Source organism: Crocodylus porosus, unplaced genomic scaffold (assembly GCF_001723895.1).
Source record: "Crocodylus porosus isolate Cpor-Errol unplaced genomic scaffold, CroPor_comp1, whole genome shotgun sequence".
NCBI lineage: Eukaryota > Metazoa > Chordata > Crocodylia > Crocodylidae > Crocodylus > Crocodylus porosus.
In genome coordinates this window covers 75,540,382-75,605,655 of record NW_017728909.1, presented here as the reverse complement: position 1 = coordinate 75,605,655, position 65,274 = coordinate 75,540,382, and the positions used below count along the sequence as shown (strand labels likewise).

Below are 65,274 nucleotides of genomic sequence, written 5' to 3'. Positions count from 1 at the left end.
GAGTTTCGCATCTTATAAGTGTGCTGCTGGTTACTACTGCCCAAGTGCAGCACCCTGCACTTGTCAGTATTGAAATGCATCCTGTTTTTGTTAACCCACCCCTGTAACCTATCCAGGTGATTGGACATAACTGGAGAATGGCGGGCAAAGGGTAAATAAAATAACTGCTTGCTTATTAGTTCCTCACAAATTGGTAGAGAGGAGAAAAGGGGACTCCTTGTGAAGAGGAGGACATAGTAGAGAGATGCATATATAGCCTCTGCTTGGGAAAAAGTAAAGGGCATACAGAACCACAGAGAAGACGAGAGAAGGTGGCAGGGAAAAGAATTATAGGAAGTCCCACCTAAAATAATGAAGAAAGGGCAAAGCACAAAAAGCTGTCTGTGTGACCCGAAGCAGCACTTCTCTATTTTTTGACTCAAGGCACCCCCTATCACTTTACTCAATTTTTCTCAAAACTACAGTGCATAACAGATAGAACTGGGCAAAAGAGAAAATTGGGGTGACTAGCTATTTTATTCAATAATAAACTGTTTTTTAGTTTCTCCAGATGATCAGGAAAGCACTCACACAGTTGCTATACAATGCCTTATCTGCTCAAATACTATCAGTCAGCTTTGGGCACTATTTAATCCTGTATTTCTCCATGAGGGGAACTGCAAGTCAACCAAGCCTGCAGCTGAAAGAGTTTGAAAGTCCTGGGACAATGTTGGGAATAAACTGAATGCAGACAGGAGTGCCCCACCTAGTGTCAGGAGTGCCACTTCCTGACTCAGCCCCATACACATCTCTTGGTAACAGGCACGCAGGACATTTCCATGAGGCGGTGACACAGCAGCCTGGAGATAAATCCTGGAAGAAGTTCTTATCATATGCTATGCAATCTTTCATAGATTCAGAGATGTCAGGGTTGGAAGGCACCTTAAAGGATTGAGTCCAACCCCCTGCCAGTGGCAAGAAAAAGTGCTGGGGTCACTTGACCCCAGCCAGGTGCTTCTCTAGTCTCCTCCTGAAGACCCCCAAGGTAGGGGAGAGCACCACTTTCCTTGGAAGCCCAATACAGATTCTGGCAATCCCAGCTGTGAAGAAGTTCTTTCTGATGACCAAACTAAATCTACTCTATCAGTTTGTGGCCACTGTTTCTGGTTATTGCAAGGGGTGCTGTGGTAAACAGAGCATCTCCTATTACCTGCTTCCTCCACCCCTCGTGAGTTTGTATACTGCCAAAAGATCCCTTCTCAGCCTTTTCTTACCGAGGCTGAAAAGATCCAGTCCCTTAGCCTTTCCTCATCAGGCCTTCACTGCAGGCCTCTTGCCATACGAGTGGCCCTCCTCTGGACCCTCTCAAGGTCATCCACATCCTTCTTGAACTGCAGCACCCAGAATTGGATGCAGTACTCTAGGTGCGGCCTGACCAGTGCTGCACAGAGGGGGAGCATCACCTCCCTGGACCTACTCGTGATGCACCTACTAATGCATGACAAAGTGTGGTTAGCTCTGCTAATCACTTCGCCACACTGACGACTAATATTCATCTTAGGGTTAACAACGACTCCGAGATCTCTTTCTGCCACTGTGCTGCTGAGGTCATCCCCCAACCTATAGCTGTGCTGGTGATTCTCTCTCCCTAGGTTCAGCACCTTGCACTTGTCCTTGTTGAACTGCATCCTATTGTTCTCTGCCCACTTCTCTAACCTGTCCAGGTCCGCCTGGATTCAGTTTCTTCCCATCAGTGCATTTGCTTTGCCCTGTAGTTTGGTGTCATCTGTGAATTTGGACAGAGTTCTTTCTACACCCTCATCCAGGTCACTGATGAAGATATTGAACAGCACTGGCCCAAGGACCGAGTCCTGGGAGACCCCACTGCCCACATCTTTTGAGGTCAATACCAACCCGGCCACCACCGCGCTCTGGGTATGACCCTTAAGCCAATTTGCCACCCATATAACTGTGTAATAATCTATGGCACAGCCATTCAATTTATTTATAAGAATAGGATGGGATACCATACCGAAGGCCTACTTAAAGTCCAAGTAGATGATATCTACCTCAACTCCTGCATCTAAGCTTTTAGTGACCTGGTCATAGAAAGAAACAAGGTTAGTTAGACAGGATCTACCTGCTATGAACCTGTGCTGGTTGCCCTTCAGCATTATATTATCTGCTGGACTCTTACAAAATCCATTGTGATCCTTGATAATTTTTTCAAGGGTTTTCCCAAGTATAGAGGAGGCGAGACTAACCAGTCAATAGTTACCCGGATCTTTCTTCCTCCCCTTCTTGAAAATAGGGACCACACTGGCCCTTTTCCAGTCCTCTAGGACCTCACCTGAGCACCATGAGCTCTCAAACAGCTGTGCCAGTGGCTCTATGACACTGGCTAATTCTTTCAGCACCCTTGGATGGAGCTCATCTGGTCTTGCTGATTTAAACACATCCAGTTCCTCCAAGTGTCTCTTTACTAAGTCGGTGTTGACAGTTGGTGGGCTGGTGTTTCTCCTGCTTCTGTCAGTAGTTCATTTAAGAGATTTGTCTAAATCCAAGCTCAAGAATACAGAGGCAAAAAACTCATCAAAGAGCTCTGCTTTGTCCCTCCTATCTGTCACCAACTGCCCTTGTCTATCCTGTAGGGGTCCTATGCTGCCCTGCGCCTTCTTTTTGCTCCCTATATGCCGAAAGGACTTTTTGGTGTCCTTAATTTTTGTCACCAGCCTCAGTTGTAATGCTGCTTTGGCCTTCCTGATTCCCTGCAAGCGTGAGCCAAGGAGGTATACTCCTCCTTGGTAGCTACTCCCTGCTTCCACAGCCTGTATGCCCCCCTTTTTTGCCCTTAGGCTTTCCTAGATTTCCCTTTTTCGCCTTTTCTACACAGTGGGATTGCCTCCTTCTGCAGCCTAAGGATCGCTTCTTTGAGGAACGACCACCTTTCCTGGACTCCCTTTTTGTCCATGCTCCATTAGTCCACTGGGCTAATCTCCTAAGCACCCTGATGTCAGCCTTTCTGAAATCTAGCACTTCTGCGCAGCTGGTTACTTTTCTCACCCTTTGCCGGACAGTGAATTCAATCAGTTGGTCACTATCCCCTAGGTTGCCTTGTATGTGCAGATCCCCCACCAGGTCATCCCTCGTAGCCAGCACCAAGTCCAGCAAGGTGTTCCCCCTAGTGGGACTGTATACCTCCTGTGTTAGGTGGAGGTCCTGTATGCATGTTAAGAACCTACGTGAGTGATTAGTTCTGGCTGACTGCTCCTCCCAGCCATGTCAGGGTAGTTTAGGTCACCCATGACAACTGTATCTCCTAACTGTACAGCCTCTGAGAGCTGCCCAGAGAATTCCAGGTCCAGCTCATCATCCTGGTGTGGCAGTCTATAGTAGACCCCCACTGCCAAGTCCCTTTCCCCTTGACTCCCTTGTATCTTAACCCACAGTACCTGAGCTTGGCTCCTCCCCAATTCCATCTTGATTATAAAAGATGTATATTGCTTCATCTCTGACCCAGGACAGGCAATGGGTGCAGCTGTGACCTTGGGCCTGGGTCAGGGCCAGAGCTAGAGCCATACCAACTCCTCTGCTGCTGTGTAATCCTCCCTATGCTCCCACCTTACACTATACCATCTTCCCTGCCCTTTTCCCAACACCACCCCCTCCCTCAGGCTGTGCAACTCCTCCCTCACACTGCCCCCTGGGCCCTGCCCCATGCAGTCTCCTGAGTCTCTGTCCATACCACATAGCCTCCCCTGCATGAGAGCCGAAACAGCCACCTGCCCTGGGCTAGCACTCAAATCCAAGACAAGGGGTTCTCCCCACCCCATGTTGAATGAGGACTGGATTTAAGGAAATACGCTACATTTCCTCTGCAAGGGGATTCCCAAGACATGCAATAAGCAAATAAACTTCCTCCCCTATGAGGCACCATAAACTGTGACTAGGTTTGGCTGGGCAAACATTTTCGGACAACTGACGCAAGACAAAGGGTGGGGATGCCTGGTCACTTGCAATTTGTGCCGCCATAAAAAATGTTATGGTGGCATGACAACGATGTTTGTTTGCACCCTGGTTACACAAAGGGGATATAATGGGACAATAGCAAGACAACTGTTTGCACAGATTCCGTTACTTTGGAAATGAATTTGTCCATGCTAACACAACAGTGTATTTCCCAGTGGATGAAAATAAGAGTAACTCCAGTGGATGCACATGTAGAATTCTCAGTAAGACTACATATGTGAGTGCAGGAGTTAAGGTATATAGACAGAAGGCCCAGGTTCAACACTGTGAACTGCTCCTTGGTGTTGACAGACTCTGTTGGGTTTCCTTTTTAACCCTCATTTTAACATCAAGAATGCAAGGCTAAAATGCAGGCAATTAGTCTAAACGTGTCCAAAAGTTCTTTGGGGCCGTTTGTTAAAAAATCATTATCTTGCAATGTAGCACCTTCAAATACCATAACTTCTTGCACATCATGCACCTCTGAATAAAATATATGCCTTATTTTCAGAAGGCAGAATGTAGGCGGGGGGGAAAAAAGAGTTTTTCCAGAGTCATGGTCAACTGTATGACAGAGAAAGTCCTCCTGGAAACATTGACTGTCCAGGAAGTGTGGCATCCCAGCACTGTCTGGATGAGGAAACAAGGACTTCCTGATGTGGCAAGACGGCAACAAAGCTAGGCCCCAGACCCTTGGAAGAGCAGTAGCAAGACTGTTGTTTCTTTAAAAGTTTGTGTAAATAATATTGTTGTTTCCACACCATGAGCCTCACCAAGATACCACAGAGTATAGAGCTGCTCACTCACCTTCAGCCAGCTCAGTGACACTTTAGCCAGAAGCTACTGCCTCACCAGCAGTTGTGGGAAGGTTAACACTGGACTCTGAACTTGCTCTTTGCAGCTCCAGGGAGAAGTGGCAGCCATCCCGGTGGCCATAATGCACAGAATCCGTTTGCTCTATTCTACCCTGCTTCTATTCCAGGGGGTGGAAATCAGCTTTCTCATTTAAGATACTGGATTGTGGAGGTCTGATCTGGGAGAAAAAGGTGCATATGGTATGGAAGTAAATACAGTATTGTTATATTACAACACTGCTGAGGAGTTCTGACCTAAGAAAGCGGTTATAGAAAAGGAGAAAAAAAAAAGAGAGATTCACAATAGACACAAGCTTAATAAAACCTGCTCCTTTATTCCTGTTTAGAGGTACACAAATATCTGCAAGTGACTTATACACGGGAAAACAAGAACACCACACATCACAATGTTCAGTGTTCCTTAGTTCAAAATACTCTCCCAGTAACTTAAATTCTTCAAAGGTAAGAACTGAAGGTTTTTGGATCTACTAGAAGACATTACTGGCAGTCTGTTCCTGGGTCAAGTCATACTGCTATTGCTGAAGAGATATTAAACACTGCTACAGACAATACCAGTTATTGTAGCTGTGTGCCAAAAATCCCAAAGGATGAACAGTAACAATTCTCTAACTATATGAGATATTATTATTTGATACCCTATGAATGTGACCGTATCAAAGACTAGGAAGCATTTCTTGTTATGGATAGCCTGTAACGCTGACCTTGAAATTGCATGAATTAATTTTATGAATCCTCAATTAACAGCTACTACAGTAGCCCATTAAGCTCCTTGGGACTTTTCTAAACCCATAGTGACCTAGCCTAACTCATTACCCAACATTTTGTTCTCAAGCCATTACTCATTTTTAATGTTGTCCTCCATGAAGTTGGAACTCTGTTTTTACTCCAAGACACCAACAGTGGCAGTTCTAAACATGCAATAGGGAAAAAAAAAAATTATGCTACGTCCAAGAAAAAAAAAAAAGAAAAAATGGAGAGAGAAAACAAAGTAGATGTTCTGGCTCACTGAATTTGTCTACTTTAAAGAGAATTCCCCAAAAAAATTGAGTCTCTCCACCAGTCCAGAATTATACTAGTCTGTCAGGGCTAAGAGATGTGGCATGATAAAAAAGACCAAATAAAACTTATCCTAATGTCCAAAATCCTGAGAAACTTACTCTGTAATCCATTTGTTTGCTTGTTCCATAAAGTGAAAAGAACTGGAGGAAGCACAGGCCCCGTGAAAACACTATGAATAAGGAAAGCTTAGTAGTTTAAACTGTGCTTTTATAATATCTCAGGTCAGAATTAGCTCATAACTTCTCCAAACTTTGTTATTTAAGAAGAATTTGTAAAATCAGTTTAATTTCTGTATAACATATTGCATTTTTAAAAGTATATTCCTAGTATTAATAATGGATTTGTTCAAAATTATATTTTCACTCAATTTATCTACTCTATATACAGAAAGTAATGACTGCAAGACATCACAAAGCTAAAACCGAAAAAAAAACTTTATTCCTGTAATTCCTTATTTCTAACTCCAAAAACACAGAACAGATAAAACACGAAATCTGGATCTAAGGTTACTGCTAAGAAAATTTAACAGGGGAAACACATAACTACAATGATGTGCAGCAAAACCTTAATTGCAAATGATTTCACATCAATATGTGACAAACACACGAAACTTAAGGAATAAAAGGGCATGCAGGGGAAAGAAAAAAAAAAAAAAAATCAATGGACATTCTGAATATCTTAGTTGATGCACTGTATCAATATAAAATACTTCCCTGGAGAAAAGATGGATTCTCTTTCAATATTTCTCCTCCTTTTTCTTTTAAGGCCACTCATGATTTTTCCTCTTCTGAGTGTACAAGCATAGATGTGCGGTCCTTTCAAGAGTTTAGGTTGCAAATTGTTCCTAAGCTTTCTTAAGTTTATTAGTTTTGAAAGGAAACGCGCACTATCAATTAGCTTGAAGTTCAGTAACAAAGATTTCCTCTGAACTGCAAACCCTCTACCTTGTTCAAATTTCTAAAGGGATTTCATGCACATCTTAAAAGTCATGTAATATAATAGGGGGCTCTTCAGTACTACAGCACAAAAGGAAGTGCACAAGTTAGGAGACAGGAATTAGTAAAATTAGGTCTTCAAAACACACCACTTTCTGGAACCCAAAGTTTTTGGTAGAATGCAATTAGCCTCAAGGAGAGAGGGAGCTTGTATACCCAGGGAAGCAACTGTACAGTAAGATAGGGCATGAATCAACTGTAACTCTCTGCATGAACATCTTGGTAGTTAGTATGGATTAAGATCAAGGTAGCTTTTCTTACAATGGCTCTTTGAGGGTATGATGACATTGCTCAATTCTGGCACCAAAACTGCCCATAGCAAATATATTGCATCTCTGTATCTCCTGAAACTACTGTAGCTGCCTTAATCATAACACTGAGCTTATGGCAATAAACTCTCCTTCACTGAGGGCTTATTAATACACATATAGCAGTACATTAAAGGCAGCTAGCTAAACTGCTACCAGTTTGGAAGGTAGCATTTACAAAGCGAATATTGCATCTCTCAGTGTAACAGTACCTAGCAACATAATTGAATAATACAGATATAGCCTGCAAGCATAAAAGTGTCCAAGTAGAAAGTTAGGATCAGGGTGGAATAGCTAATACACAGTAAATTCACATTGTAACTTACAGCACAGTATTTTTCCCAAGTAGACAAGACCAAAATAGCAGAATATCAGCAGTAATACATGCCCAAGAGGAGAAAACAGAAAATAAATTAAAAGACAAGAATGGAGATTTCCAGGTATAGATGAAGATTTCTTATAGTAGCCATTAAGTGTATAAATTTTGTGGAGACACACAGGAAAATAAAGATAACAGTAAAGGTAAGGAAAATGCTGCTGGTAACTGTTTTGAAAGTGTTTAGAGTTACTTCTTTTTTAATGCCCAGTGCTACATGACCAGGCAGACTGCCCTTTGGCAGCACCTTTAAAGAGGCTATTTTGTTTGCTAATAACGGAAGTAGCCATTAAAAAAGCAGTTACAGATCTATGGACAAAAAGTATAACCCTCACTTAAAAGGATAATGGGGATTTAGAAACACCCTCTGAACTAGTGTTCAAACAAAGAAAAGCCTACACACTTTCCATTCATGCTATAAATATAGGAGTATTTAATTTTTAAAAATCAGTTGCAAGGAGTACATTCTGCTAAGTCATTTGTCTGTACATAGCCTACTCTACCATAACATTTAGATGCTCGATGGCTACTGTAAGAAATCTTCACCTATAACTGGAAATCTCTATTCTCAAAATGTCTAAATAATAAAAGTTGCAAGATTAATGTAACAATAATTGCTCTAAAAATTTTCTGTTGTTTTGAACTGAAAGGGTATATGTAACTCCCTACCATGCTATTTAAAACTCACCAGCAATTTCAGTCTTCTCCATTGTTTTAAATTTAATTCTGAAGCTTTAAAACTACTTGCTCAAAAATAAACTGTACACTAAGGGCATGTTCACAGCACAACAGTACCAGACAAGGGAGCACTAGCAGGAGGCACACCATGGCCACCCCATTAACAGTCACCTGAAAAATAAGTAAACATAGCCTCCTAAGTAGTGCTGGTGCCTGCCAATAAGCTCTCCACACAGTTCTCTCAAAAGACACGCACTCAGCGCAGCATTAAGTTGGCTATAATATTTCAGTTTGGGAGGTACTGTGCAGGGAGTGGACACACTTGCTCGACTGAACATTCATGCCCAGGAGCAGTACTGAAGCAGCGTAGACAAGCCATACATGTCAAACTATAAAATACACATCATTTTCATTCTGTCAAGAACATACTAGTAAGTACTGTTCTGATGTTTGCTACTGTAAGTTCTTAATAAAATTAAAAAGGTACCCCCTGGGCAGGGGTGGTGGGGGAGGGAGGTTCAGTGCTAATGGTCAAGGAATGGTGCAATTCCAAGAGCCTGTTGGCTTACGACACTTCTCCCCTTTTTATTTTATTTTTTTTTGCAGATGCACTGCAGGATTCAGTGCTTATTAAACAGATGTTCTTAGCAGCCATAGCTGTAAAACAAAAACAAAAAAAAGGAAATTTTTTAAAAACAAACTTATATTTTCTCTGACAAAATTATGCAACCTCCCCCATAAAAATATTTACAATTCTTCATAAGAAAAAAATATGGTGAAAACATATAATGCAAGGAATAATGAAAATTCACAATGGTCCCCTTCAAAAAAAAAATAAAAAGCATAATTATCCTACAACAGGGGTTGTCAACCAGGGATACCCCTGAGCGATCCTTGGGGGTACTTGGGAATGCTGCAACCACCCACAACCCCCTGCTACCACCTCTCAGGAGCACGGCCAGAGTGGGGCGAGGGTGGTGACGCACCAATGTGGGTCGCACAGGCACTGCCCAGCTGGACAGATACCTCCCCCGTCTTACACTTATTAAAAAAGGTTGAAAGCCCCTGTCTTACAATACATTACCTCAAGTGTATTTCTGTGCATCAATCAGTTGCATTTTTTCCAACCACAGGAATATGATCCCAAAGCTGTAGCAACTGTTCTCCAACCTGTGGTTCTAGTTCCTGAAGAAAAGCAAAAGCAATCTTAAATAGCAAATTCACATTTTTGCTGCTGTGTTTAGACATGTTACAAGACTACCATAACACAAAGAAGCCATAACACACTAGTGGCTGAGCTCCAAAAAAATTAGCAGTTTGGTTTTTGTTCTGTTTGAAGAGATACCTTTGGGTATTACAACATATACTACATTCCCCCTTTAACAAAAGGCTTTTCAAAGAATAAAAAGATTAAATTTTCATAACATACAGGAAACACACTCCGTGTAGGTGTAGCACATTGCAAGTACCCAGGATTCCATGAATTCCTCTGTTCTATCTATCTCCCTGTGTGCTGCCCTTCTGCTCCCCTTTATTTCAGGGACATTATACAATTTCTTCCCATCCAGGCCAGAGTCTCTGTGTTTCTCCATTCCCCTTCCTATCACCAACCTTATCTTACAAATCTCTCAAGGTACCACCTTCCTAAGGTTATAGCGAATACTAAAAGTTTAAATTTCAGAGTGACTATCCTTGCTGATATATTTTTGATCACGTCTGGATCAGTTATGTATATTTGGGATCATTTATATGTTGTGAAAAGCAAGTTGATTTCCAAGTAACTAAGACTGTTATGGATATGTGTGAATCTGTTGTATTGCTCTAAAATGAAACAAAGACTATTTGAATTTTATGAGACTCTGTATCTGGATTAAAACTAAGCAAGCCATTTCTGACGAGAATCTCTTCCACATTGTTCATAAAGGTAAAGGAAAAGCAAAGCAAATTACAATAAAATCCTAAAAGCATCCCTGTAATAGGTATTTGGCCAAAGTGGGTCCACAAGAACATCCCCCTCTTGTACAACACAGCCCCAAAGCACCAATTAAAAAATAAAATCTACAGTCAACCCAAGAAGGAAGCAGAAGACACCCCAATGTACTACCAAGGCCCCAGCATTGATAGGGAATTTTCTGGTTAATATATAGTCTCATGATCTTAAAAAGTAGACTGCAGAGGGCACATTGATCATAAGGGTATTTTTTACCATTAATTCACAAAGAATAACGAAGCTCATCGAGAAGCAACTTTTTAAATATTATAATCAAATATAAGGCAAACTATCCAAAAGATCCATATTCTAGAAGTTTTCTCTTTCATAGATATTCAGTTAAAATTAGGGCGGACAAATGGTTAAAAAAATAATCGCAATTAATTGTGAGATTGAAAAGAATAGTTGTAATTAATTGCAATTTTGATTGCACAGTTAAACAATAGTCAGTATCCCCTCACCCAACAGCCTATGTGCCCTGCAGCTCCTACCCCACCACCACCACCAGCAGCACACAGCCCCAGCCCTGACCCCAGCTCACCCCACACCTGCTCCAGACCTGTGCCGCCAGCACGAACCTGTACAAACAGCCCCAACCTTGGCCCACCCTGTGCCTGCTCCAGACTCACTCGCCCATGCTAAGCAGCAGTAGCTGGACAGAAGCTGCTGCTCAGGGCAGGGGGAAAAGCAGCTCCTCTCCCTAACCGCTGACAGGCACTTCTTGCTGCAGCCCCTGAGGCTCCTCTGCACTGCCGCCCTTTCCCCACTGAGAGGCCCGGAGACAGCAGTGACAGCAGCAGAGAGAAGCCACAGAGAAGCCCAGACCACAGAGAAGCCCAGACATGGGCATGGGCTCTGGGCAGCCACAGCAAAAAAGGCCCAGCAGCAGTAAGGGGGAAGAGCAGCAGCTTACGCCCAGCTACCACTGCTCAGCATGGGCAGGAGGTCAGGGCTGTGCATGTGGGTTACGCCCGGTCCAGAGCTGGTCCGCTCTGGTCACTCTGTCAGGCCAAGTCTAGAGAGGGTGCAAGGAGGGCTGGATTTTGCTCACTTCTAGTCAAAATGGACACGTACAATTAACGCTTATTATAAAAATTAACGTGTTCATTTGTTGTGTTATTTGTGTATGTTAACTGCAATTAACTGACAGTCCTAGCAAAAATACATTCATATTCCATTTCACACAAGAAGAAATATGGCCTCTGTTGCTCTAGAATATATTTATTTTAAAAGCAAAGGACAGAAGCTTTACCCTGGAGAATTATAAAATTGTATTTGGTTCTGTATGTCTTCTGTTATACACTGAAGTGTCAACCTTCTCCAGAAATGATGTTTCTTCCGTTTCATCTATTCTACCTTGCTGTATGACAAAGCTTCAAACAAATTAATAGAACAACAGAACACAGTATGCCAGTATTGAATCAAAGTTAAACACATGATATATGAAAGATAAGTGCTGACAGAAGATTAAAAGTAGTAAGATACAAAGCTGCGCTATGAAACTATTATGAAAAATGAAAAGGTAAAGCCAAGAAAACTACACTTGCCTAGAAACTTTTAAATATCCTGTATATATAATAGTTAGTAAAGATTTTAAATGAGAATATGCGCTACCTGTCCATCTCTGCTTATTTGTACTTTCTTATTGTCATTCCAAGGGTTGAGTAAGTGATGCGCAAATTGAAAGGGAAGACTTTCTTTCCGGATCCACTCCACCTTAAACACTCCTCCTAAGCCTGTGGAGCCCCACTCCTGACTTTTCTCACGTCCTATCTCTGAAGACATTCTAGCAAAACCCTGTGACAAAATTTAAAATACAAAAAAAACCAAAAAACATGGTTTAAGTGTGACAAACCTAACCAGACTGTCTATAAACAAATAATACTCATGCAACCCAGAATAAAAGTAATCATTTCCATTTAGAATATATCTTTAATGAAAGATTTCGAAGTCCTTCCCTAAGAACATGAGCATAGTGATAGTGAGAATATAGAAGCCAGGGTGTTTTTTAATCTACTTTAAATTATCAATGTGACATTTGAAATAAACTGAAGTAAAGAAGCAATTATGTTCTATAGAAGCCTTATGTAAAACACTGAGCAGGCTTGCACTGTGACTTTAATATCTCAGTATCTTAATTTTAAATAAATAAATAAATGTTTGACTTTTTTGGGTTTTTTTACTAAAATGATTTTGTTATGTGTAAATGCATGTAAAGCCAAATTTATAGAAAGTGAAACACTGATATTTTGGTTTTCTATTCTTTACTGACTGGAATGCACAATTTTAAAAAACCCAAAAAACTCTAATTACATTTTAATGTGCCAACAAAATACAGCCTCAAACAAGAAGCATGGTATTTTTTTTGTTTAAACAAGATTCAAAGCCAACTTTTGTGTCCAGTACCTATTAGTTGAGGGGCCTTTAATTTAGCAATCAAAACAAGATCCACAGGCTAACAGCCAGGGCTAGACAAATTCAGGCTAACAATGTGTGCCTTATTTCCAAGAGCCATGTTAATTAAGCACTGATACCATATTTATTCAATGGTAGTGTTAAGCTGATGCTGCTGGTCCATGAAATGCACAACAGGCAAGAAATCTTGTGGATGATCTCTCTTATCAGACCAACTGTATGGTTGGTATAAACATAGACAGGCTTTCAGGTATTAATTCTTACCCATGTTTAATCAATGGGATAAACGAACGAAGTATTAAATATGTTATTATCTTGTCACTGAACAAAAGTAAATAGTTAAACAGGGTTCAGGGTTCTGAGTACAGACATCACAGCCTTAGTCCTTTGGCAAATTTTAAGAATTTCTTTAATAAAATATTTAAGATACAGAAAAAGAAGGAAAACCAGTTAAAACATCTTAAATATAATGTAATAGGAAATGAAAAAGGCATATTAAAAGGTGACAGCTGGAGTGCAAGTGTCACAGTGTAGGTGGGGTTCACAATCTGATCGAAGTTGGTGGAGGTTACAATATTATGTGGGTCCCCTTTAAGCAGGGTTCTATCTGGTCAGGGCATCAGAGCTATGAAAATCCAGAGCCATCCCAGAGAACACCAAAGATGTGAGGGACGGTAGTAGGGCCAGCAAAGTTGGTAAAGGTTATTCCTTCTCTCAGTCCACCCTTTCCCTGACATCAGTGTCAAATTAAAAACCCCGTAAAGGTCTGATGGGTGGAATTACCGCATCCCTTCATTACCTGGTCCACCGTTAGACCTAATTTTCCAGCACACCAATACTGATCCAGTGACTTCCAAACTCTTCTTGTTCACCAGAGATGATCTCACTACAGTCCTTGGGTCTTACTGATAATCCTTTTGGTCTAAACCCAGGGTCTCAAAACTCATCTTGCACCCCAAGCCAAATCCAAACCACAGAGCTCCTTCCACACTAGATCCAGCCCAGGGCATGATGAAGTAGCAGCAGCAGCTCTGGCTCCAACCTGGAGCACATGGGGGCAGCTCCAGCCCTTGCCACATGCATCATTTCAGAGCTGGAGCTACCACCACCTCATATCCTGTGCTATGGTGGCAGCTCCAGCACAGGGCCCACAGTGGGAAGGTAAAAATGTGGCAGTGGTGACAGGTAAACCAGCTGGAGGGTGACAGGCTATTGCTTGTCCTTCTGCTGCCAATCGCCATGTTCGTGGCCAGCCACTGCCTCCCCACACCCCCTCCCCCTCAACTTCTGGTGGCCTGATGGTGGTCCAGCGTGCAGGATGGAGTGGCTCCATGGGCCAAACCCTGCCCACAAGCTGCATGTTTGACACACCCAGTCTAAACTAACTCAGTCTATTTTCAACTTTTTTTAGACTTTCATAGATAATTTTATGTAACAAGCTGAGACAGCCCCCTGGTACCTTGGTCAAACTGAACTTTGTGAAAGGCTTCTGCACCAACACTTACTTGGGGATGGTGTTGGTTCTCTTCCATGTGAGATTAGCTTCCTTTTTTAGAAGATATGCTTACGGTCCTTACTTTAAAGCTACAAGGTGAAATAACTTTCAGGGTGAAATAACTCTCTGTACCTATAGCCATAACCTCTCCTAGCATTTTTCTTTATGAAATGGACCTCTCTCCAGACCTGTGGACCTCCATGACTTTTACAAAAAGTTGCCATTAAATCATAAATGGTACATTTATTTTTGGCAGTCAGAGGAAGAAAAGAATGAAGACACCTGTCTGATGTCTTTCCTCCCCTTTGATTTTCAACCAGAGGACACACACATAAAGCATAATGCTGTCCAGACTGAAGAGCTCTGTATGCAATTCAGTCCTAATGACTGAACAACTTTCCTGAGTCAGACTGAAGAGAAAACTTCAGAGAAACATGAAATGCTCCTTTTTCTATCAACCAAATACAAACTACTTAAAACTGTTCTATAATAATATACAAAGTTTTTCCTCTTTGTATGGTAATCTGTTGTGCTATTACCCAACCACCAGGTAGACAATTTAAATTATAATTTAGGACTCACCTGAAAATGTCCAGATCCTTGAACTGAAAATACCAAGTAAACTATACTGCTCTCCCAGAAAGCTCGATTTAGTTTCCGCTCATTGCTTGGGGTTGTAGACCATATACCCTTTTGCTGAGAAATATCAAGGTTTCTCAGATTGCTACTCTTCATTATGAAGTACCGAACAGGCATATTTGGTCTTGGTGAAGGAGACTTGGAACCCTGCAAAAAAAGCAAGCGGACTGCATGTGCAAAAAAAAAATCTGGTAAAGTATCTTTTCAAAAAGTCCTCTTAGAATTCTAGGTTTGTCAAGAAAAGGACCTCTTGGCACTTGCGTTTGGCACCAATTTTCCTGATGCAAACAGGACAGATTTCCTCCCTCATTCCTATTAAATAAATCCAGGCAGCTAACATACACAAGGAGAGACATTCTGCTCCACCTAGACCGCATCCTCCACCACCTTATAGATTCTGCTCTAGTACCTTACCTCCAGGCCCTGGCATACATTAATTTCATGGCTCAATGGGATCAAAGGAATTTTATGCCTCATTCCACTATTTGTATATCCTGCCATGCCACACATGCATGGCATGATGCATGACTTTCAAGACCTGAGATAAAATTCCTCAGTTCCCTCTGAACTGACAGTGTTAGGGGAACCCCAGTCCCCAATACAAGGTTCCCCTCTTGTGCCTTGACCTTTAAAAGCTAACTAGACAGCCCAGCTTTGGGGAAAAACATGATACAAACCAACCACGAAGATGTTCATATTAAATGTAAAATATCTCTGTGGCTGGTATGCCATTGTGTCATGCCATAAATTGCTTGTATGTGTTGCATGTCACAATTTATGGCACAAGGCCTGGGGCCCCTAAGTCAGACACTAGATTTGTTGTGTGTTACATTTTCAATTTAAGCACGAGACCCAAGTTAACCTAGCTATCTGGAAGTAACTGAAAAATTGGTACTGAGACAAATCTGCAGACAAGAGCTTCCAGGAGGTTGTGCAGCTCTTGAACAAAAGTATTCTATCTAGAATTTAAACACTTTAGGGAAAGCGTGGGCAAAATGCAGCCTGCCAGGCCATTCTATCCAGCCCACGGGGCCCCTAAAAAATTTAGAAAATTAATAGTTATCTGCCTTTGGCTACCTGTCATGCAGCCCTTGATGGCTTGCCAAAACTCAGTAAGAAGCCCTCCGCCTGAAATAATTGCCCGTCCCTGCTTTAGGGTCTGGATTATTTATGTTTGTATGACATTTTACACTGTACACTGAAGCCTTAGTTTCATCAGGTACTATTTTGCATACGAATATTGTTCTTTTGATCTCAAAAGAAATGTCAGGTAGATTATTTCATCTTTATATTTTTGTTACTATCCATAAATAAGGTGATATTTTACCTTTCCAGATAATGGAGGAGAAGGACTGGCACACGGGCTGGGATAACTGCTACTGTCTGTGGATTTCACAGATGACTGATCTGACCTGTCTTCTGAACTTCGTTTGGAATGTAAGATACCTCTTTCTTTGTATTTCTGTGGCTGGTGAAATGCTGGCGATGTAGATTTCATTAAGACTCTGTGGAAAGATAGGTGAAAGCTCAGAACTGTCTAAATATAATAGTTGGTCAGTATAAAATACCAAAGAGCATACAGTTTGAAAAAAAAAACAACTTTCAATTAAAGCCGAGTCTGGAGCTACATGTATTGCAATCCTGAGAAGCTATGAGGTGTTTTGGTTTTGTGATGCAGGAAAAAGAAGTGACACTTAACCTACTACCTCTTTCCAGAAGACAAGTTTTATGAGAAGGGTGCATTCAAGGAAGGCTGCCCCTTAAAGAAGACATGAACAAATAGCATTGTTTCATACCCAACCCAAACTATCTATTGATTGGTTTTCTTCCTGCTGTTAAGAGATTTCTCATGCACATTCAGATCAAACTAGCTTCAATTTTAAGTGGACTCATGAAAACTAACCAAGAATTTAAAATAATTTGTGTTTCTTTCAGGGGTATACCAACAGAGATTTTGGGGGCTGATACCAATAGCCGATATTTAAAGAGTGATATCAACCAATACCGATCCCATATCCAATACAGGGTCCATCAGGTTGCGAGTTCAGTGCGGTAGAAGGCGTGGGGAGAAGAAAAGGGCAAGGGGGGACAAAGCAACACCCCCTGGGTGAGGGAGGGGGCAGGCGCTGCTCAGCCAAGGGAGGGGGCAAGGGACAGAGGTGCGGCTTGTGGGGTGGGGACAGCTCCCCCTGCTGCTTGCACCCTGGGAGGGCTGGCATGTGCCCCCAGATCTACACGGCATGGGGTAAGCTGAGCTGCAGGGTGAAGCCAGCGCTGCATGGGGCTTTTTTTGCCAGGGGCTGGGCTTGGAGCAGGCTCCAGCAGCGCTGGAAGGAGGCTGCAGCCACCTCAAATTTCACCGCAGCTCCACTCCCAGGCCCACCACCTGCCGCTGCCCCAGCTGAATGCCCTGCCTTGGCCTAAAGGCCAGGAAAAGCCGGGGCTGTACTGGGTGGTAGCATGGGGCTGGAAGCAAAGCTGCAGCGAAGTTTGGGGTGGCTGCAGTCTCCTCCCAGAGCCACCAGAACCGGCTCCAAGCCCAGCCCCGGCTAAGAGCCCTTTGCAGAGCCAACTCCCCCATGCAGCTGCCAGATCTGGGGGCACAGCCCTTCCCCCACTGCCCTCCTGGGTTGCAAGTGGCAGCAGAAGCTACCCCCACCCCACGAGCCGTGCCTCCATCCCTCACTGCAGCCCCCCTGCCCCAGCTGGGCAGCGCTTGTCCCTGTCCCCTCCTTCATAGCAAGGGGCATTGCTCTGCCCCTCACGCCCCTTCCTTCCCCTTCTGACTTACCAGCTGGAGGCAACTCTCCATGCTGCACTGCAGCTGCGTACAGCACGGACATTTATTGGCCAAATTATCGGTCCCATGGAGCCAATATCCAATATAAACTATTTTCTTAATATTGGTACTGATCCAATAATCAGACAAATGTATCGGTGCACCTCTAATTTCTTTCTCAAATTTAGTATTTGAATAAAGTTAGAAAAAATTTCACATTCTTATGGGTATGATTAGTATAGATACATGCACATGCATGCACACACAAACTAGTAAAGAAGGGAATAAGGGAGTTATTATATATATATATATTTAGTTGCCTCTACTGTTTTTAAAGGGGGTTTGAAACAAAAAACTCTCATTTCTACATAAAAGACTTGTACATAGCAGCATGAGCCATTCCAGGTAAGAGCAACCATGTGACAAGTTTGCAATTTACATTTCTATAATTAAAAAGTTTAAACGAATAATTACCATATTTATTTGCACACTACACACACTTTTCTCCATCATTGACCACAAGATGAACATGAGCCTCCAATGCGATGCTGCGGCTGGTAAAGCGACCAAAACACTGGCTTGCCTCCATAGCTGCTTCTCAAACAAATCCCGGGATGTCGTTCTCCCCTTGTACTCGGCCTTGGTGAGGCCACAGCTGGAGTACTGCGTCCAGTTTTGGGCTCCACAATTCAAAAAGGATGTGGAGAAGCTTGAGAGAGTCCAGAGGAGAACCACGCGCATGATCAGAGGTCAGGAAAACAGATCATACGATGATAGGCTGAGAGCCATGGGACTCTTTAGCCTGGAAAAGCGCAGGCTCAGGGGTGATCTGATGGCCACCTATAAGTTTATCAGGGGTGCCACCAGGATCTGGGGGAACATTTGTTCACCAGAGCGCCCCAAGGGATGACGAGGTCGAACGGTCACAAACTCCTGCAAGACCGTTTCAGGCTGGACATAAGGAAGAATTTCTTTACTGTCCGAGCCCCCAAGGTCTGGAACAGTCTGCCAGCGGAGGTGGTTCAAGCACCTACATTGAACACCTTCAAGAGTAAATTGGATACTTATCTTGCTGGGATCCTGTGACCCCAGCTGACTTCCTGCCCTTTGGGTAGGGGGCTGGACTTGATGATCTCCCGAGGTCCCTTCCAGCCCTAATGTCTATGAAATAAATCTATGAAATCTATGAAAAAATTAGCAACCAAAAATTGAGATTCATGTCTTAAGGATTTCCAACTAATTTTCAAACAGCTTGGTTAAAAGTGTTTTTAAATTGTTATATTAAATCATAATTAAAAATTATAAAATTGTTATATTATTTATTTTTCAAGGGAAAAAATTTCTTCTTCATTGTACCTTCCCATAACAAGTTTCATTGGTTTTTTTCAGGAAGCTTGTGTTATACAAATAAATACAGTATGTCTATTTCTACCCATTTTTTTTGTAGAAACCCTTAAAGAAATGGAAAAAAATAGTATACTCAAAATAATACAAACCTATTTAAGATCTAGTTCAGGCATTACACTGCTTTCTATTAGAAAAATTACTCAGTTATTGCTCTGCAATTTTTTATATTAGAAAAATTTCACCTTCCTCTGGAGGACTCAAAATTTGAGCCAGATTCACCTTTTGTAATTTATACCACTAAAATCTATACAGGTTCAATCAAAGGGCTCAGTTGAACTGTAATAATTTTGCCCCAAGCAGGAATTTAAGGTACAGTATTGTATGGAAAGTTACAAACCAACTTACTTTTCAGCATTAAAAGAGTCATCAGATAATTCTGTTTCTGCCGAGCTTTTCCTGCTGGTATTTGATCTCCATGAAGATGCTAAGGGAAGCTCTTCAGAAGACATTGGTCTTGGTCTTTGTCCAATTCCTGAAGGCTGCTGTAAACCTGCAGACTGCTCTTCAGTACTTAAAACAGCTATGATTGCTCTTATAGTTGCTTCATCAACTTGAGACCAAGGTTTAGAAGGGGCTCTCATGCGGCGAAGAAATAAGCTGTGCCATTTCTGTCTGAGTTGTAACAGCAGACTGGAAGCCTATAATGAATGTCACCTCCATTAAAAGACTGATGACGTTTTGAATAGCTCTGTAACAACAATGTCCTACTTCTCACTTTCTCATCTCACTAACCAGGCAATGTGCAACATTCTAGAACAACTGTTTAGAGCACTGGGATAAGTGCTTGCAATGTGGCCACTGCCACAAGCTGCCAATCCCTGGCTGCTCCAATCCCCTCCCTGCTCTGTGTCCCCCTCTGCTTACCAAGTGCCACTGAAAGCTGTGGCAAACACCAACAGGGAACATTAAATTCAGCAGCAAAGTCACTGAACAGAAAGCCTTAAATGGTCACTTCAACATGGCACCCCTGTCCCCTTGAATCAGACCTTCACAACACAGATCTGGCCTGTGGGTTGTTGGTTGTCAACACCCATTAAAATGTCTGAACTATTAAATGCATTTGTTTCAAATTGAAAAAGCAATTACATTTAAAGCCATTTTAATGTCTTGCTTTCCTAGTTTTTCTTTAATTGTTCTCTAAAAAAGAAAATCAACTTTTTATTTAGCTCCATCATCTAAACTTTTTCATTAGCATTGTTGCTCCTACAATCTGGTTTTCTGAGTTGTACATACTACTAATTCCCAGCTCTAACTAAAGTTTTATTTAGAACCTCATGTTTATTTAATCTAATCTTTTTTTTACCTTCTGCCTTTTGTCTTAATTTTTTCACCATATATGTTCTCTTCAATAAAGCAAGTGGAACAGTTCTAAATGACCCGTTTCCCTTAAAATATATTTCAACTAAATTGAACTGTGTAGGTCTGATTCTGTATTGCTAGTGCATGACATAAACCAAAGATTTCCAAAATAAAAAATAGAAAAATAGTGTAGAGAGCATTAAAATAGAAAACATTATTTTCCATACTGGGTCTGATAAGCTTTAGATGTCTGTCCTATAGACATGACTCCTCACCCTAAATACCACATTAAAAAGATATCTATACCTCACTCATTCTTTTTACATGCTGCCTTACCATCTTATTTATCAGTGACATTCTTCTTTAAAGCCAGGTCTCTGATCCTGCCTCATTGTCTCAAAAATGTATATGCATGGGGGTGTAAGTTTCCAATGGATTTCGGCAGGGTTTGCACATGTACTAAAACTAGCATTCATAAATCTCAATGCATTGTTAAACCATTAATTTATTGAAGCAGGAAAAAAGAACCACTTATTAAAGAAATCAACTTTGCTTTATTCATTCAGGAGAAGACCTTATATTTTTGTATGTATCTGATAATTTAGAACAAGATTAACATGAGTTGTGGGAAAGTAAACATATGATGTACTTACAGTTTTGCTGACAGTATTAATCCTAAACCTAAAATCTAACTTATTCCAATCAAGTGGCAAGTTCTTAGCTATAATTTTCTCTTCAGATCCCAAGACTTTTTATAAAAAAGTAAGAATATATACATTTATTTACTATTTTTCAATGAAATTCTTTAAGACCTGAATACTTCAGAAATCATAGTGAAGTGATAATATTAAGAAAGCAGATAATACTTGCTTCTTGGGTAAAATAATTCAGATGATACATTTACCTACCTCAGGATCTAGTTTGAAATGCAGCCATTCATCTAGCTTCAATACAGCCAGATTAGCAGTTGTTTTGTCTTCCATCTCACTATCACTACTATCATTAGGTGCACCATCCACTAAATTAACACAGAAAAATAAAAGCTACATTAGCACTTCTATATTGTTTCCAAGAGCAGACAAAAAAAACCCTATTTCATTATATACTCTTAAATACATGAATATTTGTTTCACTGAAATTAAAAGTAATGCTTTTATTAAAAAAAGCAAATACCATACAGACAGGTATAAACAAGAACAGTGCATCTAAGACATATGAAGTAATCTTTTTACTTTTCTCAGCACTGATAAAACCTCAGCTGGAGATCAGTTGCCACTTCTGAATAACAATCTCAAAAGAAAAAAAGATGTGAACCAACTGGAGAAAAACCAAAATAATCAGAGGTCCAAATAAATGTGAATGAGGAGGAAAGAATTAGGTTTCATTAGTCAAGAGAAAGGACATCTGAGTGGAGACATGGTAAGTCTTAAAATACTTGAAAAACTACTGCAAAAACGAAAATTAAAAACTGTCCTCTGAGTCCGCAGACAGGACAAAAAGTCTTAAATTGCAGCATACGAGATTTCTCAGCAGTGTTTTAAATCTATTGCTTCATTAGTAAATGTAACTCTAGTCTGGAGGGTCCCAAACTTCTTAGCAAGACTGGATAAGGTCTGCATGAGTAGAAATGAAATGACAAAGCTGACATCTGAATGTTTAAATCAAATATTACTAGCTTTATTACACAAAACAGATTTTACCTTAGTATCAAGTTAGTAACATTTACTTCACAAAATGTTCCTTTCAATGTTAAGGTGCTCACTTTAAATATTCAATATTAAAATGCAAAGTCCTTTAATGTTATTTTGTCAGTTAATATTACATAATGTCTTTCTAAATCTAATGGTGAAATTAAAGATATCTTAGCATTCCAAAAATCTCACTGCTTCTAAATTGTTGTAATATAAAATTTTGAACGGGATTATTCAAAGCTGTCAAATAACTGGTTCTCCAGAAAGAATGTTATTTTTAAATTGAGTTGGCAAATAAATATTTCTATATTAATTTAGTGAAAGATGCAAACATTCTACTCTACCAGAATTTCTGATAGAGTTTCTATGTTAGAATTAATTCTAAGTGCCCATTACTACTGCTGATGGAAAGAAACTTAAAACCTTGAAACTGAAAAAGATGACAAATACTTATGTTGGAAACATCACTGGAAAAAAGCTGACTTTTGAAAATCAATAGGTGCAAACATAAGTTTTCTGGTCATATGAAGTGTAAAGATGAAAATATCCTGAAGAAACTAACTCAGGAAAAAAAACCTGCAGTGAATTAGTGTAATAGATGACCAGAAAAGAGATGGAATAAGTCGAAAGCAGGAGGCCAAAGAGAAATAATTTTTTTTTTTTTTACTTTTAAAAGGTCGGAAGTGTGCTAGGCTGTCAATCCAGTCAACCATTAAAAGCTCATTATCTGAAAACAGATCACCATTAAAAACTTTTCTACAAAAACACTATTTCTAAACTTATTACATTTATTTACTTGCTGGGGTGATGTGACCCCAGCTGACTTCCTGCTTCTAGGGCAGGGGGCTGGGCCCGATGATATCGCAATGTCTCTTCTAGCCCTAATGTCTATGAAAACTGTGAACATTTATTTACTTCACTGAATGCTATATGGATATAAAGAAAAAAATAACAACAAAAACAACAAAAATAAAACAAAAAAGAAGATACCCCATAAAACACTCCAGTTTTAGAAGCAACAATTACAAAAAGATCCAGGAAAAAAAACAGTTATCTAGGCAACTGAAAATTTAAAAGTGAGAATTGAAATCCAGATGTTGCATTCAATAGAACACTGATTCTCAGCCAGGGTGCAGGGGTACTCTGGGGTGCCTTGAGATCTTTTCAAGGGTGCTGCAGGGTACAACGCAGCATTAGCACTGTTAGGTACGCAAACATGATGCACAATATAAACCCAGAGATTTTAAATAAGAATCTGTAGTGTTAAAATACTGTGATCTGCTGTGGTCTTTGAGTTCTTTTTAAAAGAACAAGTGCTGTATTATTTTTATGTAGCCAATAAAGAAGTGAAAACTAAGAGCTGGTGATTTCCAAGGCATGCCTTGAATCTAAAAAGGTTGAGAACTGCTGTAACAGAGTACCTCTAATGGCACAAATATTAAAGAATATTATTTTTTAAACAACATTTAAAGTGGCCTAAAACTCAGTACAACCTCTTACTCTCTGGACGATAATTTCTTTTCCAATTAAAAGTGTATCTATTATTACCCGCAAGTCAGGATAAAAAGATGCATTATGCCTTGAAAGGGGCTAGACAGAACGACCTCAATCCTCAGGTGTCTCCATTACACCTTAGGTACACCTGAAGAGGGAAGGGGGAAGAACAGCAGAAGAACTATTAGAAGTACCCGGAACCTGGGTCCATATCTTTTGGTATAGTTTTAAAGCAGCCCTGAAGCTCCTCTGAAGTATGTTGGCTGCTTAAGGTGCCGGGGAGCAGCAATGCTGTGTCATGAGCACACAGCAGTAACATATGTACCTTACTCTGAGATACAGGAGAGGGAGAAACTAATTATAACACCTGCAGCTCTCACAGTAATATCCTAAATTGCCCCTTTTGTACCACAAGACAGACAGAAGAAAACCTGACTCAAAGTATTTTTGGTAAGACAGCTTCAGAGAAAGACTGCCACAGACACTGCTGTGACTCCTTCAATGTTAAATGCTATGGAACCTCATTTTTCTTCAAGCATTAGATGAAACAGTAAACACCACCTTTTAAAATAAATGCGATGAGTGTTTAGTACCATCTTACCTGTCAACTTAAGTACTAATCACCTAACAAAAGAATTTAACCACTCAGCTGCAAGATAAATACAGTGAATTTAGGTAAGACATTCAGCTCTTCCTCACTTAAAGCTCTGGCCTTTGAGTCCTGCTGAAAGAACTCCATGTCTAGAATATTTGACATTTTATATTTTTATTTTTGTATCTCAAGATAGCTCTCTAGACTTTATGGCTAGCTAACATCAGGCTACAGAGAGAAACAAGAACCTTCATACACTGTCTCTGAGACCTGAAGACTGATCCCTTTGCTTCTGATCCATCCCCAGGTAAGTGGGGGAAAAAAAGCAGCAATTTGGCTACTAGAATAATGTATATATAGTGAATCAGCAATGAAGAAAAATAATTGCAAATGGAAAGGCATGAGAAAGAAATAAAATAGTCTAAGTTTATGAAGACCAAAAGTGTCTTTAAACACACTTATACCAAAGAACCAGTAGAGCCTAGACCTTAAAATCCTATGTCATTACAAGATTCAAACATCTTTTGATGCGACTCAAAGCTAAATAGTAAAGCAGATGCGGTAAAGGAGACAACACTTGAAGAAAGTTTTCAATTGACCTTCCACTCCCAGACTACTGGTGTATCAAGCAGCTGCAAATACCTGTGGGTGCTCATCTCAAGGTAAGGAAGGTCACTCTGTCCACTATGTGGAAAAGTAGTGGCCCCTGCTACAGCTAACTGCTTTAGAACTTTTAGAGAAGACAGCCTTACAACATTGGAATATAATTCCCAGAGTAGTGTTCCTTTATAAATGTTTTGAAAGAAGATTCTCTCCCCATATTTTTCATTCCTGTTCTATTATTTAATCTTTAACCAAAGAAAAAGCAGTGTTTTAAATAATCTTTAAAAGGATATTAAAATACAGAAGCTAGGCATAACATGTCTTTCACTGGAACCTTTAATGACTTTTTCAGTAGCTGTAAGAACTATGGTTGCAAGATCTTCATAATTCACACAAGAGACACATTAGCTACTCCTGTAAAATAAGTCTTGTTGCTGTAACTCACATGGGTACATATTATTGGAATTTTTTTATTTCCAAACATACTATACCTCTGAAAGATGAGGGCTCCTGTAAAGCATTACTTGGTAATCTTGCTGGTCCACAAAAGAGGCACACTGTAACAGGTGTCACAGCAGAACAGCATCGGATGTTTGCTATTCTGTGTGCTCTAGTCATTTCATCATATATTAGCCAATCTGTGGGGAGCGCCTGAATAGCTGCAGCTTGGCCATTTGCTGGAGGAATCTGTTAGCAAAAGCAAAAAAGGCTTTAGGCTGTTCTTGTACCTTTTCTAAGATGTACAAGAACAGAAATTTATTTATGTGTTTATTCCTCAAGCCAGGTAGGAATAAATGCAACATATATGCTGAAGTCAGCCATGATTGTAGAACAGTGTAATATTAAAAATTCTAATGTACTAAAGTTTTATACTGTCCTTTTACAGTTAAATAATCTATACAGTTAGTAGACAGGGAAAACCCAGATCAGAACTTCAAAGCGGATTCCATGTTGCTACTTCATTCCAAAACACAATTCACACTGGAGACCAATAAACAACTTCATGACACCATTCCGTTAGGTAGGGTAACCAGGATCAGATAATTTCTGATAAAGAAGTATTTTAAAAGTGTTGTTTTTAAAATAAACTGACATCAACTTTTGCAGGCAATTTTAAACATGATCTTCATCTGGCCAACAGTGAGGTCTGATCTCTTGTACATATACATCTTGATTTCAGAGGGCTGAGACCTAAAAGGAGTTTGTGACGTTATACATTTAGAGAAATATTTTACCTTTTTATACTGAGGCTGACTAAGAACAGAGGTTGGGTGAAATCGCACTTTCTTCTCTTTCGGCCCAGTTAATACAAGGTTCTCTCTGTCCACATGGACGAGGTTTGGATACATCCCAGCTACTAGAGCACCTTTAACTACGGCCCAGTTTTCAGAGTTGGTGTTAACATCCCGAATATCACCTCCACCTCTAGCCCTCACAAAACCTAGAGGGAAAAAAAAGATTGTATATTTGTATTTTTTTTTATAAGCACACATTGTTTTTAAATTTCCTTTGGGTCAAAACAATATATTTATGCTTTCCCCAGCCCCAGAATTACATTTTAATAACTCTTATGTTAGTTAATATAGTATATATTAGGCACGTACTTAAAATGCAACTAGGTTAAGATCCTTCAATTTAATTGGCTTTGACATGTTAAAATAATGATGCTCTACCATGTAAAATGCTTTACATAAAACATTTACTAGGCTATGAAACTCAAAAAGCAACACTGGGTCATACCCTAAAATAAACATCTAGTGTAACTTTGAAACAGCCCTTTGGAGTACTTGAAGTTGTGCCATAATCTGATTCAATCTGCAGTCAAGACTTGGATCAGGGAAATGGAAACATGCTTTAAAACTATTTTTGTCTCCATTCTCAACCCTGAACTATGAAAAGCTTGGCTGAACTTAGGTATGATCCTCAATGCATCTTCCTGTTTCATATTAAATAAACTGATGTTGTACAATGCCATCTTTTCACTATCAAATGTAGCTTTCTGAGCACATACACTAGAGTACTATATACATTACATGGGAGTGTAGCACCGGTGAGTTTTATTCTTGTTAAAATTTGAATATGCTCATTGCTATCTTTTCTGGGACTGAGTAATATTTAAAGGCATTTTTTAACAATTTACCTGAAGCTCTGAGCTGTCCAAGTAACTGTGTCCTCATCCCTATGATTATTTCCATTGTAGCCTGCGAAAGAAAGTTCTTCTCACAGAAGGCTCTCTCCCACCCGTCACTCCGTGCCTTCTGCCATGCCTGTAGGGAAAAAATAAATATATATATATTTTTATAAATGCCTACGAACACAGTTAACTTAAAACTACTACTGCCAGATTTTTTTTTTTTTTTAGTATAGTAATATTCAGTTTAGTTTAATTAAGGCAGAGGCCTTAAGGTATCAAAATCGCTGGACATTTCTTCCTCACATAAAACAGAATTGTCCATGTACATGTCCCTATATCAAAATAATGCATTTCAAGTAGTATTTTTAGATAATATTTTACATATAGATATATTTTAACTTGGATATACTTTTAGTATAGATACACTTTTAACTTAAAATGATACTCAGTTGAAACACTGAACTGAGTAAATTTTGCAAAATTATGCTAAGAAAAGAATAAATAATTCTCAAAATATTAGGTTACTCAGAGAAAGTTACTATTGGGTTCAATACAAGGACAATCTACTAATGACAACTGTGTTCTAGCTAGTCATACTTAAAGTGCACTATTACTCTCTCTTACGTAATCTATTATCAGCACTCCTCCTGTAGATGAAAATACCTGAAAAGCCCTGAGAAGCGCCATATGGTCACTAAATGTTCCCGCAGTAAAACGTTTTCTACACAGCATAGCTGCACGTTTTTGTGAGGCCTGTGTAGGTAGGACAAAAGGGTCTCGATATGCAAGAGTGCAAGCAATGGTAAGAATAGGATCCAGGCACTTCAAAACAACAGCACACAACACCATTTTACCAAGGTGTGGCTCTACTGGGAGGTCAGCAAGATGATAACCGAGTTCCGTGAGATCTTCCCAGGTATCCATGGCATCTATTGTCTAATTTAAAAAAAAAAAAAGGAGAAAAAAGCAAGCAAATTTATCATTCACTGTAAAAGCAGAAAGTAAATACTATTTGGATGACTGGATTAATACACCATACACTTTTCAACATACAGGAAACCCTTGCTATTTGCGGGTTTGGCATTTGCGGTTTCAAATATTCACAAATGCTGAACCTGCATTTTAAATACACTTTATACACTTATAGGAGCTCCTCGGGAGCTCCACGTTTGCAGCCACCGTGCTCCCACCGCCGGAGCTATGTACCCCCCTCCCCAAGCTGCCAGGGGAACTGCGTTCACGAATGTAGACGGTATTCATGAATACAGTGCCTTATTTGCAGATTTCACCATTTACGGGGGATACGAGAACGTATCCCCTGTGAATGGCGAGGGTCATCTGTATTTCAACACAAGCTTACAAGTAAATCTTTGCTTTCTCCATGCCCCACGTTCACCCAGGAATGTTAAGGAGATTCAAAGCTCTAGGACACATTAATAGGGCTGTGTGAAGCTTTAGTCGCTGATTCGATTTAGCAGAGATTTGGCCCAATTTGGCAGCCAAATCTCCGAATTAAATCAAGAGACCCTTTAATTGATTCAGAGAGATTCAGGGAGATTTGACGACTCGGACACAGACACAGCTTTAAGTGTTTTTTTTCTACATACCTCAAGGTACCAGGTGGCTTGTGAACACTGAGATGGTGGGGCGGATGGAGCGTCCCACGGCAGAAGACCCGGAAGTGGACCAGAAGCACCCTAACCCACAGCTTGGTGACTGGTGCCTCCTGGGTCTGGGGGACCACCCGGGGTTCCCCCATGGCCAATCCCTGAGGAGGTGCTGGGGGGACGGTCCGCTGCCGAGAACGCAGGGGTGCCCCCCGCGCTTCTGTGGGACGCTGCATCCACTCCATCTCAACATTCACAAGCCGCGCCTGGTACCTTGAGGTGTGTAGAAAAAACACTGTGTCTAAGGCCGAATTGCTGATTCTCCAAAATCGGTATGGAATCTTCAGATTCAGATTCAGCTGAACTGAATCGGGACCGTGATCTGAATCAACGAATCCAATCAATGCCCCCAAATCGGGCCAAATCCATATCAAATATAGCCCACTTCACACACCCCTAGTAATTAGGGGCAATGTAGGTATTGAATGTAGACAATGTAGAAGTGTGTCTGGCAATAATAAAAAAACCATATAAATTCATATTTACTTCGGTTTTAAAACATTTATGTATATATGTAATCTAAAAAAAAATTAGATAAACAACGGTTTCTTCTGAAGAAGAGACTATCTCATCCCTTAATAATGAGGTATTAGCCTAGACATGACAAAGCAGAAGCCTTAAAAAAAAAAAAAAAAAAAAAAAAAAAGTCAGCCAGCTAAAAGCCTTTTGTTAGGTGACTACACAAATGGAGAGTTTATACTCAACTATCTAACAGGCTACATAACAGATACACTGCCAAGTTTAAGGCCCAGACCATGAAAATAAAAACAACAAAGAAGAAAAATAAATGTAAGTCTATTCATCCACTTACCTTAAGCATTTGAACAGCATTTCTGACAATTAAGCCTGGTGGAGGATCTGGGGCTTTCATCAGAAAATCAGCAATAGGACAGTTAATTGGAGCCAACAGTTTTGTGTGCAAACAAAGCTCCTGTAAATTAAAAAAAAATCTGCAATTTCATAACATAAGTATAAATCTCAAATATAGTCTAAAAAAGGCAAACACACACATACCAGAAAACATTCAAATTTTAATGAGTGTTTTAATAAACATAAAACAAAGCAAACATAAAAAATACTGTATTTTAACTTCCACAGTTGGGAATTAATAAAAACTGTGCCATTTGGTGACATGGTAGAAGCCTGTAAGTACATAAGAGGTGTGCAACAGGATCTGGGGGAACACCTGCTTGCTAAAGCACCCCAGGGAATGACAAGGTCCAACGATCACAAACTCCTGCAAGACCGTTCTAGGCAGCACATAAGGTAAAAACTTCTTTACTGTCAAAGCTCCCAAGGCCTGGAACAGACTCCCCCCAGAGGTGGTAAAAGCACCTACTCTGGACACTTGCAAGAAATATTTGGATGCTTATCTTGCTGGGATCCTTTGACCCTAGCTGACTTCCTGCCCCTGGGACATGAGAGTGGACCCCCTCATCTTATGGGGTCCCTTCCAGCCCTAATGTCCATGAAATCCAAGGAGAAGGTGCAAACATAGCAGTATTTCATGTAACACTCACATTTAGTGCATGTTCTTACACTCCCTACACACTGACAAGGAAGGACAGTACTTGAGCTGGTCCATGATGCTGAACTTTCCACAAAACCTTTTAAAGGAGCTGCTCCTTCTGATCTTGGGCTCCCCATGTTCCAGGAAGATAAAAGGTCACCAGGGAAACCACACTTCTTTCAGTGCCCTTTGAAGATCCTGGGAAGCAAGAAACCTAGAATCCAGCTCCCTGATCCCCAGCTTCCCATGCTGACAGACATGCAATAGAATCTGAAAAATTTTATCAGATCCCGAAAATTATGTATCCTGCAGGATGCATGATTTCTGTGATCTGAAATAAAATTCACCAGATTCCATCATGGCAGGAGCCTTCAGCACCTAGGCTAGCGAAGCAAAATGGGTAATCCTGCTCTCATTTTAGGCCTCCTTCAAAAGTTTGTTTATGATAGATCTAGGTAAACAATAGTAATTAAATGTCATGATTTCCATTTTGACACTAAAAAAATTACATTATTCATATAAATACATAGTACTGCCAACACTTGAACTCATGCATTAAGACACAATGCAAGGTAAGCTATGCAGAAGCCAAGTGAGTATCAACAGCAAATTATCATAAATGACAACTTTTGTCTTCACTTTTTCTTTTTAAAATTAAGAAAAGCTAACTTAAGTATCACACACTTGCAGAATTCTATACAAACTTTATAAAGTGATATGGTAAGGTAACAACAGGAAGATATTACTATTTCCCAAGAAGAAATACGCACCTGCAATGGCATTCTTAGAAGTTCTGGAGTCTGGAATTCCAACATATTCTGAAATCGGAGCCTGCTGAAGAGTCGGAAACAGATTCCAGGCCGACAGCGCCCAGCCCTTAGACATAAAATATTACTTAGAAGGTAACTGAGACTCTTACACAAGATGTGTAAAAATAAGTAAACCTAGACACTAGAGAAGATATGCACTGAAATCTGTAAAACATTAGGATAGATTGGCCATATTTTAAAAACATACTGAACTGAAATTTTCAAGTAACCAGTCTAATCTTCCTGAAGTAAAATAATGAAATAACTGAAGTAGAACTCAAGTGACTTCACTGCCACAAAGGAGAAGATGAAAGGCAATAAGGAAGGAGCCTTTAATTTAAAATGCAAATGGATCTGATTTGCATTTATAAAGTCAATTCACACCACACTACTCCTATGAAAAAGCTTTACAGAATATGCCATATGTCACAGAATGGTAGAGTTGGAAAAGACCTTGAGGGTTATCTGACCCAACTGCCTGTATGAATGCTGGAATACATTCCCAAAATTCTTGCCTGCCATTTTAGCAGGGGTGTAGGTTGTAGCCCTGTTGGTCTAAGGACACAAGCAGACAAGGTTGTCTGCCATTTTAAGGACTCTTTACATTGCCAGGCTGGTGTGAATTGAGGTTTGTGTACCAGTTAGAATTGGACCCAAATATCTTCAGCCAATCAAATCAATGAACCAACCTTAGGAATTTGAAAATAAAATCCATGCATACTAAGTGGGTAGAATAAGGCAAAAATCTTCATACTCTCAGACCAAAACCAGGAAAAGTCGTATTATCTCATAGCTTGCCGAAGAATGTCTTGCATATGAAAGCTTGTCTATCTTTATCCTAACTATCCAGTTGGTCCAATAAAATGTACCACAATAAGAAATCCTTGCTTCTCAAATCTTTTAACATTATTTTAAGCTTAAATGTTTCCCCTTTGGCAAAGGTCCAACAGCCTATTATGGATTCATGGTTAAGACATGCCAATTTCTATACCCAACAGTACACAAAGGAATAAGGTGTGCTAGCAACATATCTGGGCACCTTTGACTCTCCAGCCTGAATGATCAGGTATCTGATTAGATCACTAATTGGATCAATTCAGGTCAACCTCTGGCAAGAGTCTAGAGTGAGGCTGAAACTTATCCTTCTCAAGCTGTAGCAAGACACCTTAAGCACTATCAAACACACCCCGTTTTTTTCTGTAAGTAGCAACAGTAGATGACTTCAATTCATGTGGATTAAAGGAATAGGCTGATGGCACAGGATCATAGGAAAGGACCTCATGTGGTTATCTAGTCCAGCTCCTGCTCAAGGCAGGAACATTCCTTACTAGATCATCCCAGCCAAATGCCTGTATATGCTGCACCTGCTCTTGAAATTTTCCAAGGATAGAGACTCCATGATTTTTCCTGTTTTAATGCTTGACCACCCTCACAGTCAGAAAATTCCTTCTAATCTCCAACCTAAATTTCCCCTGCTGAAACTTGAGGCCATTGCCCCTAGTCCTGTCCCCTACAGCCACAATTCTCCAGTCCATCCAGGTTACCCAGAACACCTATCAAGAACAATCTGGATAAACTGGAGAAATGGTCCGCAATCAATCAGAGGAAATTCAACACGGACAAATGCAAAGTTTTACACTTGGGATGGAATAATTCCATGCGCAAATGCAGACTGGGGAACAACTGGCTAAGCTGTAGTACTGCAGAGAAGGACCTAAGGGTTACAGCAGACCAAAAGCTAAATAAGTCAACAGTCTGGTCTTGTTGCAAAAGAAGCCAACAGCGTACTGACCTATATTAACAGAAGTGTCACTTGCAAATCGAGAGAAGTAATGTCCCACAGAACGAACCATTAGCATCACATTATTATTACTAAAGAGGCATGCTTTGATTAATATGTACAACAGTTGATGCTTGCAAAATAAAACGCAACAGAAAATGTGCATTTACCTGCCTTTTCGCTGGAGGGCACTAGCTTTTGAAATCCATACCATTTTTAACATTGTAACACAGTTCAATGCATCAAAGGATTTCTATAATGTTAAGGTAAAATCATTTCATGAAAACAAAATTTGGATTTGCCATGATACATTAGACAAAAATAACATACATGACACAGATCATTGACCTTAATTTAAGCTAAATTCAACCACAATGATTACAACCATGGCATTTTGGAATCTGGACAGATTTAAAACTAGAATTAAGTGCATTTGATCTTATATCACTTCCTTAGCAAAATATCTACATCATATTATATTCTGTACATCGGGGTTTTTGTTTTTTTATAATACTTTGCATAGTGAAGAAAATGAACTGCATTTGCTTTATCACATGAACAAGTAAAATACATATTCAGTATAGTACTTGATGAAGTTTTATTCATTCTTTGTGACAATTGTCACATTGTCATATCTTCCCAGAACGCCTGCTTGCATGTAAAATAAAATAATACCAGTGTAACAAATTAGGAGAATGTGTGTATACAGACTGTGAATTCCAGCTTATTTTATGACATCAATTCTTATGTCCTCTTCCTTATTATTACACACTGCCTCATATTCCCTGTGCAAAGCAGGCAAGGAGTGGTATCTATTGACAGCCAGTGAAGCCAACTACGGACAACACCTCATCTGGATGGAACAAGAAAGCATTAGCCTACATGAAATAAGTGACCCTTTCTAACTTGTTCAGAGTCTCAGAAGAAAATACAAACCGCCCTTTGTATATTTAAAGAGTTGTACCAGCCCTTGGCTTATTAGATCTCTTGGTAAATACCAGTGCTCTAATCCCAGCTCTACTAGAGTTATAACAGCCAAATATTTACATTTAGTTTCAATAAAATTTCCGCTATTAATGAGTTTAGATACCTTAAACATGTACGTTTAACAAGACACACTAACAAGAAACCTGCTAACAATCTACCACTTCACACTTCTCTTAGTGTATAGAGAGTTTGAGCCAAAACATACCTCTTTCATCTTGCCAGAGTCAATAACAAACACAACATCATTGACTGTAATGCTGGTTTCTGCAATGTTAGTTGAAAGAATCTATAACGATAAAATTATTCTGTAATAACTGCAGAAGTGAAAACAATTGGAATCAAAGGAAACTTTTACAAGTCATTGGATACTTGCTATTTTGCGGATGCTTGGGGGTGGAGTTTTCAGCACCTTCTTCTGATCTGATGTTTGCATATTTGAATGCAGCATAAAAACCTGGTACCTGATGACAAAACAGAAGTTATTCTTAAAAATCTAAGGTATATGAAGGCAAGAAGAACTGAAATCAACAATACAGAGTAGAGATTTTACCTGTGAACATTATCAGCAAATCTCTTGTCATCAAACAGAATGCGATCCCTCAAGCTAACTATTTCATCGTAGCCAGGTAGAAAAATTAAAATTGCTCCTTTAAAAAAAATTATACACAGAAGTTATATTTAATCTGACAAGAACATGCTTAAGTGCTGTGTATTTAGATCAGATGCAAAGGACTGACATACAGTACAGCAGTTTATTTAGCTACTACTATTCAGATAAGGAAATGATGATCTGATACATCAGGAACACTATATCTGCACTATCCAAATTATAATAAAAGAAATATACAATTACCAGCATCACAACTATGACAGATGTTGTAAAGTAGGTGCATAATCAAGTCCAGATCCACTTTCTCATCATCAAAACTGTGATGGTATGCTTTCAGTAGTTCTCTGTCTTCTGCACTAAGGTCACCACCATTTGCCTGGACCAGGGAACTTTCATCCAGATTTCCAAACTCCAAGGAAGCACTAAAATATATACATCCAATCACATAAAAATAAACTTATTCCTCATGAAAAAGGGTGAAGTGGGTCTAAGAACACCATGCTTCCTTTACCTGTGAACTCAAACTCAGATAAAAGCTATCACTAGTTCTGGGTCTGAAGTCAATATGAAATATTAGCAATGGCATAGATAGTAACATTGCATTTTCACTGCCCTGTATAACTGAACATTGGCTTTAGTGATTCAAACTCCAGTCCACCAAACATGCAACTCTCATACCACATCTGTGTTTAAGATGTTTTAGTTTACTGTACTTAGAGTCTCATCTGAAAGTACCAACTATATCACCCACTTTAACCTGTTTATAGGAAAATGGTAGAAAGAACATACATGTATCAAAATTAATTCACATTGCTCCAGTTTTGGAATGGGTAATATATTAGTTTACCAGATACCATATGAATGATGGTAAAATTCTACAAAACAACATATGAGAAACTGAAAATTTTCTGTAATCAAAATATAATTTGTGAATGTTCTGGTGTACGTATTACTTTTCAGTACATAATGACACTAGTCCTAAGAAAAAAAAAAATGACAGCCACACTTTCAAAGAATAATTCTGAAACTGTATTTTTTTTTTTAATTTCAACTAGCATACCTTCACATTTTGGAAGAACTGAAGTGATTGTCCTTGTGCATCGAGGCTTTGCCTATGCACAGATACTGTAGTTTTATCTATCCCTATTATGTATGTAGTTGTACCAGCCTAAGTGTTTTATCCTGGTATAGGAATTCCCATAGGGAAAGAAAATAAGTTATTATGGTAAGAAAGCAATTCCTCACCTTTCCAGGTATGTTATCCCACTTCCAATGCAAGACATGCTCCCTCTAACAGTAATTCTATGGAGCTCATAATCCCACTTGTAAATGCTACAGCATAATTTGGCGTTGCAATCCATAGTTTGAGAAACATTACTGTAATGCTTTATACTGGTTATACCAGTTTAACTATTTTGGTTGAAAAAACAACACCCGTAAACAAAATAATTAAGTCACTGTTTAATACTATTGACCAAGCCTACCCACTCCCAAATCACAGCCTTGGCATCACCAAATGAAATAAAATTTAAAGTTCTTAACCAAAAATGACTGTAAAACAGGAACCTACAAAATCTTTGAAAAAAGCCAAACTGTTCCTCTCCTGTAATTCAGGAACACTTCATTTAGTCGACTTAATCATTCTGGCAATGACACTGCCAAAGCATCGAACAAAATTTGTAGAACATATCTTGCCATCTGAATCTGTACTTCACTTAACCCTCCTTACTTAGTATTAGCTCTCCTTTACAAGTATCCTCTAATTATCTTTGATAAATGATCAAGAATTGTTTAAAATTCATATTCCATTTCACTAAAAGAATATATAATAATGATTATTTGGTGTTTTGACAATCACTGTTACTGACTAATAGCTTGCTTCCTAATCTTTGTTCATGCTTATTTGTATTATTAAAATGAACTGGTATTAATAATTGCACAGACACTTCCCATTTATGACCAAACTCTTATTTTCGTTTAAGTGAAACATTTTCACTGAGAAGCAACACATCAGAAAGCAAATGCAAGAATTGATAGCTGTGTAACTATTGATAGATGGCTAACTATACATTCTATTTTCTATTTAACTGTTATAATATTCTGTATTATTTAACTACTTCAGGGTTTGAGGATTTTCTGTACCTGAATGCCTAGCCCTCTTTTAGCCATCATAGTATTAATAGCATTTTACCCACAAAATAAACCAAATACAATTTGATTCTCTGTTTCCCTATACTCCTTTTTCTGCCTCTCTCATTCTGCAACATGTTAAACAAGATAATACCAAATTTCGAAAATTTAGAATGCATCACTCTTCCACCTCGCAAAACTGGGAATCACATAAGGAGGCTACGTAGTGGTTGTCTTCAATATGCCCATCTACTCAGAAGTTGTAATTTAAAAAAAATTGAGAGAAATACCCTAGAAAAACCATCATGGTTTTGTTTTGTTATTCCAAGCAGACAAAAGTCCTGTGGTTATTCTCTCAATGAGTTTTTGGAAGAATGAGAAGTAAACATCTATATACCATTTTTTTTACCCTTAAAATCCCATTTTTCCCCCCTCACACGAAGAAAAGGTTGTGTCTGGTAGCTCAGCATTAGTTAAAAAAAGAAAGAAAACTCCTTGCAGGTAGAATTTTAATAGTCAAAGACTACATCTAAACAAATACAGAAATTAAAAATGCATTTTAGAAATAGCTCAGTCTAGATAAAACAGCATTATATTAAAACAATCAAAAACAATTTAAAATGCATTGTTGCAGGCTATCATGCATTACTTCCTTCTTAGTTTGTATGTAAATTTTGGCACTTATAAAACTGAGGACACTATCTAGTGCCAGGTAGTGTAGAAAATGCAATGCAAGTTTTCCAAAATCATTCTGCCAATGAATCTCAATGGTAACCTGAAACACACATCCCCATTATGCTCAGTTAATGGACTCAGATATGGGTAATTTTTTTCAATAAATCACTTGCAAGTTTTTTAAAGGTAAACCTGTGTTCACTATGGATTAGTATAGAAAAATCTATTTCCTCCTTAAAAACAATATTCAGTGTTTTAGGAATGGAGTAGCTGTATTTTTCAGCATTTTCTGTCATTTTTCAATGAATCAGGAGCACCAGTAAATCTGAAGAATCAAAGAATAAGTCTTAATTGACAATCAGTGGATCAAATTCCAAATTCAAATTCCAAATGAATTTGATAAGGACATATACAACAGCAGTGGGTATGATATAAAAATCAGTATTAAGGAAATCCCATTAGAGGTATGGTGCAGTAAATAATGTAGCAAGTTTTTACTGATGAAATTCTATGTGGCTTAGTTTAACTTACTGCTATTTGCACTCTAGCCAAATGAGGTATGGATAGAAACTCTTGAAGGACTATTTCAGTATCCCTCTCTTCCCTAAGAGCTCTTTCCAACTCGTTTAAAAGCTCTTTTGGAGAAAATATTATCCTGTTCTAAAAAAAATAACCACATCTTCAGCAAACAATGCTTTCAATTGCATACAATTAAGTTTAGGGATGCCAAACTTTAGAATATTAAGTTTTACAGACAGAGTTAATTTTTTCCTTGCACCTGCTCTCCCCACTCTTAACTCCCTTGAAAGAGCATAATGGAATTGTCATACTTAGTTGAAGAAAAACGGGAAGTATTTACCTGGGCATGTCTTCTTAAACATTGCAAAAAGTGCCATACTGGGTCAGACCATAGATCCATCTAGCCCAGTATCCTGTATAGCACAGTACAGAGAATGGATGCTTAGAGGAAGTATTTATGCAGGGCCTATCCAGTTTGAGCTTCTACCCTGCCCCTCCTCCCTTACAGGTTCCAACTTTCAAAGGGCTATAAAGTTCTAATTTAGAGGTTGCACTCCTACTTATGTTTAAATAGCCAATGCTGAGCTGGTTTCTGTATTAATTTGTCCAAATCCTCTTTCAAAATATCTGGTTAAATGATCAGCTTCTACAAAACCTTGTGGCAATGAGTCTCACAAGGTAATTACAAATTATGTGAAAAAGAACTTAATTTCTCTCTTTTATAAATTAAAATGCTAAAGTTGTAATTCTTTCTCTAGCAGTGTCAAAATAATTCTGAGAGAAAGTATATTTCCTGAATGGCCTGAATTGGAACTTTTGAGGTTTTTTTATGTGACTGAACCGCTGGAATAATAAGAATGTCTTACAGGAATCTAAAGATCTCTTAAATGTTTTGAAGAGCAGCACTGGCTCTTTAATGATGACACTAGATAGCACTTTTTACAAGCACTTATTAAGGTATCTTAATATAGTTATAGGAACCTAGCCTTACATACAGTTTTACAGATCTTGGGCTTAATTTTCAAGCACTGAGGACAGGAGATTACTAGATTTTTCTGTAACACAACCCTCTGCTGAGAGATGAGATGCAAAGATATAATATAGTGTTCTAAAAACATTCTTACCATGCAAGTGGTAGAGTAAAGAGGCAAAAGGTCAATTTAAACAGGCAACCTCCCTGCCCCAGAGTAGAAGGGAAGGGACATCAGTTGTGATTGTAAAGAGTATTAGGAGAACTTGACCTAGTTATCCTGCTGTTTTGGCAGGAAAATAAAGCATTGCATGGCTTACAGTTTCAGGGTTCTTTATCAAAGTGCTAGAATCAGTCCTGGCCTCTACAAGGAGTTGACTCATTCATTGATAAAGTAATAGGTGTGATTAAGAACACAGAGAAATATTTGATTTCAATTATGTTAACTCCTACTTTTATTTTAGAAAGTCTGTTTTTAAAAAGAGAGAACCCAAAAGTTTTGAGCTAGATTTTTAAAGACAGAAAACCAAAAAGTATACTCCTTAAAACTTTACTAAGAATTAACAGGGACACTCACCATGTTCAATAACTGTTTTAGCAAAGCAGAGATACTTTACCTATAGGATTCCAGAAGGTCAACCACCTCAGTCTGTCCAAAGTGCTTAGCCCAATCCAAAGCCATCCTGAAATAATGACAGGTTTTTTTTACTATCTCTCATTTAGAACTATATGTGCCACCATGCTTTTGTATGTTCTTAATTACTGATTTAAGTATACCATTTTCCCCTCCATTTCTAGTGTCTCACAGGTTTCATAAATACTGTGTAGCTATTTCACATTTGCAAGTATATAAACTAGCACAATAATGAACATGTGTACAATGGATGCGCCCAGTATATACCGTATTTACTCAAATACAAGAGGAGGTTTTTTCCCTTCCAATCAGCAAGGGGAAAAGCTACACTGTCTAGCATTAAACTGCTCCCAAAAACAGCTTGTGCTCAGTAATGGAAACCAATTATGAAGTTGATTAAATACAGCCAACATAGAGCATAACTATAAAACACATGGCCCACATTGGGCAAACATGCTCATGGGACCCTCTCCTGCACTTTTGTTTTGTTTTTTAGCCGTTAAGAAAAAAACCAAACAAACGAACAGGCAGGTGATCCCTCTATAGGGAAACAACCCCAAGCCTGGAGGTACTGAAATACCAAACCAGTACTAGGAGGGCGAGAGACGCCCTGATACCCTCCCCCTTGTTGCCAAAAATGCTTGAACTTAGCCAAAAGGCCGAGATGCTGATGGGAACCTATCACGTTTGTTTGTTTTTTAATTTTGGAAAATTTTACGTGTTCCAGGTCAACTTAGCCAGATCATTTCTGAATCCATTTAAATTGTTCAAAAACTCATATGAGGCCCTGCTACCGGCAAGTATCCTCCACCCCAGACTTTTCAGCTTGGGACTTCAGATACTTCCAAATCCTTTGGCAGGCATCCTACATGCAGGCCCAAGCCTAGAGGCTTGGGGTTTGGATGCTCCCAAGTTTTTCTTACCCTCAGCCATACAGCCGCAGGAGCAACCAAGGAAGGAGTCTCCCATTTCCATAAAGTCAGTGTGCAGCCAAGATCCTCTCACTGGAAGCTGGTCAATGGCAAACTAACTATGAGGCTCTCATAAGGTGTCCTGTCCACACTGGACAGGGGTGGACCCTCCACTACACAGCACCACTTTAAATGCATTTTGGCTTAGATATCAGACCAGTGTAGTGACTTGATCTTAGCCCACAAAAGGCTGAGAAGCTACCACAAAGATAAGTTAATGCAGCCCATCTGAATAAGATACATGGTTAGTACCCACTGAATGCAGTCCCCCTCAACGCTGACTCTTTTTCAAGGCAGTGAACCACTACACTGATATTTGGACTTCCTCTTCACTCCTGCAGCTGAGTTGCACCTTACTTGCTAATTTCCAATGATTCCCATCTCTTCATGAGCTTTAAATGTCTGGCAAACATCACCAAACAGGGCCCCAAACAGTTCACCCAGAATCCCTCTGTCAAACCCTCTCTCAGCCTGTCACCAATGATTAGCATGCCACCCACAAGATAGCAGATCAGGCTGCCCTACGCCTCACCCACACAATTTTTTGAAGAGACCAGGACTCATGACAAGAACACCCTGTTCCAATTATGAGTGGGAAGCAAATTAACACATGGTTCCTTTGGGTGGGGAGGGTGGAGGTGCTATCAGGAGTACACACACCTACTGAGCAGTGCTGAGCTGTGGGATCACCATAGCTTGAAACACTGTTAACTCTGCTGGGGCCCAGCTCAATGAACAACATGGTGTATCATGAGCCTTTCTGCTTTGGAACAAAAGTGCTGCTTAAAAGTGAATTTTTGGAGTACCTGTGCTAAAACTTGAAGCGGTCTCAAAAGAGGTAAAAAGCATCGATTCTGGATGAACTAAGTCTATGGGTATAAATTACTCCATGTATGTTTATTTCAAAGTTAGTGTCTTCAGATTTGCCCCTCACTGCCATGGGCTCAGGGAAAGCAGGGTCTGACAGTCAGGAAGGGTGGCAAGGGGCCTGCAGGAGGGGAGAAGGGGAGACAAAGGAAAAGATACCTAACCATCCTGCACCAATTTATTTCCACTGCTGTAGCAGTGAAAGAGAGACAAATTCAAGACAAACTGTCAGATTCTATACCTGGAATATTATATCAAAAGTATACATCTTCCATATACAGAACCTAATTATTGGGGGGAGTCATCTTCTATTCGGGTAAATACAGTAATACTTTCCCAAGTAAAAATGTCAGTTTCAGGCAGGAGAGAGTACAATTAAGTTGGGTAAAAAAACAACTGTTTCACTTTATTTCAGTTGAAAAAACAAGTCTACATAAAATACTGAGCAATACTTTGTACTTTTCCTTCACTATTGTTTATACTGAACTTTTAATAGTTCCAAAGTGACACACGTGTAGCACTCCCTCTCAGCTAATACATCCATATGTATAAAGGTTTGCTTTTTTAACTTAAAAGTCTTCCTGGGAAATTATGTTCATTATGTCCTTATAAAGCTAATGTTATTGGTCCCTTCCCCCTCTCCAACTGAAAAAAACAAAACTCTTTTGCAAGTTTTTTAACATAATCACCATAGCAACAGCTCCCACCATACTCCAATTCTTGCCTCTTTCTTTATTTTACAATGATCTACTATGGATTTTAAGTTAAATTTTCTAAACTAGTACAGAATGCATTTAAAGTCACAGAAGCTTGAAAAATTGATATTTTTCCATAATAGGTCTATTATTTACAGTGGCTGTAGTACAAGTTAGTCCTGAAACGAAAAAAAGGCTTGAGAATAGAAAACATACTCTTTTCCGGCATGCTCATGCATCATTCATGAATGGCAAAGCATTTAGGGGATGATCTGAAGCTTAGGAGCCTTTCTATTGTCTTTATATTTGCTTTAATATGTATTAATCAGTGCCATTGACAAGAAAATAAGATGGTCTTATAATACATTTGAAAAGCAAAGATTTACATATAAACTTCCTGAAAATTGCATAGCTTTGACAGACATCAGGGCCAGAAGTGACCTTCCGAGATCACTGGGTCCAGCCCCCTGCCCAAGGGGCAGGAAGTCAGCTGGGATCAGATCACCCCAGCAAGGTAAGCATCCAAGCATTTCTTAAAGGTATCCTGAGTAGGTTCCTGCACCACTTCTGTGGGGAGTCTATTCCAGCCTCTGGAGACTCAGACCGTAAAAAAGTTTTTCCTTATGTCCAATCTAAAACGGTCTTGGAGGAGTCTGTGACCGTTAGGTTTTGTCTTCCCTTGGGGTGCCCTGGTGAACAAAAGTTCCCCTCCAGATCCTGATGCACATCCCTTACATACTTATAGGCTGCTACCAAGTCACTTCTCCAGGCTGAAGAGTCCAATGCCTCCCAGCTTCTCTACGTAAGGCCTGTTCTCTTGACCTCTAATCATGTACATGGCTCTCCTCTGAACTCTCTCATGCTTCTCCACATCCTTTCTAAAGTGTGGAGCCCAAAATTGGATGCAGTAATCCAGCTGTGGCCTCACCAAGGCCGAGTAAAGTGGGAAAATGACTTTTTGGGTCTCGTTTGAGATGCATCAATAGATGCAAGCCAAAGTTTTATTCGCTTTGCCAGCTGTGGTATTGCATTGGTGGCTCATGCTCATCTTGCGGTCACGACCCCCCAAGTCTGTTTTGGTTGTGGTGCTAGTGAGTGCAGCTTTTGAAATTTGAAATGTAGGGAAAAGAGAGAAAGTAAAACAGAAAAGGATGATTGGTTTTAGCTTGTTAAGATTATTCACTAATATTACTACCAAGAATATTTTTTCTTTTAAAAAAAGGAAGTTATCTACTTAAAACATGTAAACAGAAATCTGTATTTTTAAAAAGTCCAATAAAATTTTTTACCAGCCATTGGATGATTTGCAGTGCACATTTGCTCCCATACCGACTAGCTGCTCTACTTGACTCAAGAAGCCTCTCCCTGAAGCAACCATTAGTGCAGTTGCACTGGTTTCACTGTGCCTATAATCAACTAGTAAGGAAAAAGAAAAAAAAGAAAAACCAATGAGTGTTCGTGCAAAAACATCTGAATAGTGTTACTGATTCCTCCAAATGTTCTATTTGACACCTTGCAAAATTCTACCAATACAAGAAGAACTTAAATTTTGGATGCAAAGTAAAATATTCATTCCCTCCTCCTTGTCAATCCTCATAAATTTAACATTGTATTGTATAAATTGGCTCCACACAAATATGCACACTTCAGGACTGTGATGATAATTAATAGGAACACAATCCATCATTCCTGAAAATCTTAAGTCAAAAATTTTCCAACAAGTATTTTTATTTAAAAGTAATATTTAAGAAACTAGTAATGCCAAATCCACAGAATTTCTTTACTTGTTTCATAATTTTTCTTTTCTAAAAACTATGCAGCAAATCACAGATGAAGAAAAAACAAGCTTACTAAAATAAAGACCTACCACTGACATTTTCAGTTAAAATAAGGTGAAACACCTGAGCAAAGGCATCAACATCTTTATGCAACCATATGTCAGAGAGACAGGAATCCATTTCTTTTATTAACCAAGGTTCAAGACAGTTCACATCTTTCTCAGTCTAAAATTTAAAAAAAAGTAAAGATATTAGATTTGAAAAATAACCTATACAAATCTTTTCTAAGAGCTGTTGTTCCTCTGACAATTTATATTATTTCCACACCTACGCTAAAGATAATTATTATTCCAATAGTGACACTCCACAATTCACCATGCTACCTGCCTCTAACACAATTCATCTAAAATACCCTTGTTTAAAAGGAATACTGTCCCAAAGAGTTCCAATTTACCTAGATAGCAATATTGTAAGTAAATTAAAAAAGATGATAATCAAGGGACAGTACAAAATATTAATATAAAAATTGATTTGTATTTGCATAGATTAGTTAGGACCGCCTTAAAAGTTAACATTTTACAGCTGCTGTCTACATTATTTCCATTAAGTATATTCTCTCAACAACTTAGGTGAAGTTAACATACTCAGTATAACATACACCAATAGCATAACTGGGGCAGGGGGAAGGAAGCATTCCTTGCCATTGTGATGGCTGCTTGCACTGCTGCAGGATCCAGCACTGCCCCAGGCATGTAGCTGCACTGCTACAACTCTGATGAACAGTAAAACTACTTAGCAGGCTTTGAGACAATTTCCTCCTTCCCCATGCAGGTGAGAACTTGCAAAGTATCCGGGGGTATACAGAGCTGCAGACAGGCAAAAAAATAAAGGGCTTGGATAGCAGGCTATAAGAGGAGTGGTTGAAGGAAACAGGCTTTCTCCGCTTGTGGAAAAGATGATTATAGAAGGGACATGACAGCAATCTTCAAATATTTGAAAGGAGATCAGCTTCAAATATGTAAGGAAGAGGGAGATCACCTTTTCATCTTGCTGCAGAGGAAAAGATGTGAACAAATGGCTTGAAGCTACAGCAAATAGTTTTAGATTGTCAGGAAAATTTTCTTCACTGATAGAACAGTGAGGCAGTGAAACAGACTACCTAGGAAAGTTGTGGACTCTCCATCACTTGAAGTCTTCGAAAAGAAACTGGACAAGCATTTGTCACAGATGGTTTAGGATGGTAATTTTTAACCAGGGTGTATACTTTTAGACCCTTTAAAGAGCGCTGCAGGAAGTGACACGCTATCTGAACTGTTAGGTGTGCAAATGATTCACACCTTAAGCTTACAGGGGTCTGGATAGTCCTGGGATCAGGTGGGAGGGCCATGCACCCATAGGAGACCTTAAACACTAATGCTTATAGTATGGGGAACAAGCAGGAGGAACTTGCCCTCCTGCTTGCTAACACAAACCTGGACACAGTGGGGCTCACTGAAACCTGCTGGGATTCAACCCATGACCGGGTGGTAAACATCAAGGGATACAGACTGTTCAGACAGGATAGAACAGGGAGGAAAGGTGGGGGTGTGGTGCTCTACATCAAAGAGCAATACACATCCTCAACAAAGAGCATGGGGTCAGAGGAGGGGCAGACTGAATTACTCTGGGTTAAAATAAAAGGAGGTCACGGGAAAAGGGACATAATGGTGGGGGTCCACTACAGACCACCCAACCAAAGGGAAGAGCTAGACTAGGAATTCTCAGGTCAACTTGCGGAGGCAGTTAGGTCAAGGGACATGGTCATCATGTGTGACCTAAATTGCCCGGACATCTGCTGGGAGGAGCAGTCAGCCAGGTCTGATCGCTCATGGAGGTTCCTAGCCAAGATACAGGACCTCCACCTAACCCAGGAGGTGCACAGTCCCACCAAGGGAAATGCCTTGCTGGACCTGGTCCTGGCCACAGGCAACAGCTTGGTGAGGGGACTGCAGGTTCTCGACCACCTGGGTGATAGCAATCATCGCCTACTAGAACTCACCATTCAGTGCAGGGGGTTAAAGGCCTGCAGCAAGGCAGAAGCCCTTGACTTCAGGAGGGCCAATTTCAATGAGTTAAGGAGATTAGTTGGGGAGGCACTGAGGTCCCGGCAGGTAGGGGAGTTGCGAGTCCAAGGTTAGTGGTTGTTCCTTAACGAGACGATCCTCCAAGCCCAGAGAGTGACAGTCCCAACACAAGCCAAAGGGGGCAAGAGTGCTCAAAAGCCCCCATGTCTCACCAAAGGCATTCAGGAACGTCTGAAAGCTAAAAAAGAGGTGTACACCCGATGGAAGAGACGGGCCAACATCAAGGAGGGCTATACTTCCATTGCTCGAGACTGCAGGGGGGCTGTCAGGAAGGCTAAGGCAGAGACAGAATTTAGACTAGTGACCAAGATCAAAGATTACAAGAAGTCCTTTTTTAAATGCATAGGGAGTAAAAAGAAAGCACCGGGTAACATAGGGCCCCTGCAGGACACACTTGGCAATCTGGTAGTTGCACCAGACAATAAAGCTGACCTCTTTAACAAATTCTTTGCCTCAATTTTTCTGAGCTGGGACCGGGACATCCCGCACACTGGGATTCCGGATGGACTCAGGAGGGGCACAGACAGGCCTAGGGTCAGAGAGGACCTAGTTAGGGAATTTCTGGTGGGATTGGACATGTTAAAATCAGCAGGTCCAGATGACCTCCACCCCAGGGTGCTGAGGGAATTGACAGAGGTCATTGCGGGACCCCTGGCATGGCTTTATGAGCGCTCATGGTGCTCTGGCCAGGTGCCAGAGGACTGGAAAAGGGTCAATGTGATCCCCATTTTCAAAAAGGGGAGAAGGAGGACCTGAGAAACTATAGGCCCATTAACTCGGTCCTGGGGAAGCGCTTTGAGAAAATTATCCAGGAGCATATCTTCGAGGGACCAGCAGGGGAGATTATGCTTACGGACAACCAACATGGGTTAATTAGGGGCTGGTCCTATCAGACCAACCTGGTTGCCTTCTACAACCAGGTCACAAAATTCTTGGACAAAGGCATTGCAGTGGACATAGTCTTTCTGGACTTTAGGAAGACCTTTGACACTGTCTCTCACCCCATTCTCATTAAAAAATTAGGCGACTGTGGCATCGGTGCCTACACAGTCAGATGGGTCGCAAATTGGCTGGAGGGCTGCACCCAGAGAGTGGTGGTGGATGGGTCTTTTTCGACCTGGAGGGATGTAGGCAGTGGGGTCCCCCAGGGCTCAGTCCTTAGGCCTGCACTGCTTAACATCTTCATCAGCGACTTGGACAAGGGGGTGAAAAGCACCTTGTTCAAATTCATGGATGACACTAAGATGAGGGGAGAGGTGGGCATGACAGAAGGGAGGGACAGGCTACAACTAGATCTGGACAGGATACAGGGGTGGGCGGATAAGAATATGATGGGATTCAATACTGACAAGTGCAAAGTACTGCACCTAGGAAGAAAGAACCAGCAGCATACCTATAGGTTGAGAAACTCCCTTCTTGTCAGCACAGAGGCAGAAAAGGATCTTGGAGTCATTATTGATTCCAAGATGAACGTGGGCCGCCAATGTGAGGACAAGGTCAGTAAGGCCAACTGCACCTTGTCATACATCCACAAATGCATCATGAGCAGGTCTAAGGAGGTGATCCTCCCCCTCTATGCGACATTGGTCAGGCTGCAGTTGGAGTACTTCATCCAGTTCTGGGCACTGCACTTCAGGAGGGATGTGGACAGCATCGAGAGGGTCCAGAGGAGGGCCACTCACATGGTCAGGGGCAGCAGGACAGGCCCTAAAAGGAGAGACTATGGGACTTGAACCTGTTCAGCCTCCACAAGAGGAAGCTGAGAGGGGATCTGGTGGCCATCTGTAAACTTACCAGGGAGGACCAGCATGGAACGGGAGAGACCCTGTTCCCCCGAGCACTACCAGGAGTAACTATGAATAACAGCCACAAGTTGACTGAGAGTAGGTTCAGGCTAGACATCAGGAAGCACTACTTCACAGTAAGGGCGGCTAGGATCTGGAACCAACTTCCAAGGGAAGTGGTGCTCACTCCTACTTTGGGGGTCTTCTAAAGGAAGCTAGATAAATCATCTAGCCAGGGTCATTTGATCCCAGCATTCTTTCCTGCCCATGGCAGGGGGTCGGACTTGATCATCTGCTCAGGTCTCTTCCGACCCTACCACTATGAAACTTAGATATTTCAAATAGGAATCCATAGTGTTAAAAACATTCTGACCTGTTGTGGTCTTTTTTGAGTTCTTTGCAGAAGAAAAATTGCTCTTCTATTTTTCTATAGTCAAAAAAACAAGTGAAAACAAAGAGCTGGCCTTTTCTGAGTCTATCCAGGGGTATCTCGAGTCTAAACAGGTTGAGAATCACTGATCTGGAGTAACTATGTCTATGTTCTACTGTGGGTAGTTTCCATGCTTCCTGGTCACACGTGCCCAGGAAGGAATTTTTTCCCCTCCTGTTGCAACATGTCAGGGGTTTTACATGCCTTCCCAGGAGCACTGGGTGTTGCCTGCAGCCAAGGCTGGAGATTTTCATTTGGGTGTGCCAATGCTCCTGCTTGGACTAAAACTCAAAGGTTCCTGGCTAGAGGGCCTTGCCCCTCCACTAAGAGTCAGACCAATCACTGTATTTGGGACCAGGAAGGAATATTATCGCATGGTCACGCTGGTACGGACTATGGAAGTTTGTCTTCCTCTGTAGTGAGGGCCATAGCCCCGTGCCTTTCTCTCTCAAACCTGCTTTTGCAACCCTTGCAGCAGCAGGGCACTGACTACTGTTGCTCTCTGCTTTAACTGCGTGAGGTTAGGGAACTATGTCTTGTAGATGTGTGACAGGCTTGATTGTGTAGCTTTACTAATAGGTTAGATAAGGTTTTGTGTGGGTTGGTTTGGTAAGGGATAATCCTGCCTCAGGTAAGGGGTTGGACTTGGTGACCACCAGAGGTCCCTTCTGTGATTTCTATGATTAACAAAATTACTTTTCTATGAGAGACAACATATTAACACACAGTATATATGAAACAAATTCTGAGACAACGGAAAACATACCAGCTGACTGAATACTGTGTCACCACCATCATCCAACAGGTCATATTCTTCAGCCACACTTGGGACAGATCTTTGTCTTTGAGCTTCTGGTTTACTACTACTGTCTTGAGCAGAATACCATTCCGTGAGGGTTGTTTGCTGTTTCTCTTCTAAAACATTTATGATTTCAGTAAAACATAAATGCAGTTATATTCTATTATCTAGACATTTAATTTACAGAAGTTAAGGCTTATATTATGGGAAATTTACCATACATCTCTCTTGAATTATAAAGTATGAGTGGTAAGGTTTTGTCTGTATCACCCACTGGTTAAAACACTAGCTATACTTCAACTGAACTATAATGATAAATATAGAGCTTCTAAGATGCATAACTGCAAGCCTTCTCACAGAGCAAGGCCCAAAGCCACCAAATACAGAAGGTTCAAACCGGCAAATAATCAGCACTCCTAACAGACTGCAACAGAGGGGGAATTCAAGTAAATACTACAGAACTGGACCATATTTATTTCTTCTCTATAAGCAGAAACATTTTGAAATGATCAAGTAAGAAGAACAGACTAGTTTCTGGGCTGACCACCATTATGGAAGCCACTATGGCCACCATTATAGAAACCATAACACTGATTGTTGATGTGGAACAACTCCCACATTTCTTAGAGGGAGCAATAGCCAATACTCCTAAGAAATGTGGGAGTTGTTCCACATCAACAACAATCAGTGTTCTACAGCTAAGCTGAGCAACAAGAACAATGTTTACTGCACAAATGACACTTTGATACAAGCCAGTGCTTAAGATTTAGGATGTTTTGCTTATAGTTTGTACATTTTTTTTTAACTGAAAGGAAAGGAACTAAAATGTCCTTTACTTGACAGGACATACATGTCTACTTAGGCTAAATACAGTTTTTAAATTGGTTAATATTTATTACAATAATTTTAAAATAATATCTTCATTGGAGAAAGCAAACAAAAATAGTACAACAACAGTCACTGATTCTCTGCAATGTAAACAAATGCTATTATGCTACATATCTGTTCCCAGAGGTGAACATTAATGCAACTTCTGATACTACCTTGTGAACAGCTAGAAGGCAACAAGTTTTAATGCTGCCCCCTTAGAAAAAGATACCCATCAAAATTCACCAGAAGATAAAGTACATACATAAAACACAGCAGATCAAGTTATTTCTTCTTTTTTTTATAAATATTACTTAAGATCATGAAACACTTAGAGCCTGAAGATGCAAGTATTTACAAATACATTAAGAATTACTTAACAAAAATATTTAACACATTTAACTACTCAACCACAGTTGCAATCCTACGTTTCCTTTTCCCCTGACAAATAAGTGAGTCTACTAACCTTGCTGTTTTTCTTTTTTGTATTTCACCATTTCTTTATTTGTATATCCAGTACTTCGTAAAATGTCTTCTAAAAACATCTCCTTAACCTCAAATGGCCTTCCTTGTACTGAAAAAATAAATATTTTATTTATTTGCTTTTTCTCCATTAGTTACTGTAACAAAGATCAATGTGTTTAATGCACAAAATTAACGCAAGTTCTAGCCTACAAAAGAAAACAATTTTCACAACATTCCAGAGACTTGTTAAAGAACCAAAATGCAAAAAGCTCCTTATGGCAAAAGATACTATGGAGTAATGGAATGGAATGGAATGTATGTAAGATTTTTAACAAATTTCAGGGGGTACTTTTGCCTGGTTAATGTCTTCAACTTTATGGAAAGGTAACTGGATACAGTGTATGAGCAGAAAGTTGTTCTTTACAGTTTTATGAAAATGAAAACAAACTATTTTTGTTCTGTCCAATTATGCAAATTAGCCCATTGTTAATTACAAACACATGATTAATATATGGTTTACTAGCAAACTGCCCATCATGAATGACAGGGCAGGGGGAAGAGGAGGCAGGTGGGGAAAGAGCACCACCACCCAGTACTCGACAGTGGTTCTGCTCCGCCTCCAGCCCCATGTGCCCCACACCCACCACTCCTATCTGCCTGCAAAGGGGTGTGTGGCCACCCCTCGGATGTGGCGGTGAGGCTGGAGCAGAGCAGGCAGGAGGGGAGCGTGAGGCCAGGGCTGTGCTGCCAGCACCTCACACCACCACCACCTCCAAGAACCAGGGCTGGGGGAAGGAGGCGGGGGGCAGCAGCGCTGCTGGCTTCAGCCCCCCACTCCAATCCCTCAGTCCCGCTCCATCCCCACCATCTGCCTCTAAGGAGCAGGGCGATGGGGGGGAGGAGGAAAAGAGGCCAGCACCAGTGGATTTGCCCCCCACTCGGGCGTCTCAGTCCCCACCCTTACAGGGGTACTCCGTCGTGTGTGTCTGTCTGTGCAGAACACTCCGTTTGGTTGTTTCAGTCAGCATTGTGATTGGCTACAGAGACAACCAATCAGAGTGCGAATGAAATGTTAGGGACAGACAGACAGACACAGTGAGTATTATATTACATTAGAATGGTAGGTCTTCGAAAAAATAGTAAAAAAAGAGAAATATAACTAATTAGCCTGGACTCGCATGTGATCTTACCAGATGGCCAGTTCTGAAGTATCTTAAATCAAGTCTGTCCAATTCAAAGGCTTAATTTGGTAACGCTCCCTTTATTGCTTCAGTTGCTACTGCTAGCGTCTCTGGGCTCCCCATCCTCCTTTGGCACCTGGAAGCAGGGTAGCCCACAGCTCAGGGTGCCACTCTGCACTGAGAAGGGCCCCTACATGGTGTGGCAAAGAGTACCGGGGGCCCATGTGGTTACCCCCCCACTCTGAAGTTGGACATCCCTATGTTAAATGAAAGTGATGATATATATGAAGCACCATCCTTCTGTCCTAGCTGAAAAGGCCTAGGACCAGAGGCAGATCTATGGGATTGTTTATTGAGATGAGCAGGGCTTAACACCAGAAATGACCTGACCATGCAAGAACTAGGAGGATCATCAGGACTGATCCTGGTCTCACCTTGCCGAGTACCCACATAATAATACACGTAGGCAGGAAAGGGCATATGGGAGGATCCTGGACCATACGGTTTCTTGCCCAGGCAGCAAATGATCTATATATGGACCATTTCCCTGGAATGTGAAACTCATTACTGAACAAGGTGAGGAAAAGCAGGGCCACAGCATGATCTGTGGATACTGGGAAAGCTAAAGAAAAAGTTTCAAAAGCTTCTGTGCTAAAAGCACTTGTATACCCATAGGGAGGACAAATATTGACAATGACTGAAAAGAAAATGTAGAAATACTCTTGGTAATATGAGTTCACTTTTCCAAAACAGTAGCAACAAGCATTTTAAGGACAGCATGTAAGCACAGTTTTAACTTGGATTAATTTAACTCAGTAGTTTGGGGGGGGGGGTTGGGCAGGGGGCTCTTATTCAAAATTATTTGTTAGTTTCATAAGAAAGATATCAATTAAGGATAAGTTAAAAAGCCTTAAATCTGAATCACTTATTAGTTATATATATGAATCTCTACTTACTGTGAATTACTGGGCAACTTCCAAAATATCTGATAAACAGATTCACATCTAGGGCAGCACTAGATAGAATCAGTTTCAAATTTGCTTGTTTTTGCAATATGTCTCTGAGTTTTATTAACAAGAAATCACTAAATCTATCCCTCTCATGTAATTCATCCTATAACAAGCAGAAAAAGAAAACACGTAAAAATCATTACTCCACAATCACAGCCATTAAGAAAACTTATCCTGTCACAGCACAATTTGGAACAGTGAAGCATAAGACAGAAATAGCTTGACTTTTGGATTCTGAGTGAATTTTCAGACTATTACAAAAAACAAACACACACAAAAACTAAAAACTAAACAAAAATGTTACAACATTAAAAAATAAAGTAATTGATACTTGAGCCAATCCAGAAGTCATTGAGGCAATACAGAACCCCTGCCCCACCCCCCATGTCATTTTAAATAAAGGCCATTTTCAAAGTTAAATGGCATGGACCCTAACTGCAAAAACAAATCACACCATGGTACTTTTCACACAGGATATTGGGACCCCTTTAGCATTCAGGTAAAGGTACGAAAGGAGAGACTGTCTTGCAACTGCGGAACTGGTCAACTGACAGGGCTCCTAGCTGCAGGGGGTCCTACTACACATGCAACTTAAAGCTGCATAGCCACCAGTTATAAACTTAATACACATTTGTGTCTAACTTTATAGCAAGTTGGACCTTTTTTTGGCATAAGTACTTTACACATGTAAAGCTGGTCTCAGTTAACTGCATAATACCTGCAATGGGTAGAGGGGATCTTAGCTGTAGGCAACTGGCTGGAGATTTATCTTACGCATTTTTTTTTAAATAGAAGTCAAGTAACTCAAGCATCAAGCTGTACAGATAGCTACCTTTTATATGAACAAAGGGTTGCATAGTGGTTACCTTGTCCTCCTCTTGTTTGTTATAGCAATTTACAGATGTTGGTTTAGATGGTAAACTCTTTAGAACAGGGATCTATCTGTACTTCTTTACTATGCTCAGCATTCTGAGACCCTAGTTGCCACCCTGGACCATTAATTTTGCTGCTGCTTCTGCTAAAACCCACTCCAGATAAGGGAGGCAAATAAAGCAAAACCTTGGATTTAAGACTTGACAGTTCTCCTACTTTTTCTATTCGTGTAAGCAAATAATCTACTAAAACTGCCATGACTCAAGTAATACTCTCTGAAGTAACTAAAATACTAATCTTCCAACATTCTAAACATTTTGAGCCTGATGCAGCCACTTTAAATACACACTGCACTGCAAATATATGATTCTTCACACACAGACTCAAATGCTTAAGGACTACATGTGATTATGAAACTTGCAAGATCAAGACTCTCAGTACTTTGCCTAAGTAAATGAAAGTCTTAACAAAAAAATGAAACTCACCCTCCAATATTTCCATGAGATGTTTTAAGACCCAATCTAGTTGGTTCTAAAGATGTTACAAATCATTTAAGGCTGTAATCTTAGCAATTTTAATAGTCTAAAAAAAATTATTCTCTACCTTGACAGGCAGCCCTTTTAATACAGTAAACCCTACACACACATACACACACACACACACACACACTATTGTACAGGCCACCCAAAGTAGCAAATACCATAATTCTCATTTATATTATCCTAAACAAATAACAAGCTGACAAGAGAAAAAACAAGTCCCGATTTTGTTACCAAAGATACAGAACAGCTGTTCTTTATGTGAAACATGCAAGGGTTCTTACCACAATAACATGTGTCACTGTTGACAGTGTGCTATCTCCTGCCATTAGTGTGCGAAGTAAAACGCCATTAGTGCAAAATGTTAATAGTGTCTTCGGAGAAACCCTGTTAGGAAGTTACAAAATAGATGTTTCAATCCCTTACAATTTTATAATTATACAGTATTTAAAATATGCATGCCATTTTTGTTTGGCTTACTAAAAATAATGTTCCACAAAATATTTTAATTGCTGATCAACAGAAATATAATTATATCACAGTTCCTTTATAGGCATATACTTAATAGAACCACTGGCAGCTATACTAGTTTAAAACGGATTCCCAGAGGATGTGTGACCTGACAAAACTTTTCCTTCTCTAGAATCACATGGGTATACTCTTTAAAGCAATGTCAGAGTCATGGTCTATACCAGAATTTGAAAATACAAAAGTACACCAGTCTGTGGTTGTTTACTTTTCTGAAAAATCTATAGTGTAACTTGGTTTGTAAAAACAGGCTCAGTAATTTTCCAGCAAGCTTAGCCAAAGTATCTGCAATTGACAGTGCTTGAAATGGACTGGTCACAGGAAACCACCAGACCAGACAGTCTCCCCCCGCTCCCCACCCCCCAGCTTCCATCTTGTTTTTCAAGAATTTCAACTTTAATTTCAGAGTCCACACAACATCAGTATTCAACATCTGTACTAGTGCTCCAAGTAGGCAGAGCTAAGTTTGCCTACACTTCCTTCCACCATCAGTTTGAGCTTTGACCTGTACAGCTTCACAGGCAGGTAAGCTTAATAACAAATATAAAGGTCAACCAAGTTTGGAAGCCACATAGTTACTCAGAGAGTTCTCAAGATCAAAATCCCTTAAAGAAGCCAATCCAGAAATAATTTAGCTCCTTCCCCCTACTTACCTCATTATTCAGATGCCCATAAGTGACCCTTCTTAAATTGACCCTTAACTATGTAATATTCAATGAGATTAAAATGAACTCCTCATTGCTAAGGAATGCTTCCTGCTGTCAGACACTGTTGGAAATTGCATTAGTCTTCCAATCTGTCTTCCATTTTTCCTTCATATTCAAATAGTCTCTAAAATCTTAACTGCTTTTCTTATGCAGTATCTTCAAAGAGTAGCCTGCTACTTTTCTCAACAAGGACTTACTATTCTCTCTCAAGTACTGCAACCCCTCCCATCTGACCCTTCTCACATTCATCTTGCCCTAATTCAGACCAACACAACGCTACTGCATTTCAATCATTCATCTTTTCTGTCACTAAGATTTTCAGAACCTTTAAAATCCCTTTATCTGGCTTTGTAAGTCACTGTACTTACCTTCAAAACCTTACTTAAGTTGCCTCCCTTGTCCTTTTATTCTTCTCTTCTTTCCCCCCCACCTTCACTTCAAGCTACACAAGTAGTTTGCACCGTGAGTTTTTTCTTCCGACTTACCTGCATGCCGCCTTCCACATGGATCCAGAAACCCATCCCTAGCTCTTCACTGGCAATTCTACCCAGTTTCACTTAAAAAACATGCCTATCAGAAGACCTACAAACCTCCTGTACATTAGCTAGCAATAAATCAAATGTCAAGTTGAAAAGGAAATGAAATAAAACTAAAACACAAAAAGATCAAGGCAGACACTCAAACCCATCATTTGTTTATGCTCTCGTTTCTTCCTTTTTACTGCAAATCCCACAAAACTTTTAGCTGTACACAAAGAATACCAAAAAACTTTGCTGATTTCACTGAAAACTGGATTTTGTGTCAGAACAAAACAAAGTGGATCTGTAAGGTATGTTATTTCCAGATGAAGCTAAAGATACCGCAGCTTATTATTAGAAAATGAATTTATTAAGTGGAAGCTTAATCCATACAAACAAAAGGCTGTTTTCTATATTGCCAAGGGTCTGATCACATGGAACATCACACCTTCATATAACCACAGCCAACCATTACCGCATCTCTGATCATGTATTATTGCTGCATCACAGATGTGTATGCGTCTTTTAAACAACAGAAAGAAAGTCTCTGCTCTGAGGAACTTCCCTTTTTTCTTAAGTTACATACATTTGCACAACTTGATCTTTTTTGGTTATGCCATTAAAAAAGTATCATTCATACCTGCTTTCTAATCGGATCTGATAACCAATTGTCTGGCCAATCTTTTCTCTTCTTTCTGCAGCAACCCTTTCAGCCACAGCAATTGCTGCCAAACGTCTTGGCTGAGTGCAAAATATGCGACATGGAATTCCATTTTTATAACAATCATCAAGAAGGAACTGAGGAATCTATAAGAAAGTGCATATTGTTTTAGACTCAAAAATTTACATTTTTACTATAATAAACAAAATGTATGATAGGAGTACCAAAATAGTCAGCTTTCATTCATCCACACCCACAACATATGTCAAGTGCTGGCCACCCGGCTGGGGCTAGGGATGCTGCTACCACCACCACCACCTAGCCAGGGCCAGAGCCACTGTGTGCTCCATGCCCCAGGCCAGAGCCAGAACAACCACACAAGGTCAGTGGCAATAGTGAGGGGAAGCAGGGAGGGGCAACAAGTGGTAGCGGGAAGGCAAGTGGTAGGCAGGGGTCAGGCTGCCTGCCCTCCCTGCCCTGCTTTCCCCACTGCAGCAGTAGAGAGGGTTTTGAGATGAGGGAATAAAATAAATGTAAGGCAACCCTCCAACAGTTAAATTCTATACACTGAAATGTTTTAACACATTTGTATCTTTCTATGAATAGAATCTAATTATTATGGGGCAGAGTCCATCTTAAATTGAGTCATCTTGGATTCAGGTAAATACAGTAAATATTTTAAAGAATAATTATTTATTTAAAAATTATGTTAAGTTATTTTGGTTTAATTGCAATAAAACCCACCTGAGTCGTTTTTCCTGATCCAGTTTCTCCCACAATCAAAATAACTTTATTTTCTTTAATAATTCTGACAATTTCTTCCTGTTTCTCAAAAACTGGTAGAGATTGCCTGAAGGAATCAAATTCAGATTCTCCCCTTTTCACTGGAATCTGAGGGATGCCATTGTTAAGTCTCCCACTTGTCTTGCTCATTTCTCGATTCTCTAAGAGAAGACAGAATTAATAACCAAGTACCACCAATCTGTCAATACCATGTACATTCTCCAAAATGCTCCAAATTAAATTTTCTGCTATGCAAAACTGATCAATCTTAATTTTAGAAACCTCTCTACAATGAAGTATGCAGTTCTTTCATTTTGTTTAACGTAGGGTACAGTGGAACCAGAATCATTTGTTTCCCAGTGGTTTTGAAACCTGCTTAGTGTGCAGTAGGTTGCTGAAATGAGAGTAAGTCACTGAGCTGTTTGCTGTGGCATTTACTTCAGAGAGCATACTGAAGTAATTTGGAGTTCATCTCCAGTTCCATGCATCACATAGGCACAGGACCCTTTGACATAAAAGCTGCAACAAACAGTTGGAGCTCCTCAGTAGTCCAATGTAGCTGCTTAGCTTAGGTTTGTAGATCCCCAGTTACTTCACAATCCATCATCTTCACAGGAAGGTTGGGAAACTAATCTTGAAAAGATTCTACTGGATCTATATAGAAACTGAACATTTTCCAGAATCCTAATTGAAGTATTTTTATTGTTTAATAGGCATTTTGAAATAAGAAGACTGACTTTCCCAAAATCTTACTCACAAAGTCAAGAGAGGCTAAAAGTAATGTAAAGACATGAGATTCAGCCCCACAGGGAAAAATATTATTTGTAACTATAGGGCAGCTAAAGAGAGATGGCAAGCAAGAGAAAGAAGCTGGCCTGGCTGTCACAGCATTCTAGCCTAACCCCCTCTTGCAGACTCATATTTTCATAATCTGCAGAGAAACCAGTCATCTCATTATAATATATGCCTACTTTTAAGATTTTACTCTACCCCAAAACACGAGTTTGTGACATCAAATTATACACACCTGTTTTAAAGGATTGTTATTAATACTATGATACCTTGGCTCAGAATTCTATGTTAAATTTCAGACTTAACATATTACATACTATCTTCAGAAAGGTTGAAGGTAATCATAACAACTCTTTGATCCCAAATGAAAGAGAGCATACCCATTGATATGTCTGTTATTCAACAAGCTAAATATTATATAGCAGCAAAAAGCCTTTACAGTACTGATACCTTCATAATTCTGCTAAATAATTAGTATCCTGGTACAATAAGGAAATTCATTAAATGTGTCTTTTTAGCTGCTACTTTCATTTGATAAAGATTTAAGAAATCTAGACATAAACTCTTAAAGCCAGGGATCATTCCCACCAGTAGAATAATAAAACATAATACAAAAATAAACTTATTTTATAGGGGGGGGAAAAAAAAATCAACACTAAAATCATGCAATAAGAAAATGAAAAGCCTTTTTTATCATTTTTTCATTAAATTGCATGGATATACAACCCAATATCAGTATACGATGTACATACCAGCTTCGACAGCAAACACATTTCCTCGTTCTGTTTTTGGCAAAAGTTCAGTGCGTTCTTTATTGGTGACAGGAAATCTCTGAATTAGACTCCTAATAGCATGTTTTGTATTGGGAATCAAACTGCAAGTCATTACTGTATGTGCCAATTCTGAACCATCTTTTTTCCTTACAGTTAGGTATCTGTTTGCTCCTTTCCTGAAAAGAAGTAAATAAATTACATTTTGCATAAAGAGTAATTCCCTTTGAGATTGTATTACCATGATTTATAAATAAAAAAGGTAACTTCAGCAACTTCAGAATAAGACCTCAAATACCACAATAAAAAAGGATAAGAGAAGCACATTAACTTAAAAATAATCAGTGATTAATGCATGAGGGACAGCAGAGAAATCCAAGCAGAGAGGAAAACGTTTTTTATAATTCTAATTTACAGATGCGCTATAAATCAATGCAATAAATAAAGTTAGTGCGCTACCAAAATATCCCTCCAGCTATGACCGCATCTCTCAACTTATCTGTTTCTCCAAGAAAAAACAACTCTGATTCTTAAATGTATTAACATTCCAAAGTTTCCTTTTTTCCTCCAACATACACACTAGATTTCTGTTACAATATCCCCATAAACCTAGGGGTCTGAGTAGGTTTAAGACTCTTCTATGTTTTCATGATTTAGCAGTCATAAGAAAAATATAAATAAAACACATTGAGTCCATACGCAAGTGACTTCAAATCTTCAGCATATCCAGTCAGATAGCATACATTGCACTCTGGAATTGGAAATAAAAAGTTTACAATGCACTGTTAAAGCATCCACAGTCAAAAGTTACTTCAACACTAAATATAATTTTTTCTTTTGCTTTAAAACTTATCTCAGGAGCCCAATAGTTCTCCTGGAGTGTTTATTTTAGTATGTTACAGCTCTAGTTGCTTTGCTTCTAGGTAGCACAATCCATTAACCAACCTAGATGAGCACATATTTGCTAGAATTGTGGATGATTACATCCACTTCATTCTCTGTATTCTTCAACTCAGCACTGAAGTAAAACTCAGAGTCATTTGTTTCTGAAGAGTTTAGCACAGCAGTCCTCAACCTTTTTAGACTCAAAGCACTCTTCACAAAGGCCAGACCTCAGCTTTTACTCATTTCTTAACTATGGAAAAAACAACAGAACAATTCTTCTGTTGCAAAGAACTTAGAAAGACCACAACAGGTCTAAATATTTTGGACCCTATGGATCCCTATTTGAAATGCCTGGGTCACTTGTACACGTTTCTAACATGATTCACATCTAACGACACAAATATTGCACAGCACCCCAGAGCATCCTTAAAAGCCTGAGAATCACTGGCTTAGCACAAGGTTCTTTTTTATTTTAATCGAGGCCAACAATGAAAGCAGAATGAGGATACAAAACATTCCTGGCATGATACCCTAAATATCAAGAGCTGATGGGTCACAGTAGCAACCCAATAATACTACTGTCATCAGTAGTGATATTACAACTTGTTTTGAAATACTGATTTTACTGTTTAGCAAAAGTAGTTTGGAGTGATGAGAACAAATTATGATCGGAGTTTTGAACAAGGATGGCCTCTGTCTAGAAGCTGTGTTAGAAAGAAGAGACTATGCTCAGGGGAAACACTTCAAAACTGCTGCCCATTTCGTAAGTCAGTAACATCTAGGGATTTGTGTGCCTTGCAGATAGCAGTTTTTGCCTTTTTTACCCGCTCTACTACCTTAGTATTTTTAAACCTTGAAAACTTGGCAATAGTGAGATGCTTATTAGAAGTATAAGCTGGTCATCATTTTATGTGAACATAAAAGGGGCCCTCTGTCCCTGGAGCTCTTCTTCTCTTCTTAGGGTATCAGACAGGGGAGGGAGAACGGGGTAAAACCATCTCTCAGATATCACTGCACCTACAACAAACTCCTTTCTGAAGGCCCTGCTCTCCAAATTTCTAGATATGGGAACAGATATTTTCCATGATGCTGTCCCATACCAAGGTCCTGGATCCCATTCAGAAGTGTGGGCAGAAGATGCTACTATTAGACCGGAATAAGCCCCACAACTACAAGGAAAGAGGAGCCTTCCTTTACGTACATATGTAAACAACAAGCTAGTAAGAGAACACATCTTCCAAAACCACACAGCTCTCCAATTCCTTCAACAATTAAAGAATACAAACATTAAAAAAAGAGGAGGAATAATGCTAGGAAAGAAGCATGAGGAACCTGTTTCCTTTTCTTATCAATGCCTCTACCCTCAGGGATTTTCCCATGGAAAAGAACACTGTTATCCTTGGCCATGCTATAAAATGCACCAAAATGATACAATATCATCTAACTGATAGGCGGACGTTCACATCTAATAATTAAGAGAACTAATCAGGTTGACGGCTTACCCTTTGCTTTTGGAGATGAGGCCAAGGGACTGACTCAGTCGGTGAATAAAAGCTCGTTCCGTACTAGTCAAAGAAGAGGGAAATTCCATTTCTAAGAAGAAAAAAAAAGTCAAGAGACAACAACACAGCAGAGCCACCTTCTTCCTTCTAACTTCAGTAACCAAAATAATACTTTTCTACATTTTATATTTAATAGCACTAGCAAGCCAAGGGAACAATGAAAAAGGACTGTCCTGTTTCAACAGACTTCTTTTCCCCATAAAATGCAATTTTAGTGCAAGGCCAAATTATGTTATTAGTTTTACAGACTAATTAAGGCAATCTGTTATCATATTTTTACAGCTTATTGGCTTTGTAAAGCTGTAACTGAGGGACCAGTTTGGCCTGCACCACGTTTGTCACAAGTGGTGGATACACTTCTCAGGGAGGCCCAGCAAAACACAGTCTGACTTGCAAACCCCGCAGTTTCTCTGCTTCCCAGGGCGGAACCAATCAGGACTTGGGGGGGGGGGCAGGGAGGGAGGCTTGAATACAGGTGGGGGCCTTGAATACAGGGCCCACATGTGGGAAGGAGCCCCCATGGGTCTGATCCAACCTGCCAACTTGCTCAACCCCCACTAACACACTACAGGGATATGTGCTGCTGCCTCACTGGCCCACCCTTCTAGGTGGTGGCTCCAGTCTGCAAGTACACACAGACATCACCTTATGTATTAATGTATATGAAAGTGAATAAATATGGTAACAAATATAATAATGGGCATATATGATGATATACCACACATAATAACGAGTGACACTGGAGCAGTCTGGAAGGGCATGATGAGCACAGCCCCGCGGGCCCGTCAGCGCAGTGACGAGAGGTCCTGCCCCGTCCCGCCCCCGCGGGCACCCCTGCGGGCCCCGCCCCAGTGCGAAGCGCGGCAGAGCCCCGGGGCGCCCCGAGGGGGAGCGAGCAGCGCCTGAGAGGGAGGGGGAGGGGCCGGGTCCCAGGCCAGCACCTCGCTGGTCGCCGTATCGGAACCGCTCCAGGGCCAAGTTCACGGCGATCTTCACCTCCTCGTCCACGCGGATGTCCCGCAGCCCTTTGGCCCGGCCGCGCCCGCGGCCGCCGCCGCCCGGCGCAGGCCGCGGGGACTCGCTACTGGGCCGCGACATCCTGCCCCGGGGCTGCGACCGGGTCGGAAAGCGAAAGCGGCCGGGAGCGGAGGCAGGGGCGGGGCCACGCGGCGGCGCTCTGACGCCAGCGCGTCCTCTGGGCAGTCGGCGGCGGCAGCGGCACCGTCGCCAGGCAGCGTGCGGGGCGGAGGAGGAGCGGCTGCCGCGGGGGGCGCCGGGATGCGGGGAGGCGCGAGGCGCTGAGCGTGTGGCCTAGAGTCACGTGACGTGCGGGCCCTTGGGAGGACAGCTGCCCTTGCAAGGCACTTGTAAGGCCGAGGCAGGAGCAGGTCTCGCCTCAACTCTGCGCTAGGATGCCCTCAGCCCTGACAGCCCCAAGACCCTTACCTGCTCCACGTAAAGCGGGGGCACCCGGGCAGCCAATGTCCTGCTTCTGTGGCACGTTGTCAGTATGTGCTCAAGAGAGCCTAGACAGAGGGCTGCAGCCTGCGAGAGGAAGGTAAAGTCCCCACAGTCGTACTAGTCTGGCTGCGGGGTCAGATTCCTTCCTGCCCCAAGTTATGGCAGTTGGTCAGACTCTGGGCAGCGGGGCAAGACCCTCTAGACACAAACCTTGGACTTGTGTCCAGGCAGGAGTATTGACACAGCCCAGTCAAAATCCTGGTCCTAGCTGCAGCCAAAACCCCCATTGCCTCTGAGGGAGGCTTAAAAACCACCCTGACAGTGTGGCAGAAAGGGGGTGGGGGAACCAGCAAAGCCCAGAAGCATGGGGAATGCCTGTATTAGCACACTGGTTCAAAATGAAAAGCTGACCTTTTCCGACTTGTTTCTTGAGCGAAAGGGTTTGAGAACTGCTGCTCTACAGGAAAAACACAACAAGTAATACTTGGAAAATATAATAATGAACAGCATTTTGCATGGATATGGGTTGTAGCTGTGTTGGCATAAGGACATAGGCAGACAAGGTTCTTTGGGTAAATCTGATATTAGACCAACTCAGATAGTTGGAAAACATTTTCTTTGCAAGCTTTTGGGTATAAATGCCCTTTGTCAGGCATATTGCATCAAACTGGAAGGCAATCTCTATTTATTTTACAAGAAAATGTTTCTGTTGCATACATTTGATGTACATAGACTTTCAAAGGTATGGGAGCAGCTACTCCCCATGATAGTCTGGTCTCAGATTCTGTACAGGAGTGTGGGCAGGTCAAAATCAGATCAGAATGGATCCTGCAACTACACGCGTACTTATGAAAACTACAAGCAAATGAGAGAATGCAGCTCCCAAAACCACACCAACAGCACTATGAAACAAAGGCATTGAACTGATCTACATAACAACACCAGAGTTCGGGAGAGAGGGGCTTCCCAGTTCAGAGACATCACATGGATGAGAGGAATGATCATGAAACCGTACAAGACCATGACAACCCAAAGAATGCTCAAGAATGGGGAGGAAATTGAAGCATGGAAATATGTACTGGTATTTTATGTTATATGCAGCTAAGAGGACCCGTTTCTGAGAGAGGCTATGCCTAGGAAGTGTTTAAAGGATCAAGGAAAGAGACGGTAATGGAATATACTCAGAACTAGAGAATTAAAAGAACACAGCGGTACGCTCCCGTATGGGATCCAGACACAAATACCTAGCAAATACCTGGCCGAAATATGGGTACCGGGGCTGTTACAGACTGGCACAGCTGGGTTCTGGGAAATGATCATAAAATGGCAGGGGCATTCCAAGTTTGCTGTGTCTCAAAGGTTCTATGTAATATTTTCTCAGTTTCCTGTACTGTAATACTATTTTCCAAATAGCTTACCATACAAACTCTACCTACGTCAGGGGAAGACAATTATTTTGGGTGCAAGGCCACTTACCAAGTTTTGGCAATTGTTGAGGGCCGCAAGGGTAGCCCTGCCCCTTCACAGGTGCTCTGCCCCCAGTCACTATCTTGGGGCCAGAAATCCCGCCCTCTAACCCCTGACCTTTGCCATGTGAAGTCCCTCACCTTGCCCCCCAAGAAGTACTCCTTTCAGCAAGGGGGTTTGCCATCTCGGAACCATAAAAATTCCAAGTTATATTCTAAAAATCAAATATCTACTACAACATTCATTAATTTCATTTCAAAAAATATTTTGCTCCGATTTACATGCGTCTGTGTAGCATACATAGAGGTGATTGTATAATAGTTTAAAATGAAGTCTTACTTTTGTATAATGGGGTGTGGGGAGGTATAGGGTTGTGGGTTAGAGGGTACAGGTTTGTGGTGGGCTGTGGGTATATGGGTATGTGAGGTATGGGGAAAGGTGTGGGTGTGTGGGGGGTTTGTGAGGGGGGATAGGTATGGGTGTGTGAGTGTGTGTGTAGGTGGGGTAGGGGAGCATATGGGGGGTGTGGATGTGTATGGTGTGGGTGGGTATGGGGTTTGTGGGGGATGTGTGTGGGGCAGGGTGGCTGGGTAGGGTTGTAGTATGTGTGGAGGGGGTGGGTTTGGCCAGGGCCCTCCCACAGCAAGTGGAGTCCCAGCCAGTGCTTCTCCAAGCCCGGGTTCTGTGCTCCTGCCACTCCTGACCTCGGGGCATCAGTGTGGGCCCTGGGTTTCCACTCACTGCCACTTCCCCCCTATCTGCCACAGCTGTCCAGGGGATGGCTGGGCAGTGGCAGCAAGCAGGCACGTGGGAGCACATTGACAGCTGGGTGGAAGCATGTGGCCTGTGCTGGTGCAGAGTGGGGTGCAGGTGGGCAGCTGGCCTGGCTTCCACATCTTCCTGCTGGTGCAGCCCAGCCCAACTACATACAGCTCCTGCTGGCCTGGGCCCTGTGCTCCTGCTACTCCACTCTGGGTCCCCACCAGTGCTGGCCCCAGCACACCAGCATGGGCCCTCCATTCCCACCCAGCTGTTGCTGCGTTCTCATGTGCCCGCTCACTGCCACTCCTCAGCCCCTATCATTTTCCCACTTTTCTGCCCACTGCCATCGTTTCTTTCTAACCCTCCTGCCCCTCTGGCACCACGTGGCTCCTGTCTGCAGCACTGGGACTGCAAGAGCTGGCCTGGCCTGACCCTGAGGACTGGGATGATCGCCCACAGTCCTCCCTGCTGCCCCCTCTCCCTTCTTATCTGAATTTCCCTCTCTGGTGGAGGGAGGCAGGAATAGACCCAGGGTCCCAGGCCAAAAGCATCTGCTACCTCTTCAGCCTAGGTCCAACCACATCCCTCCAGCCTCTACCCTAACTGACCAAAGCATCAAAGTTTAGAATGTCTCTTAATCTAATTTGTTAAAAGAAACAAACAAAAAATCAGAACCTTTCCCCCTTCCCCTCTCTCTGCCCCACCCCCCCACAGGAAAATTGGGTTTATGCCTCTTTTTGATTGTACATGACCACACTCCGGTGGTGTACATGACCACACTCCGGTGGGCATTGCTGAGGTTGCTGGGTCCTGCCACCAGCTTCCCTCCCCCTGGGTCCTACTGCCACTGGTACATTGTCATCTTTGACAGGCAGCCAGGGGCAGATAA

At 40.7% G+C, this 65,274-nt stretch overlaps 1 protein-coding gene across 3 annotated transcripts; it reads right to left on the bottom strand.

Moving 5' to 3' along the window:
• Positions 1–5,155: 5,155 nt before the first annotated feature.
• YTHDC2 (YTH domain containing 2) lies at positions 5,156–61,852 on the bottom strand. Of its 3 annotated transcripts, none has more exons than XM_019532488.1 (30): positions 61,637–61,852; positions 60,636–60,726; positions 58,231–58,427; positions 56,648–56,847; positions 55,883–56,049; positions 53,774–53,876; positions 52,024–52,180; positions 49,888–49,995; positions 48,522–48,670; positions 43,508–43,643; positions 42,930–43,056; positions 39,091–39,156; positions 34,423–34,601; positions 34,120–34,216; positions 33,943–34,030; positions 33,775–33,855; positions 32,753–32,835; positions 30,764–30,869; positions 29,295–29,414; positions 27,480–27,752; positions 26,823–26,949; positions 25,918–26,123; positions 25,174–25,369; positions 21,211–21,320; positions 19,349–19,641; positions 16,145–16,322; positions 14,761–14,964; positions 11,883–12,065; positions 9,363–9,463; positions 5,156–8,935 (listed from the first exon to the last, which is right to left on the bottom strand). In XM_019532488.1, the coding sequence occupies exons 1-29, from the start codon at positions 61,791–61,793 to the stop codon at positions 9,383–9,385; spliced, it is 4,263 nt and encodes a 1,420-aa protein (XP_019388033.1). In that variant the 5' UTR covers positions 61,794–61,852; the 3' UTR covers positions 5,156–8,935; positions 9,363–9,382. The 3 variants fall into 3 exon arrangements, with proteins under 3 accessions (XP_019388033.1, XP_019388034.1, XP_019388035.1); XM_019532489.1 differs by having other exon boundaries at positions 61,692–61,763; XM_019532490.1 differs by lacking the exons at positions 60,636–60,726; positions 61,637–61,852 and having other exon boundaries at positions 56,648–56,845; positions 58,231–58,337.
• Positions 61,853–65,274: the final 3,422 nt, after the last annotated feature.

Excerpts from the sequence above, each read along its gene's own strand:
- YTHDC2 (XM_019532488.1), bottom strand. The coding sequence starts at position 61,793 with ATGTCGCGGCCCAGTAGCGAGTCCCCGCGGCCTGCGCCGGGCGGCGGC. Across the intron at positions 53,877-55,882 it reads CAGATCCGATTAGAAAGCAG|GGTTTCTCCGAAGACACTAT; the intron begins GTATGAATGATA and ends ACTTCCTAACAG. Across the intron at positions 26,950-27,479 it reads CGCTTCTCAGGGCTTTTCAG|GCATGGCAGAAGGCACGGAG; the intron begins GTATTTTCATCT and ends TTTTCCCTACAG.